The following is a 72,089-nucleotide window of genomic DNA, read 5'->3' on the forward strand; positions in this document are numbered from 1 at the left end:
TGTGGGCTGATACTCCTAGCCTAGGAAGGGGCCATGGTTATTGACCCCCCCCCCCCCCCCCCCCCGGCCTAGAAATACCAGCCCCCAGTCGCCCCAGAAATGGCACATCTACAAGATGCGCCATTTCTGGCGCTTAGCCTCTCTCTTCCCCCTGCCCTGTAGCGGTGGCATGAGTCAATAAGGGGTTAATATCAACTTTGTATTGTAAGGTGACATTAAACCCGGCTAGCAAAGGCGAGGCGTCAATAAGACACATCCATTACTAATCCTATAGTAGTGAAAGAGTTTAAAATACTTTTTTTCTGTTTTTTTTTTATCTTAATTTCACCATATTTACAACCACGCCTAATTCCTCGAGGCCGTCGATCGCCTGCAAAAAATAAACCAACCGCAAACCTGTCCGACGCAGTCCAATACAATTGTCCCACCACGATCGCCCCTTTAGAGCTGTCACATCAGGATATGTAAGCACTCTATAGACCTTCAGAGACACACTGACAGGAGACAGTGGTTCCTGCAGTGTGATCACTGAGGGTTCAGTGAGTTCATTGCTCTCATTTTTCGGCACTGCTGCGTGAGAATTTTCCCCCGCAGCTGGGCCGCAAGTGACAGTATGAACTATACTGTCATCACAGCGGCGGAGGGATACAGTGCGGAAGGATACCTTCTGCCATTATATCACCGGAGCCCCTGGAGAGCGGTCGCATCAGCTGATGTGGCAGCTCTCCACGGGAGATCGTCGTGGGACACTCGTTATTACATGGATTACTGCGGATCAGGGAGTATATTGTTGGTTTATTATTTTTATATTTCTTACAGGTGATCGATGGCTTCGGGGACTAGGTGATTGGTGAGTATGTACTCTATGTTGTATGTCTATATGTGTGTATGTATTTTATTTATTTTTTTTACACTTGAACACAGTAGCCGGATGATGGGACTATACTGTCCCATCATCCAGCTAGCTGTCACTGTAGAAGGCATAGCCGGATGGGACTAGTAGTCCCATCGGATGATGCCTGCCTACCCACAAACACCCGCACACACACACACTGCATCTTCCCGATTTGCAGCGTTTCTTGCACCCAGCTCCGCAGCAAAACCGCAGATTTGACTGAATCAATGGAAGTAATTGGGCGCAGAAACGCAGCAGATCCGCAAAAAGAATTGACATGGTCCTTTTTTTGAATCTGCCGAGCTTTCCGCACCATTAGCACAGCATTTTTTCCCCCCATTGATTTACATTGTACTGTAAATCTGCAACGTGTGCACACAGCCTGAGACAGCGTCCGGACGACGATCATTGCATAGCCTCGAGGACGGGACGATACGTGACGAGCTGCAGGGAAAGGGGTTAATCAGGATAAAATAATTGAAGTACAAATTACTAATACCGAGTGCCAAAGTGATGGCAGCGAGAGGCGGTGTGTGTCGTACACGGCCTCACGGCGGTGTGTGTCGTACACGGCCTCACGGCGGTGTGTGTCGTACACGGCCTCACGGCGCGGTGTGTGTCGTACACGGCCTCACGGCGCGGTGTGTGTCGTACACGGCCTCACGGCGCGGTGTGTGTCGTACACGGCCTCACGGCGCGGTGTGTGTCGTACACGGCCTCACGGCGGTGTGTGTCGTACACGGCCTCACGGCGGTGTGTGTCGTACACGGCCTCACGGCGCGGTGTGTGTCGTACACGGCCTCACGGCGGTGTGTGTCGTACACGGCCTCACGGCGCGGTGTGTGTCGTACACGGCCTCACGGCGCGGTGTGTGTCGTACACGGCCTCACGGCGCGGTGTGTGTCGTACACGGCCTCACGGCGGTGTGTGTCGTACACGGCCTCACGGCGCGGTGTGTGTCGTACACGGCCTCACGGCGGTGTGTGTCGTACACGGCCTCACGGCGCGGTGTGTGTCGTACACGGCCTCACGGCGGTGTGTGTCGTACACGGCCTCACGGCGCGGGGTGTGTGTCGTACACGGCCTCACGGCGCGGGGTGTGTGTCGTACACGGCCTCACGGCGGTGTGTGTCGTACACGGCCTCACGGCGGTGTGTGTCGTACACGGCCTCACGGCGCGGTGTGTGTCGTACACGGCCTCACGGCGCGGTGTGTGTCGTACACGGCCTCACGGCGCGGTGTGTGTCGTACACGGCCTCACGGCGCGGTGTGTGTCGTACACGGCCTCACGGCGGTGTGTGTCGTACACGGCCTCACGGCGGTGTGTGTCGTACACGGCCTCACGGCGCGGTGTGTGTCGTACACGGCCTCACGGCGGTGTGTGTCGTACACGGCCTCACGGCGCGGTGTGTGTCGTACACGGCCTCACGGCGCGGTGTGTGTCGTACACGGCCTCACGGCGCGGTGTGTGTCGTACACGGCCTCACGGCGCGGTGTGTGTCGTACACGGCCTCACGGCGCGGTGTGTGTCGTACACGGCCTCACGGCGCGGTTCACACCGCAAACCTGACAGAACAAGACTGATGATCCTGAGAGAAAACACAACATTCACAGTGACCACTCCGCCTGATGAGGGCGCTGTCCACACACACACCCCCTATAGGACACAACAACCACACAGTGCGGCCGCCCGGAGCGAAACAGCTGCCGGAGCAGCTATATATACATGACATGGGCGGGGTCTACACAAACCACGCCCATCAGCAACATACGGCCAGTGAGGGCAATCACGTGATCTTTGAACACCTTCTTCTCATCAGTGCGCAGGCGCTGAGATACCTGCCATTTCCGGTTCCGAGTTCATGTGAAAGTCTGAGAAGAAGAGCCGGAGCGCAGGCAGCCGGGTGAGAACTCAGCGGTGACCCGGGGACGGCCTGGTATAGGGGGAGGAGACCCGGGGACGGCCCGGTATAGGGGGAGGGGACCCGGGGACGGCCCGGTATAGGGGGAGGAGACCCGGGGACGGCCCGGTATAGGGGGAGGAGACCCGGGGACGGCCCGGTATAGGGGGAGGAGACCCGGGGACGGCCCGGTATAGGGGGAGGGGAGGAGACCCGGGGACGGCCCGGTATAGGGGGAGGGGACCCGGGGACGGCCCGGTATAGGGGGAGGAGACCCGGGGACGGCCCGGTATAGGGGGAGGGGACCCGGGGACGGCCCGGTATAGGGGGAGGGGGACCTGGGGACGGCCCGGTATAGGGGGAGGAGACCCGGGGACGGCCCGGTATAGGGGGAGGAGACCCGGGGACGGCCCGGTATAGGGGGAGGGGACCCGGGGACGGCCCGGTATAGGGGGAGGAGACCCGGGGACGGCCCGGTATAGGGGGAGGGGACCCGGGGACGGCCCGGTATAGGGGGAGGGGGACCCGGGGACGGCCCGGTATAGGGGGAGGAGACCCGGGGACGGCCCGGTATAGGGGGAGGGGTCCCGGGGACGGCCCGGTATAGGGGGAGGGGACCCGGGGACGGCCCGGTATAGGGGGAGGAGACCCGGGGACGGCCCGGTATAGGGGGAGGGGACGGCCCGGTATAGGGGGAGGAGACCCGGGGACGGCCCGGTATAGGGGGAGGGGACCCGGGGACGGCCCGGTATAGGGGGAGGAGACCCGGGGACGGCCCGGTATAGGGGGAGGAGACCCGGGGACGGCCCGGTATAGGGGGAGGAGACCCGGGGACGGCCCGGTATAGGGGGAGGAGACCCGGGGACGGCCCGGTATAGGGGGAGGAGACCCGGGGACGGCCCGGTATAGGGGGAGGAGACCCGGGGACGGCCCGGTATAGGGGGAGGAGACCCGGGGACGGCCCGGTATAGGGGGAGGAGACCCGGGGACGGCCCGGTATAGGGGGAGGAGACCCGGGGACGGCCCGGTATAGGGGGAGGGGACCCGGGGACGGCCCGGTATAGGGGGAGGGGACCCGGGGACGGCCCGGTATAGGGGGAGGAGACCCGGGGACGGCCCGGTATAGGGGGAGGGGACCCGGGGACGGCCCGGTATAGGGGGAGGAGACCCGGGGACGGCCCGGTATAGGGGGAGGGGACCCGGGGACGGCCCGGTATAGGGGGAGGAGACCCGGGGACGGCCCGGTATAGGGGGAGGGGAGGGGAGGGGACCCGGGGACGGCCCGGTATAGGGGGAGGAGACCCGGGGACGGCCCGGTATAGGGGGAGGGGAGGGGACCCGGGGACGGCCCGGTATAGGGGAGGAGACCCGGGGACGGCCCGGTATAGGGGGAGGAGACCCGGGGACGGCCCGGTATAGGGGGAGGAGACCCGGGGACGGCCCGGTATAGGGGAGGAGACCCGGGGACGGCCCGGTATAGGGGAGGAGACCCGGGGACGGCCCGGTATAGGGGAGGAGACCCGGGGACGGCCCTGTATAGGGGGAGGAGACCCGGGGACGGCCCGGTATAGGGGGAGGAGACCCGGGGACGGCCCGGTATAGGGGGAGGGGACCCGGGGACGGCCCGGTATAGGGGAGGAGACCCGGGGACGGCCCTGTATAGGGGAGGAGACCCGGGGACGGCCCGGTATAGGGGGAGGAGACCCGGGGACGGCCCGGTATAGGGGGAGGGGAGGGGACCCGGGGACGGCCCGGTATAGGGGGAGGAGACCCGGGGACGGCCCGGTATAGGGGGAGGAGACCCGGGGACGGCCCGGTATAGGGGGAGGAGACCCGGGGACGGCCCGGTATAGGGGGAGGGGACCCGGGGACGGCCCGGTATAGGGGAGGAGACCCGGGGACGGCCCGGTATAGGGGGAGGAGACCCGGGGACGGCCCGGTATAGGGGGAGGAGACCCGGGGACGGCCCGGTATAGGGGGAGGAGACCCGGGGACGGCCCGGTATAGGGGGAGGAGACCCGGGGACGGCCCGGTATAGGGAGAGGAGACCCGGGGACGGCCCGGTATAGGGGGAGGAGACCCGGGGACGGCCCGGTATAGGGGAGGAGACCCGGGGACGGCCCGGTATAGGGGGAGGAGACCCGGGGACGGCCCGGTATAGGGGGAGGAGACCCGGGGACGGCCCGGTATAGGGGGAGGAGACCCGGGGACGGCCCGGTATAGGGGGAGGAGACCCGGGGACGGCCCGGTATAGGGGGAGGAGACCCGGGGACGGCCCGGTATAGGGGGAGGAGACCCGGGGACGGCCCGGTATAGGGGGAGGAGACCCGGGGACGGCCCGGTATAGGGGGAGGAGACCCGGGGACGGCCCGGTATAGGGGGAGGAGACCCGGGGACGGCCCGGTATAGGGGGAGGAGACCCGGGGACGGCCCGGTATAGGGGGAGGAGACCCGGGGACGGCCCGGTATAGGGGGAGGAGACCCGGGGACGGCCCGGTATAGGGGGAGGAGACCCGGGGACGGCCCGGTATAGGGGGAGGGGACCCGGGGACGGCCCGGTATAGGGGGAGAAGACCCGGGGACGGCCCGGTATAGGGGGAGGGGACCCGGGGACGGCCCGGTATAGGGGGAGGAGACCCGGGGACGGCCCGGTATAGGGGGAGGAGACCCGGGGACGGCCCGGTATAGGGGGAGGGGGCCCGGTATAGGGGGAGGGGACCCGGGGACGGCCCGGTATAGGGGGAGGAGACCCGGGGACGGCCCGGTATAGGGGGAGGAGACCCGGGGACGGCCCGGTATAGGGGGAGGGGACCCGGGGACGGCCCGGTATAGGGGGAGGAGACCCGGGGACGGCCCGGTATAGGGGGATGAGACCCGGGGACGGCCCGGTATAGGGGGAGGGGACCCGGGGACGGCCCGGTATAGGGGGAGGGGACCCGGGGACGGCCCGGTATAGGGGGAGGGGACCCGGGGACGGCCCGGTATAGGGGGAGGGGACCCGGGGACGGCCCGGTATAGGGGGAGGAGACCCGGGGACGGCCCGGTATAGGGGGAGGGGAGGGGACCCGGGGACGGCCCGGTATAGGGGGAGGAGACCCGGGGACGGCCCGGTATAGGGGGAGGAGACCCGGGGACGGCCCGGTATAGGGGGAGGAGACCCGGGGACGGCCCGGTATAGGGGGAGGGGAGGGGACCCGGGGACGGCCCGGTATAGGGGGAGGAGACCCGGGGACGGCCCGGTATAGGGGGAGGAGACCCGGGGACGGCCCGGTATAGGGGGAGGGGACCCGGGGACGGCCCGGTATAGGGGGAGGAGACCCGGGGACGGCCCGGTATAGGGGGAGGGGACCCGGGGACGGCCCGGTATAGGGGGAGGAGACCCGGGGACGGCCCGGTATAGGGGGAGGAGACCCGGGGACGGCCCGGTATAGGGGGAGGGGAGGGGACCCGGGGACGGCCCGGTATAGGGGGAGGAGACCCGGGGACGGCCCGGTATAGGGGGAGGGGAGGGGACCCGGGGACGGCCCGGTATAGGGGGAGGAGACCCGGGGACGGCCCGGTATAGGGGGAGGAGACCCGGGGACGGCCCGGTATAGGGGGAGGAGACCCGGGGACGGCCCGGTATAGGGGGAGGGGAGGGGACCCGGGGACGGCCCGGTATAGGGGGAGGAGACCCGGGGACGGCCCGGTATAGGGGGAGGGGAGGGGACCCGGGGACGGCCCGGTATAGGGAGAGGGGACCCGGGGACGGCCCGGTATAGGGGGAGGAGACCCGGGGACGGCCCGGTATAGGGGGAGGGGACCCGGGGACGGCCCGGTATAGGGGGAGGAGACTCGGGGACGGCCCGGTATAGGGGGAGGGGACCCGGGGACGGCCCGGTATAGGGGGAGGAGACCCGGGGACGGCCCGGTATAGGGGGAGGGGACCCGGGGACGGCCCGGTATAGGGGGAGGAGACCCGGGGACGGCCCGGTATAGGGGGAGGAGACCCGGGGACGGCCCGGTATAGGGGGAGGAGACCCGGGGACGGCCCGGTATAGGGGGAGGAGACCCGGGGACGGCCCGGTATAGGGGGAGGGGACCCGGGGAGGGGACCCGGGGACGGCCCGGTATAGGGGGAGGGGACCCGGGGACGGCCCGGTATAGGGGGAGGGGACCCGGGGACGGCCCGGTATAGGGGGAGGGGACCCGGGGACGGCCCGGTATAGGGGGAGGGGACCAGGGGGGACGCGGCCCCTTGTAGGACCCCGGGGACGGCTTCTTATAGGAGGTGACATTCTAGTCTGTTCGCAGATGACTCCGGACGATGATGGAGACGTTTCCGGAGAAGACGACATGTGACTCGCTCTCTGCCATGGTAGGAATGGAGGACGAGTGTTCTGTGACTTGTGGTTCCTCGTCTAGCAGCGTTTCATCTTCTCTGGTCTCCTCAGGTGACGTTTCACGACGTGGCCGCCTGCTTTGAGGAGGAGGATTGGGACGTGATGGAGGATTGGCAGCGAGAACTGTACAGGAACGCCATGAAGGAGATTCACCGCGTCCTGCAGGATCTGGGTGAGAGGCCGACGGCTCCCTCCAGTGGAGGCTACAGGGCGCTGCACCCCCCTGACCGCACAGCTCCCGCTGTCCCTGCTGTTTTACTCTTTTCACTGCACAATTGTTATCCTCTAGTCACACCCAGAGCTGCGCACACACTGTTCTCCAGTCACAGAGCTGAATCCACATGTGTTTTCCTGTGGACACTTATTCTTGGTTCTCGCTCCAGAAGGAAGGGGCAGTATTCGGCTTTGCCATGTGTCACTGGCAGCTGCATAATGATCCGGGGACGGAGGAGGCAGGGATCCAACAAGGAATCCATCACGCCTGTGAACTGTCACATACTGGGTGTCTGGGATACGCCTTCACCATGGTGTAACCAGGAATGCCTTCCCCCTCCTTATACCCATGTGTGAACCTCCTGGGGCTGCAACACAAAATCCCAGTCAACGTAGAAAGAAAACAGGAAAATCCTAAAGAGGAAAAACCCACAAACCTGGTCCTACAACATGGCGGCTGTATTCACCTAATGTGTGTATACACCCCCACTTTGAAATTGTTCCAGTAAATGAAGTCTTTCTCCCAGAACATTATCACAATTCCCCATGTTTTGTTATTCACAAGTTTATTTCCTTTGTGTGTTTTGGAACACCAGATAAAACAGAGGGGAAAAAATAGAATTATTCTTACCGTTAATTCGGTTTCTAGTAACCCACCACGACCGCACACCTGGAGGATGTTACCCCTTTCCTAATAGGGACAGGAAATGACAAGAGGTTAAATAACCCCTCCCTCATCCTCCCCTTCAGTGTTATTATAAAGGACCACAGGAGAATGAATGCTTCAAATTATATTTATTCTTTTCATAATGTATATCAAGCATAGGGAGGGATTACTCCTGCTGTCGTGGTGGGTTACTAGAAACCGAATTAACGGTAAGAATAATTCTATTTTCTCTAGTAACCCCCCACGACAGCACACCTGGAGCAGTACCCAAGAGAAATTTTTAGGGAGGGACTACAGCACTAAGGACTTTTTCTCCGAAGGCTGTCTTCTTTTGACATCAGGTCAAGCCTGTAATGTTTGGAGAACGTATGGACCGAGGACCACGTAGCCGCTCTGCATATTTGCTCGATGGAAGCACTGGCTTTCTCGGCCCAGGAGACAGCTGTTGCTCTAGTAGAATGAGCTGTGAGCTTTCCTGGTGGTGGAAGGCCTTGATTTTGATAAGCCTCCAGGATTGCTCTTTTGATCCAATTTGCAATTGTGGATCTGGAAGTCTTCTTCCCCTTATTCTGGCCGAGAAGATGAATAAACAGATTCTGCTCTTTTCTAATCTTCTCTGATGCATGAAGATAATAGAGTACCATTCTTCGAACATCCAAAGTATGGAAATGTTCCTCTTCCTCATTCTTTGGTTCTTGATAGAACGACGGAAGAATTATCTCCTGCGATTTGTGGAAATCAGAGACGACCTTTGGGAGAAAGAATGGGTCTAATCGCAGGATAAGCCTGTCCTGAAGAATCTTCATGTAGGGCTCATTGATTGACAGGGCTTGAAGTTCACCCACTCTTCTGGCTGTTGTTATGGCTACCAGGAAGTTGGTCTTCCAGGCAAGTCTATCCATACTTATGGATGACAAGGGCTCAAACGGTGGCAGTGTAAGTCCTTTCAGGACTATATTCATGTCCCAGGATGGAACTATATTTATGGGTCTTGGAGATATGCGGGATGCTGCCGTCATGAATATTCTCACCCATCTATGGTCAGCTGAAGACTGGTCAAAATAAGAGCTTAAGGCTGCCACTTGTACCTTGAGGGTGCTGGGTCTGAGACCCTTTTCCAGCCCATCTTGTAGGAAATCCAGGATCCTGGCTAGGTTCGGTCTGTCTGGGTTAGGTTGTATAGGAGCACACCATTTGATAAGTCTTCCAGATTTTTTGGTAGATAGAATTAGTGACTGTTTTACGGCTTTTTTGTAGTGTTTTAATTACTCTTCTTTGATAGCCCTCTGGTTCTCAGAATTGAGAATTCAGAAGCCAGGCATTTAGGTGTAACCTCTCGGGATCTGGATGGAGTATTGGCCCCTGGTAGAGAAGGTCTTTGACCGGTGGAAGTGCTATTGGTCCATCTATTTTTAGGCTGATGAGGGCCCGGAACCAACCTCTTTTGGGCCAAAGTGGAGCCACTAAGATCACCTTGAATTTCTCTTCCCTTATCTTCTGCAGGACTCTTGGTAGGACTGGCAATGGCGGGAAAGCATATGCTAGTGAGAATGTCCATGGCTGGACCAACGCGTCCACAGCTAACCCCGGGTTCATCGGATCTAGCGAGAAGAACTGGTCTACCTTTGCGTTCTGACTGTTCGCGAACAAGTCCACTTCTGGTTGTCCCCATCTTTTGACCAGTATCTGAAAGACTTCTGGGTTTAGGCTCCATTCTCCTGGATGGACCTCTGTTCTGCTCAGGAAGTCGGCTTGTACGTTTATCTCTCCTTTTATATGTAGGGCGGATATGGAGAGAACATGTTCCTCGGCCCACGAAAATATTCTCGCTGATATTCTTTTTAGATCTTTGTGTCTTGTACTTCCCTGGTGGCGAAGGTGGGCAACTGTTGTCATGTTGTCTGAGTATTTTTATATGGGAATTTTGTACAAGAGTTACTGCCGCTTTGAGAACTTCTTCTACTGCTTTTAGCTCTTTGAAATTTGAGGATTGCTGTGCTATTTCGGTTGACCAGAATCCCTGGAATATGTGTTGGTCTACCGTAGCTCCCCAACCTTTTCCGCTGGCATCTACTGTTATGGTCACTGCTGGGACCTGCAACCAGGGAACTCCTCTTATTAAGTTCTCTTTTTGTAGCCACCATGTCAATGAAGACTTTACATGTGGTGGTATCCGGATCTTTTTGCCTAGAGAACCTGGGGATCCGTCCCAGCTTGATAGAATATGGGTCTGAAGTATCCTGGTGTGGGCTTGTGCCCATGCCACCATCTGGATGCATGATGTCATGGTTCCTAGAACCGACATGGCCCATCTTAGAGATACTCTCTTCTTGTCCCGCAACAGTCTTATCTTTGACTCCTGCTGGATTAAGGTTTTAATCTCCTCTATCAGGGACGGCTGTTCCTCCCTGATAATTTTGTCTGTGCATTCTTTACACAATGATTTCTTATATGAAGAGGACAGCTTCTTCATACAAACTGCGCATTTGCGGGTAGTTTTTGTTTTGCTTCCTGATGTGGGTTCCTTGTCCCCCTAAAAAGGAAGGGGAGAAGGAATCATAAGACTACAACCCACATCAGGGACTGGACACCCGGGGCCAGACTACTCACTGGGGCCGGGATGGTGCTGTGTTCTGCAGGTGCAGAGCGCGAGGAAGCAGACATCTCCATAGTCTTCACCACACAGTGGTCCTACCTGCGATGTCTTCCTGTCCAGGGCCTGAATATATAGGCGACCGGACCGCAGCACCTGTCCTCCTGGATGAGGACCTCCTCCTCCGGTGTCCGGAAGTACGTGGGGGGGAGAACGCCGACGTATTCCATGCTGTCTGCCTAGCGTTCCGGCTGGAACTCACGAGGAACTTCCTGTTCAGAGAAGCCGGCCGGCGTCTGACGTCATATCCGGCCGCCGGCTTCAGACCGGAAGTACTCGCGCGCGGAGGAGGAGAAGGGCTGGAGAGCTCAGAGAGGCCTCCAGCCGAAGAACGCCCCAGACCTTACCCGCAGGTGCGGAATGGTGGCGAAAGAAGTCCCGAGTCGGAGGAGACGGGAGCAGCGACGGGGAATGGACGTAAGTCTGATCCCAGCTGCCCGGCTAGATTATTCTATTCCCCCGGTGACCGCTGCCGGCACAGTGCACCTGGGATGACCTCTTCATCCCTAGTAGGGACAGGAAAGAACACTGAAGGGGAGGATGAGGGAGGGGTTATTTAACCTCTTGTCATTTCCTGTCCCTATTAGGAAAGGGGTAACATCCTCCAGGTGTGCTGTCGTGGGGAGTTACTAGAGAAAAAAAGGCAAATTGAACATAATTTTACACAGAACCCCAAAAAAATGGGCCGGACAGAAGTGTTGGAACCTTTCCAAAATTGTGGGTAAAGAATTTTATTTCAAGCATTGGATGCATGTTCACTCTCACCTGTGGCAAGTAACAGGTGTGGGCAACATGGAAGTCACACCTGAAATCAAATTAAAAAAAAAAAGGAGAATTTGACTCAATCTTTGCATTGCGTGTCTGTGTGCGCCACACTAAGGGCTCATACTCACCTGCGAGAAACTCGGATAAGTCTCGCACGTCAATACCCGGCACTCATGAGTGGAGCGTGCGGCCGCATAGGAATACATGCAGCCGCTCGCTCTACTCATGAGTGCCGGGTATTGACGTGCGATCGAGTTTCTCGCAGGTGAGTATGAGCCCTTAGAATGGAGATCGGAACAAGGAGAAGAAGAGAAATGTCTGGGGACTGGAGAGCCAAAGTTGGTGAACAATATCAACAATCTCAAGGTTACAAGTCCATCTGCAAGAGATCTTGATGTTCCTTTGTCCACAGGTTTACAACGCATGGCACTGTAGCTAATCTGCATGGATGTGGACGGCAGAGAAGAATTGATGAAAGGTTGCACCGCAGGAAAGTCCGGATGGTAGATAAGCATTTCCGATCAAGGTCCAAAGAAATTCCAGCTGTCCTGCAGGCTCACGGGGCATCAGTGTCAGCGCGATTTATCCATCCACATGTGAATGAAATGAAACGCTATGGCCGGAGAACCAGGAGGACCCAGACATAAAATAGCCAGACTGCAGTTTGCCAAAACGTATGTAAGGAAGCCAAAATCCTTCTGGGAAAGTGTCTTCTGGACAGATGAGACCTAGATAGAGCTTTTTGGTGAAGCACATCATTCTACTGTTGCCAGAAAATGGTATGAGGCCTACAAAGAAAAGAACACAGTACCTACAGTGAGATATGGTGGAGGTTCATATATATATATTTTTTTTTGGAGGGGGGGTGTTGTTTTGCTGCCTTGACTGTGTGCAAGATATGAAATCTAAAGATTACTGAAGGATTTTGTGTGGCAATGTAGTGTCCAATGTCAGGAAGCTGTGTGTGCGTCATGGGTCTTCCAGCAGGACAGTGACCCACAAAGAAGCCCCGAGAAATTGATGGAAACAAAGCGCTGGATTGGCAGCAATGAGTCCGGATCTAAATCCCATTGATCCCCTGTGGAGAGATCTTACAATCGCTGTTGGGAGAAGGTGAAATATGAGAGCGGGAGCAGATTGTAAGAAGAGACGCCCAAGATCCCGGCTGAGAGGAGGAAGAAGCTTGTGGATGGTTATAGGAAGCGATGGATTGCAGTTATTTATTCCAAAGGGGGCGACCAAATATGTAGGAGGGTGCCAACTGCTTTTTCTGGCCCATTTTGGGGGTTTTGTGTGAAATTCTGTTAATTTTTTTTTTTGTTTTATGTGTTGTTCCAATACACACAAAGGAAATAAACCCGTGTATAACAAAACATGGGGAATTGTGATAATGACCTGTAACAATTTCAATGGTGCCAACACTTTTGGCAATGACTGTAGTAGGGATATATATATATATACTAGCTATTGATCCCGTTCTTCGCCCGGGTGGCGAGCATTGATAATGGTATTTCTCTATCGCCTTTCATTGGGGGACACAGGAACCATGGGTGTATGCTGCTGCCACTAGGAGGCTGACACTATGCAAATAAAAAAGTTAGCTCCTCCTCTGCAGTGTACACCCTACCGACAGGAAGTAGGATATTCAGTTTAGCTTAGTGTCAGTAGGAGGTGGACACGGGTCTTTCATTAGACCCTTATCTACCTCAATGTGCGTCGTTTCTTTTCAGGTTTCCGGAGGGATACAGGGTGAACAGTCACACCTGTACTCCCACAATACGGACTATGAGTACGGCGTGTACTGCCACCCCGTATCCTCATAGATCCCTCTCCAGGACCAAGATCCTAGCACACAAGCGTGCTCAGAAGTCCGGTCCTGGCTCCGTCCCCCACCCACTCGCCCACCAGAGCCTGTCGGTTGGAGGAGACGAGGTCGTCCACCAGCTCCCTGGACGTCTGATATCTTCCCCGGATTGAGGTTAGTCAGAACGGCGTGGGATATTTTAGGTGAGTATTCCACATACCCCCCCCATGCTGTTCCGCCTGAGAGCCTCCACTAATCCGGGGTGGTCACTGGAGCAGTCCTAGTTCAGTGCTGCGCAGTTTTTCCCCAGGCTGCCTTGGCCTGGTTGGCGCCTTATTGGCCCCACGCGTGGCAGCCGCGCTACTTTGGTGGCCGCATCTCTGAGCCTGGCTTATAGGTAACCACGCTGCCTTTTTCCTGCCGCACTGTGTTCTGACGCTGCGCTGCGGCCGTGCAGCCAGCCGCGCCATTTCCTCCCCCGGCGCTGCCCCCTTTCTGGCAGCCGCACCGGCTTCCTCCTGCAGCCGCACTTCTTTTCTATCACAGCGTGGCTGCCTTGCAGGCAGCCGCGCCGCTTTCTTGTGGCCGCACTTTCTCTCCCGCAGCGGCGGCCTTGCAGGCAACAGCGCCGCCTTCTCCTGCGGCCGCGCTGCGCCTGTATTTGCAAGGTCACCGCACCGTTTTTTCCCGACGACCGCGTCCCTCCCCGGCGGCCGCCGGCCCCAAATTTAGGCCCCGGCTTCTTCTGGGGCCTACTTCCGGCGCCGCGTCTCCTCACTTCCTTTCCCTCAGGCGGGCTTTTCTCCCGCCCGGCTTTCATCGGCGAGCTCCGCCCCCGGCGCCATATTGGTGCACCTGGCCGCCCACTTTTTCCTGCGCCCCTGAAAGGGTTTTTTCGGCATCAGGACCACCTGGCGCTGGCTCCTCAAAGCGCATAGCCTGGCGTCCTCATCCCTTGCGGTTCAGCATTGCAGCCGATCCCGGACAGAAGAGTGTCCCAGAAGTCTGCTCTGTCTGCCTGCACCCCTGCGTTAAGGACCATCGACATCATGGAGTGCAGCTTTCCATCCATCACCTGTTGTGAGTAGCTCTGATGCAGACTGACTCTCTCCTCTGCTTTCCTGTCCCCTAACCTTCTGGCTTCTTCAGGGGTTCCTTCGCCATGTCTAATCTTAAGGGAAGTCGCTTTTGTCCTCCCTCTTCTGGCTTAGTCTAACACTTTGCGTGTTCACCTTAGGCCCACCGCAGCGTCTGCCGTGAGTACCTCTGCACCGCAGACTGATACTCTCCCCTTCTGATTTTTTTCCTCGGACCCGTTCGGTCTAATTTTAAGGGAGGTCGCTTCCGACCTCCTACCTTTTCTCAGGCAGGCCTGCAGCAACCCACATTATGCTCACCGCCCAGGACCCGCCCCTGCTGCTCCGCCTCAGAGCAAAGTCCCCATCCTCTCTGTCTCTATCAGTAGCGGATCTCACACGGGTGTCCCAGATCCTTGTGTCCGTGCCTGATCGGTTGCCCCTGCAGACTTCCGTAGTAGCCAGCGGGTCGCAAGAAGCTCCGTCCAAGTCTTCTAATACAGGCCGCGAAAGATCCAGACAGGAACGCCGGTCTGAGTTCTCTTCTTGGTCCATTTCGCCCCACGGTCCTTCTCTGTGGTCGACTTCCCCCTGGTCTTTCCCCCCGGAGTCAGGCGAGGCTTTCTCTGATGCGCCTTCAGAGGATAATTTGGGTCCGGATTCGAACCAAATCGCTAACATGAGGGATATGGTTCAAAGCCTCATTGGAGCGACCAATCAGACCTGTGGCATCAAAGATTCCTCTACGAAACCCGCAGATCAGGCGGTTTCGTTTAGACGGTCTAAACTACCTCCCAAGGTATTTGCTCCTCATCCTGAATTCGAGGAGCGTCTGGCCAGAGAAAGAGCGAATTCGACCAGACGTTCTCAAGGAGACAAGCGTCTTGGAGTCTCATGTCTCTTTCCTCCGGATCTCATTGCCAACCAGAATGAGAGGCGTTAGAGAACGACCTCTACCCCTGTGGATCCGTCGGCTGCTAGACTTGCCACCAACACAGTCCTTACGCTGTCCGGTGGGGCGGCTCTGAAAGATTCCATCGATATGATCATGGAATCCTTCGTGAAGTCGGCTTTCGAAACTGCCGCATCATCCCAATGCCCGGCTTTGGCTTCCACTTGGGTTTCGAAGTCTGTATCCGAGGGGCTAAACAACTCCATTGGGGCATTCAAGCTGGAGCTCCATCAGGCCGGCTGGCGGAACTTGCCACCCAGATTACTCACGCCGGGGAATAATTTGGTCCCTGGACGCCGCATAGGCGCCCAGTAATGTTGTTGCCAGCCGTCGCACCGTTTTGGCTCAAGAGTCATCAAAGAAGTCCCTTACGAGCCTGCCTTTTAAAGGTTCACGTCCTTTCAGTTCCAAGCTGGACCAAATTATTAAGGACGCCACTGGCGGCACCAGTCCCCTTCTCCAGACCTCGCCTACTTCCCCTTAGGCGGCTACTTCGGTCTTTTCGACCTTTTTCGTAAGTTTTGCGGCATCAGATCCTTCTTCGCATCAGCAGAGGCCACAGGCACGTTAAGAGAAGAAGGTATTCTTCGACTCACTCTTTCCTGGTGTGCCCGCTACTCCTAAGGTGGATTCTCCAGGTCCTGGACTGGAAGTTCCACCTAGGCATGACCCACCACTAGACCCCAGCCCGTTTCTCAGGCTGGGCAACCGTCTTCTGTTCCTCAGGGACGTCTGGGTCTCCTCAGTAGAGGATGCATGGGCCAGGGCACTTGTATCCTCTAGATACAAAATCTTAATTTCACGGTCCTGGGATCGTTGTCTTCGAATCCCAACCTCCAAGAGACCCCGCTCTGGTCCCGGGTTTCTTTAGAGCCATTGTTTCCCTCCTTAAATCCGGGGTAATCGTTCCCGTCCCAGAACAGGAACGGTTCAACAGTTCACAAGCTTCTCTTCGAATCTTTTTGTACTGACTGAGGACGACAAGGTTCGTCCTAGTCCGGATCTCAATTTGCTGAACAGGAAGTTTCGTCAGAGACACTTCAGGATGATATTACCTCGTTCAGTAATCGCTTCCATGGAGGCTCAGGAATTTCGGCTTCAGGCTCCCGAAAGTCTATCCACCTTTCCCGACATTCTAGCCGTTGCAGGTGGCTCGTCAATAGGAAGAAGTTCCGTCTTGTTAAGCGCCTCGTATCTCCGGGCATGTTCTTCGACACTTGTCGGACCAGAGTCTTCCTTCCCGAAGACAGGATATCCCTCCTTTGTCAGGAAGTTCGCTTGCTCCTGGGTTTTCGGCTCCCCTCCTTTCCGATGGGCCTTAAAGGCCCTAAGGAGGTTAGTTGCAACATCGGAAGCAATTTTACCTTCGCCGTTTCATTCAAGACTTCTTCAGCAGGCTATTCTATCACAGGGGACATGTCTGTCTTCTCCCTGCATCGTCCGATCCGGTTTTTCTGGGTCAAACGGTTCCTCGACTGGTGGCCGAGGTCACTTCTCTTATGCCAGAGTGGATCCTTCACAGCATATTCTTCCTTCCAGTTCCCTGGCAGGTGGTGACGACGGACGCCGGCCCGCTCGGCGGAAGCGCGGGGCTTTGCCTCCTGTTCTTTCAGGGTTGTTGGTCGGCGCAGGAGTCCTCTTTGCCGATCAATGTCCTCGAGTTCAGGATCATCTTTCTGTCTTTCCTTCACTGGGTAAGGATTCTCAGCAGCCTGCCAATTCGAATCCAGACAATGACACACCAGTGGCATGTCTACCACCAGGGGTGGACTTGGCGTTCTCTGGCCTCGGCCGAGATTCCAGGATCCTCCTTTGGACAGAGGCAACGGTCCTGGTGAGCTCTGCAGTGCATGTCCCCGGCGTGGACATTTAGGCCGCGAGGGCCTCGCGGCAGGGTAATGGCCCTTCAGGAGGTTTCCTATCGGATTGCTCTTCCATGGGGGACTCCAGTGGTGGACCTCATGGCGTCCTGATTGAACAGGAAGGCCCCTCGGGTCGGCCCAGGGTCCCGTGATCCTCTCGCAGTGGTGTCACTCTGGCCATTCCTTGGTTGCAGTTCGTGCTCCCCTATCGGTTCCCACGCCTTCCCTTGCTTTCCAAGCTGTCGAAAAAAGATCAAGGCTGGATGGGTGCCGGTCATTCTGATCGTCCCAGATTGGCCCAGGAGATCTTGATTTGCAGACATCGTCAATCTTCTCGCGGACACCCCGGGTGCCTTCCCAACGGACCCGATCTACTGTCTCAGGGTCCATTCTGCCACCCGAATTATCGGTCGCTCAGTTTAACGGCGTGGCTGTGGACTCCACAGTTCTAAGAGCGTCCGGTCTTTCGGCCCAGATGGGTCACTCTATAATCCAGGCTGGGAAGCCTTCGTCTTCTTCCAGGATCTACTATCGTACCTGGAAGGCTTACTTTCGTTGATGCGGGTCCAACCGCTTTTCACCTATGTCCTTTTTCCCTGCCTTCCATTTGGTTTTCCTTCAGGCAGGACTGGATTCGGGCTTTGCTCTCAGTTCCCTAAAGGGCCAGGTTCCTGCGCTCTTCTTCCCTTTTAAGAAGACGTTATCTTCTCAGCCACAGGTTGACCTTACTTCAAGTAGTAGCCCACGTGGTCCCTCCGTACAGGGCCTCTGTGGATTCATGGGGTTTAAAGGTTGTGTTGGTTGTTCTTAGGGGTTCTCCCCTTTGAGCCTTTCAGGGAGTTTTCCCTGTCAGTTCTATCTCGGAAGGTGGCTTTTCTCAGGTCTATCCCTTCGATCCGCCGCGTTTTTGAGTTGGCGGCCATTTCTTGCCGACCTTCTTTCTTGATTTTCCACCAGGACAAGGTGGTCCCAGGCCTCCACCTTCCTTCCTTTTTCGAGGTGGTTTTCATCTTTCCACCTCAACGAGGACATCGTTCTACCTTCCTTTTGTCCAGCTCCGACTCATCCTCTGGAGCGATCGTTGAACAGGCTGGGCCTCGTCAGGGCAGTGAGGATCTCCCTGGCTAACACGGCTGCTTTCTGAAAGATGGATTCTCTTTTCGCCATCCCTGATGGCGTGCGTAGAGGTCTGCTGGCTTCCAAGGCGACTATTGCTCGCTCTATCAGAACGGCTATTTTGGAAGCTTACCGGGTCAAGAACAAGAGTGCCCCCTCCTGAGAAAGGCTCACTCTACCCGGGCAGTCGGCGCTTCCAGTGCGGTACGTCATGGGGCCTTCGCCGACGACTTTGCAAAGCGGCTACCTGGTCTTCCATCTACACGTTTCGCCGAACTACGGCGGACTCCAGCCTGGGCAGAAGGATCCTGCAGGCGGCAGTGGTGAGTCCTCGGACTTGATGGAAGTCTGTTTTTTCCCACCCCAGGGACTGCTTTGGGACGTCCCATGGTTCCTGTGTCCCCCAATGAAAGGCGATAGAGAAAACAGGATTTTTGGTTGCTTACCGTAAAATCTGTTTCTCGGAGCCTTCATTGGGGGACACAGCACCCTCCCAGGTTGAACAGCTCTGTTTACCGTTTACGTTTGAGTTCTTTGAACACTCTTTGAGTGTTTGAAACTGTTAATCTATGGAGCGCCGTGGAATTTGTTGGCGCTATGTAGATAAAGTTTATTATTATATTATTATTCTTTCTCTTTTACACGTTGCTTCTCCTACTGCTTTCTCACTAACTGAATATCCTACTTCCTGTCGGTAGGGTGTACACTGCAGAGGAGGAGCTAACTTTTTTATTTGCATAGTGTCAGCCTCCTAGTGGCAGCAGCATACACCCATGGTTCCTGTGTCCCCCAATGAAGGCTCCGAGAAACAGATTTTACGGTAAGCAACCAAAAATCCTGTTATGGTCCCCATCCTGTCTTGTGCTTGCGCCCCCCGCTTTAATCAGACACTGTGGCGGTGTTGAGTCGTGGCTGCGTTGCTCCACAGACGTGTGTAATTCTTTAGAAAGTTACTTGTTAGCTTTGCTGACGTGTTGTATAGTGTAGATATTCTTACATGTGCTCCTGATATCTGTAACGAAGTCATTAATGTGGGCGGAAATGCCACGACATCATGAGAGGGTGGGATTGTGACGCAGTAATCGGCGCCTGCGCAGTCCGCGCAGCAGTGTCTCTTAGATGTATGTAAGTAACATCATGAAGGCGGGATCGTGTCCCTACGCCCCCTGATTCCAGCCCATAAATGTCTCCCTGCTCCCTGAATCGGCGCCTGCGCAGTCCACGCTTTCCGGCACCATTTTTTTGCAGACGCACTGCAGTTTCCAAGAAAATGACGTCAGGAAGCCCGGACTGCGCAGGCGCCGATACCGGGAGCAGGGAGACATTCATGCCCTGGAATCAGGGGGCCTAAGTCAGTAATTGCTGTGGCATGACCTGCTGCAACGTCCTGAAGGAGGGATCGTGTCCCCACGCCCCCTGATTCCGGGAGCAGGGGGACATTTATGGGCCAGAATCAGGGGGCGTGGGGACACTGTGGGGGTGGAAACTAAGTGATATGGGCGGGATTGTGACACAGATTTCGGCGCCAGCGCTGTCTGCGCTTTCCGGCGCCATTTTTTCTTGAATACGAACACTGTGTCTATAATCTAACGCTAGGAGCGTCGCGCTTGCGCAGTCTATAAAGGCTTTGGACAGAGTGACGCTCCCAGCATGTATGTATGTATGTGTATATGTATGTGTATATATATGTGTGTATATATATGTATGTGTGTATATACATGTGTGTGTGTGTGTGTGTGTGTGTGTATATATATATATATATATATATATATATATATATATATATATATATATATATATATATATATATATATATATATATATACACACAGTGGGGCAAAAAAGTATTTAGTCAGTCAGCAATAGTGCAAGTTCCACCACTTAAAAAGATGAGAGGCGTCTGTAATTTACATCATAGGTAGACCTCAACTATGGGAGACAAACTGAGAAAAAAAAATCCAGAAAATCACATTGTCTGTTTTTTTAACAATTTATTTGCATATTATGGTTGAAAATAAGTATTTGGTCAGAAACAAACAATCAAAATTTCTGGCTCTCACAGACCTGTAACTTCTTCTTTAAGAGTCTCCTCTTTCCTCCACTCATTACCTGTAGTAATGGCACCTGTTTAAACTTGTTATCAGTATAAAAAGACACCTGTGCACACCCTCAAACAGTCTGACTCCAAACTCCACTATGGTGAAGACCAAAGAGCTGTCAAAGGACACCAGAAACAAAATTGTAGCCCTGCACCAGGCTGGGAAGACTGAATCTGCAATAGCCAACCAGCTTGGAGTGAAGAAATCAACAGTGGGAGCAATAATTAGAAAATGGAAGACATACAAGACCACTGATAATCTCCCTCGATCTGGGGCTCCACGCAAAATCCCACCCTGTGGGGTCAGAATGATCACAAGAACGGTGAGCAAAAATCCCAGAACCACACGGGGGGACCTAGTGAATGAACTGCAGAGAGCTGGGACCAATGTAACAAGGCCTACCATAAGTAACACACTACGCCACCATGGACTCAGATCCTGCAGTGCCAGACGTGTCCCACTGCTTAAGCCAGTACATGTCCGGGCCCGTCTGAAGTTTGCTAGAGAGCAGTTGGATGATCCAGAGGAGTTTTGGGAGAATGTCCTATGGTCTGATGAAACCAAACTGGAACTGTTTGGTAGAAACACAACTTGTCGTGTTTGGAGGAAAAAGAATACTGAGTTGCATCCATCAAACACCATACCTACTGTAAAGCATGGTGGTGGAAACATCATGCTTTGGGGCTGTTTCTCTGTAAAGGGGCCAGGACGACTGATCCGGGTATATGAAAGAATGAATGGGGCCATGTATCATGAGATTTTGAGTGCAAACCTCCTTCCATCAGCAAGGGCATTGAAGATGAAACGTGGCTGGGTCTTTCAACATGACAATGATCCAAAGCACACCGCCAGGGCAACGAAGGAGTGGCTTCGTAAGAAGCATTTCAAGGTCCTGGAGTGGCCTAGCCAGTCTCCAGATCTCAACCCTATAGAAAACCTTTGGAGGGAGTTGAAAGTCCGTGTTGCCAAGCGAAAAGCCAAAAACATCACTGCTCTAGAGGAGATCTGCATGGAGGAATGGGCCAACATACCAACAACAGTGTGTGGCAACCTTGTGAAAACTTACAGAAAACGTTTGACCTCTGTCATTGCCAACAAAGGATATATTACAAAGTATTGAGATGAAGTTTTGTTTCTGACCAAATACTTATTTTCCACCATAATATGCAAATACAATGTTAAAAAAACAGACAATGTGATTTTCTGGATTTTTTTTTCTCAGTTTGTCTCCCATAGTTGAGGTCTACCTATGATGTAAATTACAGACGCCTCTCATCTTTTTAAGTGGTGGAACTTGCACTATTGCTGACTGACTAAATACTTTTTTGCCCCACTGTATATATATATATATATATATATATATATATATATATATATATATATATATATATATATATATATATATAATATTAATATATTAGATTGTGGCCCGTTTCTAATGCATCGGGTATTCTAGAATATGCATGTCCCCGTCCCCGTAGTATATGGACAATGATGATTCCAGAATTCGCGGCAGACTGTGTCCATCGCTGATTGGTCGAGGCAACCTTTATGACATCATCGTCGCCATGGCAACCATTATGACATCTACGTTGATACTGTGCCCGTCTCTGATTGGTCTGGCGGCCTCGACCAATCAGAGACGCGGGATTTCCAGGACAGACAGACAGAAAAACCCTTAGACAAATATATATAAATAAATAAATCGGGTATTCTAGAATATGCATGTCCACGTAGTTTATTGCCCAGCCACGGAGTATATTGCCCAGCCACGGAGTATATTGCCCAGCCACGGAGTATATTGCCCAGCCACGGAGTATATTGCCCAGCCACGGAGTATATTGCCCAGCCACGGAGTATATTGCCCAGCCACGGAGTATATTGCCCAGCCACGGAGTATATTGCCCAGCCACGGAGTATATTGCCCAGCCACGGAGTATATTGCCCAGCCACGGAGTATATTGCCCAGCCACGGAGTATATTGCCCAGCCATGCAGTATACAGCACAGAGCCACGTAGTATATTGCCCAGCCACGTAGTATATTGCCGAGCCACGTATGTCACAGGTTAAAAAAATAAACATACTCACATAACGATCCGAGGGCCCCTTGTAGTTGAACATACTCACCATTCTTGTCGCTGCTCCTCAGCGTCCCGTCTCTCCGCCTCCTGGGATCCAACGGTGCTGTGCAGATGGGCGCGCGGCTGCCGCCATCTTGCGTTCCCAGGATGCTTTGCGAAATTACCCATATGACTTAGCGGTCTCGCGAGACCGCTAGGTCTTATGGGTAATTTAGCAAAGCATCGCTGGGAAAGGAAGATGGCGGCAGGCGCGAGCGGCTCAGCGGACAACGGAGGGTGAGTATAGCAGGTTTTTTGTTTGTACTATTTTTACCATTACTTTCTTTTACTATTGATGCCGCATAGGCAGCATCAATAGTAAAAGGTTGGGGACACACAGGGTTAATGGAGGCGGTAACGGAATGCGTTAGCGCCGGCATTAACCCTGTGTTAGCGGTGACCGGAGGGGAGTATGGAGCGGGCGCCGGGGACACTGACTGCGGGGAGTAAGAAGCGGAGCGCCGGGGACACTGACTGCGGGGAGTAAGAAGCGGAGCGCCGGGGACACTGACTGCGGGGAGTAAGAAGCGGAGCGCCGGGGACACTGACTGCGGGGAGTAAGAAGCGGAGCGCCGGGGACACTGACTGCGGGGAGTAAGAAGCGGAGTGCCGGGGACACTGACTGCGGGGAGTATAGAGCTGCCATTTTCTTCCGGACTGTGGCCGTCGCTGATTGGTCGTGGCTGTTTTGCGGCGACCAATCAGTGACTTGGATTTCCATGATAGACAAAGGCCACGACCAATGAATATCCATGACAGAAGGACAGATAGACGGAAGTACCCCTTAGACAATTATGTATATAGATATTATAATTTTTTTTTTTTTTTTTTTTGGGGGGGGGGGGGGGGGCGTGTATTTAGTAGTGATGTACGCGATGCTTGCACAAATTCCTCCCCGCTGATCATTCTGCCCAGTGCAGGAGCCGTTAGTTTTCAGGAGTACGGGACTGTGTTTCGCGCACAGATGAGACGTATCGGCCGTGTTGTCCATAGTTTCTTGCTCTGCACGGATTGTGTCCGCCGTCATATTCCCTGCAGTATACAGGGGCATGTTATCTTTCACACAGAGAACGATCAGTGTTGGAGACGCCTCGGTGATCTGAAACGCGCAGTGTTCGTTCACCAGACACCTACTGTGATGCTTTTCATGGACGATTAGTTTTCAGTCCAGTTGCGTCCATTCCTCAAGTTCAGCCTCTTCCATATAGAAGGGTCACGGCTTTTTTTTCCCCTCTTGTCACATGTAAGGTTGAATTGACCATTTCGTAACTCCAGTTACATCCAGAGCTGCATCCACTGTGCATCTACTCCAGTCACATTTCTAGTTATGGTCCCAGTTTTTTCTGACGTTCTGTAGATGACGGGAGAACAAGTCCCATCTACACCACCAAGTAGATCCCACTGGTTACTCCCACAGCCGCGTTCACTACTTACTCTGCAGTCCCATCGATGGCTCTAGTGACATCCCAATCTGCATTCAGTCATTATTCACATCCAAGGCTTCATGGAATTCCCACTTGTACTCTAGTTACATCCAGAGCTCCGTCCGCAGCCTCACGTGTCTTCCTCCTTCCAGGTTACAGGATCCTGAACCCAAATCTGCTGGTGAAGATCGAGAAGTCCGGCGATCGTGAGCGCGGAAAGCCGTCAACAAGTGAGTGCGAGCCGTATCACCGCACGGTCAGTGTATAGTGCTCGGTGGTGGAGACATTGTGTGGAGACGTGGACATCATGGCTGCCGCCACCGCGGCCGTGTGACCTCTTCATGTCTCGTGTCGCACTGACAGGTGCTGTCGTCCTCGTCCCGGACATTCTTCTAAAAATACAACGACATGACCTGGAGGAAATCATCCCGGGAAAAGAGACGAGGGGACAACCTATCCGAGGTCAGGTCTATATGTGCGGCTCGTGTGACCGTTATCTCATAATCGGGTGCGGTGGGTGATGTGGAGCGATCACCGGGGAGGAACTAGCTGTGGGATGGCACAGCGCCTTGTCTGTTGTGTCATGTGACCCGACGGTATCTTGCAGGAAGTCGAGCACGAAAACGGGAACGTCCGGTGAAAGTAAAACGGGAGAATGAGGTGTATCACTCCGAGACAGACTCCAGGGATCAAGGTGAGCACTGTCCCCTATTTCCAGTCCTTTGGTGTCTGATTGGTCTTCTGCCCTTATTATTCCTCTCCCTACATCACGGCGGTCCCCTGACCCATTTCCTCTCTGTGTCGTGGTGGTCTACTGAATGCTCCAAACCAGTCCATTCCCTGCATCATGACTGTTACTTGGGTTTAGACCCTGGGTCCATCAAATTCAACCTTTCGCCACCAATTTATACACGTTGTCTCTCAATTATTCCTAACCCACAATGTTCTGTGTACTGAGGAAACCCTCCAGCACTCGTATAAAGGCTGTTATAGTGTCGGCCATTGCTACCTCTTGTGGTCGGCCTTCACAGTCTGACTGCATGGTCTTTGGAAGGAAGAAGCCCTGTGCCGTCCTTTGTGCTGACCGCACATTTATTTATACATTAAAAAAAGACGTCTCAGAGGAGATCTCATTTCGAAACTAAACAAGCCCAACTTTTCCAACATCTCATAGGAGAGGCCTCCATCCCGCTTACTAATCTAGTTGCCACCTTTGAACTGACCCTATCTTCTGAATGTCCTTTTTTAAAATGTGGAGCCCAAAACTGGATTCCATATTCATGATGTGGCCTCAGAGGTGATTTATAAGGGGGTAACAATACGTTGGGATTGGCAGGACTTTTATCTTTTATATACCCTAAAATATTGTTTGCTTTTACAGCTGCTGCTTGACATTGAGTGCTGCTGCTCAGCTTTGTAACCAGAAGCCCCCCGTCCTTCTCCTGTTCTGTGGTCCCGAGTATTCTCCCATCTAATGTATATGCAGCTGTAGGATTACTCCGTCCTCAGTGCATTACTTTAGATTTATCTACATTAGTCAAATTTGCCAGGTTTCGCCCATTCAGACATCTTATCCGGATCATATTGTAATGTCAGGGTTAGACTTTTGTATCCTGCATAGTTTGGTGTCGTCAGCAAACAATAAAATTAAGAATCAGACTTTGGCTTAAGGCCGGGATCACACATGCGAGAAACACGTCCGTGTCTCGCATGTGAAATCCAAGCTCTGGTGCCGGCACTTCGGAGCGGAGCGTGCGGCTCCATGTGTTGCTATGCGGCCGCACGCTCCGCTCCGAAGTTCCGGCGCCAGAGCTTGGATTTCACATGCGAGACACGGACGTGTTTCTCGCATGTGTGATCCCGGCCTTACTCTCAATCCCATCCACAAGGTCATTAATAAAGAGATTAAAAATAATCAGCCCCAGTACCAATACCTGCGGTCCCCACTGCTCACAGTACGGATCCGTGCCGTCCCCCACTACTCCCGATACAGATCTTCGCTGTCCCCACTGCTCTCGATACAGATCCGTCACGGATTTACCGCGACAGAGATGCCAGATGACAGCAGTGTCTGATTTCTTCTTTACTCCTGCCCTGATTAGAAGCACTTCACCTTCATATTAAACTCTGTAAGTTTATTTTGGCAGTGCAGGGGTTAATCTGCTCTGTTGAGAGCTACTGGAAGCATTCCTGCATTAAGGCACTCAGCTGTGCATTGATAGCCACTCCCATCTTCTATATAATCTGGGACCTGGCTTGCACTCATTGCCAGAGCTAGCTTATGCTGCATGGTTTAGCAGATGGTGGTTTGAGCTTGTTGTTTTGAGAAAGCGTATAGAATGTAAGCCCCCAAGGGCAGGGTCCTCGCCCCTCTGTAGCAGTCTTATTGTTAGTTTTCTTTACTGTAAGTGATATTTGTATTTGTATGTAACCCCTTCTCATGTACAGCACCATGGAATTAATGGTGCTATATAAATAAATAATAATGATGATGATGATAAAAATAATTTAGAGAACGTACCATCTATGAAGGCTTTGTTTCCTGCCATTTAGCCAGTTCCTTACCCATCTGCATATAGTTTCCCACAGTTCTTGCTTTTGTAGCTTTAGTATAAGGCTGTTAATGTGGTCCAGGATCAGATGCCTTTCTAAAGTCCAGATAAATCACATCACAGCGGCATTACCAGCATCCAGATCTGCATTCACCTCCTCGTAGAAACACAGCATGTTGTCAGACACGACGTATCCTTCATGAATCCATGCTGGTTGTCAGCTATTATAATATTCTCTGTAAATATCTCTGCAGGTAATTTCTTATGATGTCCTCATATGTCACACTACTGATGTCCGACTTACCGGACGGTAGATACCTGGCTCCACCTTCTTACCTTTCTTTAAATATCGGAATCACATCCAACAAACCTGTAGCATCAACCCTGTTACAAGAGGGTCTAAAAATATTCGATGCAGCGGTCTGTCAATTACTGAGCTCGGCTCCCTCAGTATCCATGGATGAATGCCATCTGGGCCGGGGGATTTGTCACTCTTTCATTTGCTCAGTCGTGGGCGTACTTTTTCTTCTGTTTAAACTAGGTCTATCAGGTCAGGTCTTTGGTGAACACGGATGAGATGCGTCAGTTTAACATCTCAGCCTTTTCTTTGTCCTCTATAATTATTCTGTTATTATAGTCTTTTAACCCCTTCACCCTAAAGCCTGTTTTCACCTTCCTGACCAGGCCAATTTTTACAATTCTGACCACTGTCACTTTGAGGGCATAACTCTGGAACGCTTTCATGGATCCCGGTGATTCTGATAATGTTTTCTCGTAATATATTGTACTTCATAATAGTGGTAACATTTTTTTATATGACTTGCGTTTATTTGTGAATAAAACAGAAATTTGGTGCAAATTTCGCAATTTTCAAACTTTTAATCTTTATGCCTTTAAATCAGAGAGTCATTTTGCACAAAATAGTTCGGTTTCATATGTTGGTCCCTATGATGTGTTTGTTCCCCTTCCCTTAGGTGTTGTGTTGGGGCTCACAGCAGTGAGAGATCCCATACCCTTTAGCCGGTCTATTGCGGTAGTGCGCATGCGCTGTGTCTTCTCCCCCTGGCTCCCCGCCGCGGCGGCGTCTTTCCCTGCACCGCGCGTGCGTCCTGGGTGTTTTCCCAGGCGCCCTTGCGATGCATGACGCCTTCCCTGACGCGGGGCCTGGGGCTGAGACGCGCGCATGCGCCGAACATTCCGCTGCCATTGGCCAGGGTACAACAGGTGACCGCTTACATGGCGGCAGGCCGGCGCTATTTAATGATGTCACACTCGGTCAGAGCTATCTCCCCTTGATAAAGCTATCTAACTCGTGGGCGAAACGCGCGTCGGGGGTTCTGTTGGTGGATCTCTCCCGCTGCGCCTGGCTCTGGGACCCTGCATTGGTAAGCGCTGCTCCGGTTTACTTTTGGACTGTCATACCACTGGGTGTTGTCGACTAAGTAGTATATACCTGACACAGTTAAACCTACAGTGACATGCGTTTATATTTTAACTGTTATATTGGCCCCATAGTCAGTACGCACCGGGGGGATACCCACTCATGTTTTTATCATCCTTGTACGTTGTATTTTTTGATACTATTTTGATGATACTAGTCACACTTTTGTACTAACATATGTGGTTTAATAAAGTATTGTTATTATTTTCTATTACCTATATGCTCCTGGTGTACTCCTTTCTTGTAATCTTTATGGAGTTGGTTCTTGCGTTTGGTGAGGGGTCTTTCTGCACTATTTAGTGCTTTGAATTCCCCTTGTATATTTATTATGTTGCCTGGTCTTGTTACCAAAATAGTTAATATGTAACATTTCCCCCATGTCTACTTCACATCCAGCAAAATTTTAGAAAAATATTTTTTTGTTAGGACGTTATAAGGGTTAAAAATTGACAACCAATTTTTATTTATTTTATTTTTTGGGGCCCGCCTCACATTTGACGTTTCTTTGAGGGGGTCTATATAACAGAAAATTCCCAAAGGTGACACCATTCTAAAAACTGTACCCCCTCAAGGTGCTCAAAACCACATTCAGGAAGTTTATTAACCCTTCAGGTACTTCACAGGAATTTTTGGAATGTGAAAGGGAGAAAAAAAAAATAACTTTCACACAAATTTTCCTTTAGACTGATATATATATATATATATATATATATATATATATATATATATATATATATATATGTATGTATATGTATGTATGTATGTATGTATATATATATATAAAATATATATATTTTTTTTTTAACTTTCGCACGGGTAACAGGAGAAAATAGACCATACAATTTGTTGTGCAATTTCTCCTGAGCATGCCGATACCCCATATGTCGGGGAAATCTACACTTTGGACGCACAGCAGGGCTCAGAAGGGAAGGAGCGCCAGTTCACTTTGTGAATGTAAAATTTGCTAGAATAATTTGCAGACGCCATGTCATGTTTGGAGAGCCCCTGATGTGCCTAAACAGTGGAAACCCCCTACAAGTGACCTTATTTTGGAAACTAGACCCCTTCGGGAACTTATCTAGATGTGTATTGAGCACCTTGAACCCCCTGGTACTTCACAGAAGTTTATAACGTTAAGCTGTGAAAATAAAAAAAAAATCAAATTTATCCGGCAAAAATCTTCTTTAGCTCCAAATTTTGCATTTTCAAAAGGGTAACAGGGAAAAAATGGACACTAAAATTTGTTGTGCAATTTCTCCTGAGTTTACCGATACCCCGTATGTCGTTGAAAACTACTTTTGCGGCACGGTGCAAAGCTCAGAAGGGAAGAAGCCCCATATTACAGTGCCGATTGTGCTGCACTTGTTTGTGCCATGTTACCACCTTAGCGGCTCTGCGAATGTAACACATCAGAACCCCCCATAAGTGACCCCATTTTACAAACTAAACCTCTCAATGATTTAATCTAGGGGTGCAGTGATTTCTATTGACACCACAGATGTGTCACCGACTTTTATGCCATTGAGCAGTGAAGATAAAATAATTTACATTTTTTTTACCACCAAGATTGTGTTAGCCCCAAGTTTTACATTTTCACACTGCAAAATGGGTAAAAATGGCACCAAAACTTGTCCCACAGTTTCTACTGAACGTGGCTATACCTTATATGTGGCTGGGCAATACTGCTTAGCCATGCGGAGAGACTCGGGAGGGACGGAGTGCTATTTGTCTCCTGGAATGCAGATTTTCCTGGAATAGTTTGCGGATTCTATGTAAAGAGACCCTAAGTGACAGAAATGCAGAATCCCCCCTCAAATGACCCCATTTCGGAAAGAAATTATACCCCTTTGGGAATTTATCAACAGATGTAGTGACGATTTGGAATCCATAAATGTTTTCATAAGTGAAAATTGCAAACTGGCGTTGTAGTGACCAGTACGTTGTAGTGACCAGTACATTATGCCCAGCTCGTTCTTCTGGAGACACGCACCTGTAAATTAGGCGGGCTCTCATCACTACAGAAATGCCAATTATGTGGGCGCTAAATGTTGTTTAGGCACACTGGGGCTCAGAAGGGAGGGAGGCATTTGGATTTGGGAGCGGAGAATTTGCTGAATTTCTTTTGGCGGGTGAGGAGCCATTTTGCTTTTCCAGAGGCTTTGTGCTACCAGTAATGTGGAAGCCCCCTATATTTCCATTAACAGATGACAGACCTGAGTGGGGACTTGCTCTTTTTGTGAATTGAGTTGAAGCTTTTATTGGGACATTTTACATAACGTTTAGGATCATTTTATCCGGCGCTCTACACTGAGCACTTACATCAGAGTTTCCATCTAAATCTCCAAATGATGTGACAGATGTAACCCCCAACGGATCCATTCACTATAATGAGGCAGCAGACTTACTCTGGCCTCTGTTCCGCAGTATTCTTCTTTTCAGAAGAGCACAAAACTCTGGCCTATGGCGCTTTTATGGAATCCTAAAAAGACGCACTGCCGGATCACAGGTCCTATGGTGTCCACAGTGTCTCCATCTGCCTCATTATATGGAATCTTCTGCCGGTGGTTCCGTCCGAATCTCGTATTTCAGAGAATTACACGGAAACACTGGTGTTAAGTGCTCAGCGTAGAGCACAGGATAAATGTGCGCCAAGCCTTACTGCGATCTTTGGGAGGCAGAATGAAAAAAAAACAGCATGTGAAATTTTTTTTTTTTTACGACGTTCCTCATGCGGTGTAAGTGAGTAGACAAGTTTATTTTTTGGGTCGGTGCGATTACAGTAATATCAGATTTATATCAGTGTCACGATTCCCCTGACCGCTGTCACCAATTGGTCAGGATTCACACCGTGACCGTCACCCCTGCGTCACGGGTTGGGGTGACTTTAGGCCAACAGACGGCTATCACATGTGCAGGGGGGCTTATCTTAGTTATCCCTCCACTGCTAACAATGTGATGAAAAAACCACACACAAGGCTATTGACCTCTGAGTTTACAGCAGGGGCTTATTCTAGGTATCCCACTGCTTTCTATATACCACAAACTGCAGGGATTTATGTATATCCCGCTTACAGTTCCACTTAGCACTTGCAGCTCTCTGGCGCCCCCTTACTCTCAGGTCAGATTAGGTACTGCACCCTAGGTAATTAGTCGCCAGAAAGGCTGCCTGCTATGTACTGGCTATTGGGCACGCTGCAGCGACGCGATAACTACTCCCACTCAGGCAGGAACAATAATTATTAACGCCGCAGCCGCTACAACATAACCCAAAAGCCTGCACACTGTATCGCCGCCACCAGCTTCGATTAAACGGGTCCGAAGCTAACCCAACACAACAGTAACAGTAGCGTATTTTCCCTTCAAGAGACTTAGGGTACGGTTTAGAACAGGAGAACGGACTAATATATAATATTATATCCCATTGAAATTAATTAGGCAGTGCTTTATCAAAAATATTTTATAAAGAAGTTACCAATGAGACAATTGCAAATATGTACATGGGCAATTATAACATAAAGGGAATAAAAGAGAAAAAAAAAACAACACTTACATGTTCAAAGCATGACAGGCAACCAGGCTAGTGGAGTTTTTCCCATACATCCCAGCTCATTGGGACGTGAGCAGGGCTCTTCCAGGACAGGACAAGAAATCCAGCAGCAAGTGACTCCTCAGAGCCTGCCAGACACTTAAAACATTAAGGCTGTGACATCACAGAAAGGCTAGCTTATCCAGACCCTCCTCTCTCTACATTCTGCCTAAACTTTAAACTATTCTCTCTAGTTTCTATAACTTCACTACAAAACATGTCAGCGTCCTAAAAAGCTCATCATTCATCTCAGATTAACGTGAGCATTCTAATGAGATCAAATATGTCCTAACTGGGATACATATTTACAGAGAAATCCCTACTTCTTTACCAGATGGAGTTAGAAGCCCGAGTTTCAAGGGATGGGTACCTACACCGAGTGGGAATACGAATATATATTTTCGTGTTCTTACCGTAAACATGGTGCATAATATCGTACCAAAACCAAACAAAGGATCTTTCATGAATTTTGGAGCCACTTTACCAGTTCTGACTAGTGAAGGTGGGAGGGGTGAGGGACTTTCCTCTGAGCCTGGAATTTACGACCCCAGGGCAATAAAACCCCCTTCTAGCATACAGTCCGTAGCCCAGAGAGAAACAAGTAGAGTCAGCTAGTGAAGGGGGGGTTTAGCCCACCTCATGAGCTGACGAGCAACTAAACTTATGTGATATTTCATACCATATCGTGACACCTCCCCCTTTTGGTGTGCGCTAGGGAGGCAGTACCCCACGGTATGCCTCCATGGGCACCTCAGTAGGTTCACCCTGGCGGGAGAGTCCATCTGCATTCCCATGCTCTTTGCCCGTTTTATGTTCAATGGTGAAGTCAAACTGCTGAAGGGCAAGGTTCCAGCGTAGCAACCTGCCGTTGGTTCCACACATGGCATTTAGCCAGCGCAGAGGGTTGTGGTCGGTCACCACAGTGAAGGTGTGACCGTACAAGTAGGGCTGCAAGCGCTGCAGGGCCCAGACTATGGCCAGGCACTCTTCTCGATGGTGGAGTAGGCCACTTCCCTCGGCAAAAGTTTCCGGCTCAGGTATAACACGGGGTGCTCTTGGTCGTCCGAGTCATCCTGGCTGAGTACAGCACCAAGGCCAAACTCGCTGGCGTCGGTCTGCACCAAGAACGGTCGACTGCTGTCGACTGCTTTCAACACAGGGGCGTTGCACAGTGCAGTTTTCAACGCCTGGAAGGCCCCCTCACAGCCATCTGTCCAGTTGACGATGTGGGGTAGCTTCTTCCTGGTGAGGTCCGTCAAAGGTTTTGCCAGGCTACTATAGTGCTTTACGAAGCGCCTATAGTACCCTGCAGTGCCCAAGAAGGACATCACCTGTTTCTTGGTCACGGGAGTGGGCCAGTTCACGATCACTCCCACTTTGTCAGGCTCTGGCTTCAGGGTGTTCCCGCCTACCCGGTGCCCCAGGTAGTGAACCTCCCTCATGCCCATCTGACACTTTCCCGGCTTGATAGTCAGTCCTGCTTGGTGAATTCGCCTGAGCACCTCCTCGAGATGCTGCAGGTGTTCCTTCCAGGAGGGACTGAAGATGGCAATGTCATCCAAGTACGCCACGGCGTACGTCTCCAGTCCCTGAAGCAGGAGGTTGACCATCCGCTGGAAAGTGGCAGGGGCATTCTTCATGCCGAAGGGCATGACCGTGGACTCATACAGTCCGAAGGGCGTGATAAAGGCGGACTTCTCCTGCGCCTCGGGGCTCAGGGGAATCTGCCAGTATCCTCTACTCAAATCCATTATTGTCAGGTATTTTGCGCCAGCTAACTTCTCAAGCAGCTCCTCGATGCGCGGCATGGGGTGCGCGTCAGAGGCTGTGATGGCGTTGAGTCCCCTGTAGTCCACGCAGAACCGGGTGGTCCGGTCCTTCTTTGGCACGAGAACTAAAGGTGAGGCCCACGCACTCTTTGACCGTCGAATCACCCCCAGCTGTAACATCTCATCAATCTCTTGGCGCATAATCTGCTGCACCTGGTCAGAGATTCGATAGGGTGTTCGCCGTAGTGGGGCGTGATTCCCGGTGTCCACCTCGTGGACTGCTAACTCAGTCCTCCCAGGTCGGTTGGAGAACACGACCCGGAAAGGTTCCAGTGTGGTTTGCAACTGCACCCGCTGGGGTTCAGTTAACGAGGCGCTTACCTCCACATCCTCGATGGACCCATTGGCCTTGGCTTGGGCCAGCAAGTCCAGGAGGGTGTCTTCCTCACCGTCTTCGGGCAAGCTGCAGACCGGTAGGACGAAAGGTTGACGTTCGTGATGAGCCTTCATCATGTTGACGTGAAAGGCCTTTCGCCTACCCCGAGCGTGGTCAAGCGTGACCACGTACGTGACCGGGTTGAGCTGTTGGTGGACGACGCACGGGCCCTCCCAGGCGGCCTGAAGCTTATCCGTTGGTACGGGGACCAGCACCCACACCTTTTGACCCACGTGGTAGGTCCGCTCCCGGGCGTTCTGGTCGTACCAGTGCTTCTGATCAGCCTGAGCCTGCGTCATGTTGTCATGCACCAACTGCGTCAAGGTCTGCATCTTGTCACGGAAGCGCATGACATACTCCCCTATGGACACTTCAGAAGGGTTCGGCTCCTCTTCCCAGGATTCTCTTACCAACCCAAGGGGTCCCCGGACTCGCCTGCCGTACAGGAGCTCGAAGGGGGAGAACCCCGTCGAGGCCTGCGGATCCTCTCGGTAAGCGAACAGCAGGTGTGGGAGGTACCGCTCCCAGTCGCGCCCTTGGGTCTCAACCAGCATGCGTAGCATCTGTTTGAGGGTACCATTGAAGCGTTCACACAGGCCATTGGTCTGTGGGTGATACGCACTCGATACCAGGTGCTTCACCTGCATTCTCTTACAGAGAGCCTCCATTAGGCGAGACATAAATTGGGTCCCTTGATCAGTAAGCATTTCCCTGGGAAACCCTACACGTGAAAAGATAGCCAACAGGGCATCCGCCACCTTATCTGCCCTAGTTGACGACAGAGCTACTGCCTCTGGGTACCGGGTAGCGTAGTCTACCACAGTATGGATATATTGCTTTCCAGAGCTGCTGGTGATGGCCAGCGGGCCCACAATGTCCACCGCGATCCTCTGGAAAGGCTCCTCTATCACTGGCAAAGGGATCAGGGGAGCCTTAATAGCAGGTCCCGCCTTCCCCACTCTTTGACAAGTGATACAGGAGCGGCAGTAGTTTGACACATCTGTCCCCATCTTAGGCCAATAGAAGTGTTGAGACAGCCGGGCCTTAGTTTTGCTGATCCCCAAGTGTCCAGCTAGCGGGATCTCATGGGCAATCCGCAACAACTCACCCCGGAATTGCTGTGGGACGACCAGCTGTCTTTCCCTCAACCACTCCTTTTGTGATTCTCCGGGTACTGTCTCCCGGTACAACCTTCCTTGTTCCCAGAACACCTTCTCCTTATCAGTCTCGGAGAAGGGCGTCCCGGCAAGTTGTCTCAAACTCTCTAGGCTCGCATCTGTGTGCAGAGCGGCCTGAAACTCCTGGCTAGGGGAAGCCAGAAGCGACGTCAGGGTTCCTTCCCCACGGGAACCCTCTTGGACCTGCTCTGGGTCCACCTCTGGTTCAGTCACAGTAATGACTGAGGAGGGTCCGGAAGTCTGACAGTTATCTGCGTTCCGGGCACTCTGACTGCGGGTGACAGCAGCTACGTAGGCTGTCTCCCCGGGGGTTTCTACAGTCCCATCAGCCGGCGCTGCTCTGGGCTCTACCTCCCCATCCACCCCCAACCCTTCAGGGGCTGTGCTACTTATGGGCCAGTTACCTTCCTCGGTGGCACTGGTCACTTTCATGGCATCACCTTCCTCATGGTTCCCATGCATCTCCCCATTTCCTGTAGCACCGACACTTGCCCCTGTTAGGGGTTCCTCAGCCGTCTCACTCCGCAGAGCGACGTGGCTGGGCACGCCTGTACCTATGGACACATTAACCTTCACAGAAAAATCATTGTCAGGCTCAGCTGGCACAGGTACAACATTTTCACCATCAATCCTAGGGAAAAAATGGTTATTAGATGCATCATTACAAGATAAAGCATGGTCAGGTAACACATGCGATTTCCCATCATCATCATCATCAGGGTTAACTTTACCCTTATTAGTAGATTGGGGTGGGGTGTCAGGGACGTAGTATGCAACCATCCTCCCCAAATCAGTCCCCAACAAAACATCAGTGGGCAAATTATCAGACAGCCCCACTTCCTTCACCCCGCTCCCGGCACCCCAATCAATAAAAACCCGGGCCATCGGTAAGGGACAGCTGATGCCCCCAATCCCAGTGACAGTTAGGGTTTTCCCCGGAATGATTTCTTCAGGGGCCGCCAGTTCGGGTCGGATGAGAGTTCGTTCAGCCCCGGTGTCTTTGAGGCCTGTAGCAACATGGCCTCCCACAGTGACGTGCTGTACGTTGTCACACACCCTCCCAACCATACCACCCACCAAAAGAACTGCTGCATTAGGCCCTGGGGCCTTGGCTGGGGTGTTCTTCTGCTTGGCTGGGCAGTAGGTACTGATATGACCAGTCTGATTGCAGGTGTAACACTTGCGAGGTTCGGTGGTAGGTCTGGTGTTGTTGGCTACGGGGACAGGACCTCTGGTGTGCTGGCGTTGGATGCCGGCTTACCCCCTCTCCAGCTGGTGGCGACTGGCTTCCGCGCTTCCGATCTACGGTTGGCCTCATAGGCATCGGCAATCTGCGCTGCTTTCGTCCCGTCTTTGGGTTCTCTGTCCATCACGAACTGTCGCACCTCAGCTGGGCAAAGATGAAAGAACTGGTCTTTGATCATCAGGTCTCGCAGCTGTGCAAAGGTGGTCACTGACAGTCCTTGGGTCCACTGGTCAAAGTGGGTCCCCAGTCCATGCACCACATCACTGTAACTGTCGTGTGGGCCACGTTGGAGGGTCCGGAACTTTCTACGGTACACCTCGGGTGTAAGCTGGTACTTGGCTATCAGAGCCTGCTTGATGGCCTCATAGTCACCATCTTGTTCTTGAGGGAGGGCAGCAAACGCCTCCAGAGCTTTACCTCTCAGCCCTGGTGTCAGGTATCGGGCCCATTCATCTGTAGGCAGCCGGTACTGTCTTCAGGCTTTCTCAAAGGCCCGCAGAAAAGTGTCCAAGTCTCCGTCCTTCTCCATAACAGTGGAGCGGTGGAGGGCATCCCCCCCTGCCGGAGCATCTCCAGTTCATGTTCTCGCTGGGCTTGGCGCTCGGCTCTCTCAGCCTCCCGCTCGGCTCGCTGGGCCTGGGCCTCTCGCTCGGCTCGGGCCTCCTGCCGATACTGCTGAATCAGCCGTAGGCGTCCCTCATGGTCATCAGTGGGGAGTTCTTCCAAGGCCGCCTGCAGGTGGGGGTCCAATTCGCCCGGATTGCTAACAGGGCCAGCATTCAGTGGTTGGACCTCTGCTGCAGCACCTCTGCTCGTGCTGGCTTCTGCGGCCTCTGCGCTCTGAGAGCGGTCTCGAGCGGCTTCCCATTGCACCAGATCTGCGACCAGTTGGGCTTTGTTTTTGCTTGCAAAGTCAATGTGCTGTGTCTTGCATAAGGCAACAAGGGTGTCTCTGGTCTGCTGCTCATAAAAGGTTTCTCCCAGCACAACCATGGTTGCCAAATAAAAGATAGGATAGAAAAACGAAGAGAAAGGGAGGGGATAATTACCAGTACACAATTGTCTCACAACTAAAAAGCACTGAGTTCGTTCTCCAGACTTATTTGCGCAGAGTCCTCGCAAGAACTTTCTGCAAGTTTTTAGTGAGATGAATGATTACTCAAACCAAATCACTAATGCTCTAAGATATCCCACCGCCTTGCCACCAATTGTCACGATTCCCCTGACCGCTGTCACCAATTGGTCAGGATTCACACCGTGACCGTCACCCCTGCGTCACGGGTTGGGGTGACTTTAGGCCAACAGACGGCTATCACATGTGCAGGGGGGCTTATCTTAGTTATCCCTCCACTGCTAACAATGTGATGAAAAAACCACACACAAGGCTATTGACCTCTTAGTTTACAGCAGGGGCTTATTCTAGGTATCCCACTGCTTTCTATATACCACAAACTGCAGGGATTTATGTATATCCCGCTTACAGTTCCACTTAGCACTTGCAGCTCTCTGGCGCCCCCTTACTCTCAGGTCAGATTAGGTACTGCACCCTGGGTAATTAGTCGCCAGAAAGGCTGCCTGCTATGTACTGACTATTGGGCACGCTGCAGCGACGCGATAACTACTCCCACTCAGGCAGGAACAATAATTATTAACGCCGCAGCCGCTACAACATAACCCAAAAGCCTGCACACGGTATCGCCGCCACCAGCTTCGATTAAACGGGTCCGAAGCTAACCCAACACAACAGTAACAGTAGCGTATTTTTTCCATCATACATGACGGCACCACGAGAGAGGGGATCCGCCCATCAAGGACAGGAAACCTTCAAGATAAAAGGGGCGGCTCCTCTCTCCACATCAGTTGGTTTCCTGTCCTTGACGGGGAACCCTCAAGATGGAAGTCGTCTGAAGACAGAAGGTGCAGGCAGGGTTGTTCCACAGGGTCTGAAAGCCCACTCCACGAGGGCCATGGCGACGTCGTGGGCGGAGAGAGCAGATGCTACCATCGACCAAATCTGTAAGGCGGCCACTTGGTCCTCTCCGTCTACATTTTTTAAACATTATAGGCTAGACCTATCTGCTACCTCTGATCTCACTTTTGGGAGAAGAGTGTTACAAGCAGTGATCCCTCCCTAGAAGAGAATACAAATCTCTGTAACTCTCTCGTGGTGCCGTCATGTATGATGGAAAAACACGGGTATTACATACCTGGTAATGTGTTTTTTTCATGAGACATGACGGCACCCTTATATTCCCACCCTTTTGATCACGTCATTAGTTGGGTGCATTATTAGCATTATTTGTATTATACACTCCCTGGGGTATCGGTGAATAGAACCGTATAGGATGTATTATTTATGTGTACACTAACCAGCGGAGTTCCTCTCGTACTCTGTAAAACAACTGATGTGGAGAGAGGAGCCGCCCCTTTTATCTTGAAGGTTTCCTGTCCTTGATGGGCGGATCCCCTCTCTCGTGGTGCCGTCATGTCTCATGAAAAAACACATTACCAGGTATGTAATACCCGTGTTTCCCTTCAAGAGACTTGGGGTACGGTTTAGAACAGGAGAACGGACTAATATATTATATCCCATTGAAATTAATTAGGCAGTGCCTTATCAAAAATATTTTATAAAGAAGTTACCAATGAGACAATTGCAAATATGTACATGGGTAATTATAACATACTAGATGGCAGCCCGATTCTAAAGAATCGGGAGTCTAGAATCCATATATACTTGAAATTCGGCAGGAGCTTGAAGAGCAACGTCACTGGGCCCGCCTCCACGCAGTAGAAACTTGCTGTGAGGTAAAAATTCAAAAATCACACCAAAATGGCAGGCGGAGTGTGTCACAGTACGGCACGTTTCTGATTGGTCGCTCGCAGCAGGCGGCAACCAATCAGACACTGGACACTGTTGACGTCACTTATCTCCGGACATTAGCTCCGGACATTAGCTCCGGACAAAGCCACGGAAGTTGGCCCAAATTGCAGGAAGTAGTATTCTAGGCAATTATATATAAGAAAGGGAATAAAAGAGAAAAAAAAAACAACACTTACATGTTCAAAGCATGACAGGCAACCAGGCTAGTGGAGTTTTTCCCATACGTCCCAGCTCATTGGGACGTGAGCAGGGCTCTTCCAGGACAGGACAAGAAATCCAGCAGCAAGTGACTCCTGCCAGACACTTAAAACATTAAGGCTGTGACATCACAGAAAGGCTGGCTTATCCAGACCCTCCTCTCTCTACATTCTGCCTAAACTTTAAACTATTCTCTCTAGTTTCTATAACTTCACTACAAAACATGTCAGCGTCCTAAAAAGCTCATCATTCATCTCAGATTAACGTGAGCATTCTAATGAGATCAAATATGTCCTAACTGGGATACATATTTACAGAGAAATCCCTACTTCTTTACCAGATGGAGTTAGAAGCCCGAGTTTCAAGGGATGGGTACCTACACCGAGTGGGAATACGAATATATATTTTCGTGTTCTTACCGTAAACATGGTGCATAATATCGTACCAAAACCAAACAAAGGATCTTTCATGAATTTTGGAGCCACTTTACCAGTTCTGACTAGTGAAGGTGGGAGGGGTGAGGGACTTTCCTCTGAGCCTGGAATTTACGACCCCAGGGCAATAAAACCCCCTTCTAGCATACAGTCCGTAGCCCAGAGAGAAACAAGTAGAGTCAGCTAGTGAAGGGGGGGTTTAGCCCACCTCATGAGCTGACGAGCAACTAAACTTATGTGATATTTCATACCATATCGTGACAATCAGATTTTTGTTTGGCTGCTGTCACACACTAAAAGACTCTTTTTATTGGCATCACCACATTTTCAGAGCTATAATTTTTTTTCCATATTTTGGCCGATAGTGATGTGAGGGCTTGTTTGCGGGACAAGCTGATGTTTTTATTGGTACCATTTTCGGGCACATGACTTTTTTTTTTTTTGTTGCTTTCTATTCCAATTTTGGGAGACAGAATGAACAAAAGCCAGCTATTCAGGAATTGCTTTTTGTTTTTCTTCGTTCTGCGTGTGGTAAAATTCGTAAGGCAGCTTTATTCTTCGGGTCGGTACGATTACAGGAATGCCCTATGTACATAGTTTTTCTTATGTTTTGGCGCTTTTAGGTTTTAAAATCTATTTTCTAGAGAAAATATTTTTGCATCGCTTTATTCTGATCTATACTTTCTTTTTTTTCTGATGGAGCTGTATTTTTTTTTTTTTTTTTTACGGTGTTCACTGAAGGGGTTAACTAGAGGGACCGTTTTATAGAGCGGATTGTTATGGACGCAACAATACCAAATATGACAAGATATCAGGTCTCTTCAGACCTACAGACAACCACCCATTCCTGCTAAAGCATGTGGGGATAAATGACACCGCAAGCAAGGACCTGGAAACTATCTGCAGTGACTCTGAAAACTTGGGTAAGAAAGTGAAAGAACTGGGAGCGCAGGTGATCTTCTCTTCCATCCTTCCAGTGGATGGCCATGGAAAAAGGAGGTGGAATAAGATTCTGCAGGTGAACAACTGGCTACGTCGATGGTGCCATAAGCAAGGATTTGGATCTCTGGATCGCGGAGTGAATTACCTATATGATGGACTACTTGCTAGAGATGGGGTGCACCTTGCGAAGACTGGAAAACATGTATTTGGAAGTCACCTTGCTGCACTCATCAGGAGAGCTTTAAACTAGAACAATGTGGGAAGGGAAGAAAAAGGCCTGAAAAAGCCATACACCTGACAAATACTATTGAGAACTCTGCTATTAGAAATGGAACGGAAGAACAAAGACAAAAAAAATCTAAATAAATCACAAACTAAAATGTTTCTATACATATACAAAGCATGGGCAACAAACAAGGAGAACTGGAACTACTAATACAGGAGAAGAAATATGATGTCATTGGAATCACTGAAACTTGGTGGGACGATACACATGATTGGAATACAAGGCTAGAAGGATACAACTTATTAGCAAGAAACAGACTTGATAAACGTGGAGGAGGTGTCGCATTGTATGTTAGGGTACCGTCACACTAAAACGACGCTGCAGCGATACGACAACGATGTCGATCGCTGCAGCGTCGCTGTTTGGTCGCTGGAGAGCTGTCACACAGACAGCTCTCCAGCGACCAACGATCCCGAAGTCCCCTGGTAACCAGGGTAAATATCGGGTTACTAAGCGCAGGGCCGCGCTTAGTAACCTGATGTTTACCCTGGTTACCAGCGTAAACGTAAAAAAAACACTACATACTTACATTCCGTGTCTGTCCCCCGGCGCTGTGCTTCTCTGCACTGACAGTGAGCGCCGGACAGCCGGAAAGCACAGCGGTGACGTCACCGCTGTACTTTTCGGCCGGCGCTCACCAGTCAGTGCGGGAAGCTGAAGGCGAGGGACATGACCAGACACCGGGAATGTAAGTATGTAGTGTTTTTTTTTTTTTTTTTACAGTTACACTGGTAACCAGGGTAAATATCGGGTTACTAAGCGCGGCCCTGCGCTTAATAACCCGATGTTTACCCTGGTTACCAGTGAAGACATCGCTGAATCGGCGTCACACACGCCGATTCAGCAATGTCAGCGGGAGATCCAGCGACGAAATAAAGTTTCAAACGATCTGCTACGACGTACGATTCTCAGCGGGGTCCCTGATCGCAGTAGCGTGTCAGACACAGCGAGATCGTAATTATATCGCTGGAACGTCACGGAATGTGCCGTCCTAGCGACCAAAGTGCCACTGTGTGACGGTACCCTTTGAAGCTTTAATCTCTGTGCAGATATAGGCTTTTCTGAGACCGGTGGAAACTTTTGGTAAGAATACAAGGAGAGAACAACGGAAAGGACAGCATTGTAGGCATTTACTACAGGCCGCCTGCGCAAGCTAAAGATATGGATGAACTCTTTATGCATCAGATGGTCAAGTACTCCAAAAAATATGACAGTGGTCATGGGAGATTTCAACTATCCATACTTTTGTTGGGATTCTCCCGCAGGTAAAACTAACAGGTCAAGCAAATTCTTATCCTCTCTTGCTGACAACTTTATCTTCCAAAAGGTAGGGGAGAAAACAAGGGGATCTGCTACCTTGGATCTAATCCTTATAAACAGGGAGGAAATGGTTTAGGAGGTAAGTGTGGCTGGGACCCTAGGAGGTAGCGACCATGCTATTTTAGAATTTTAAATAAGTAGAGGAAGAAGACCTGTGAAGACTCGATGTCAAGGTTATATTTCAGAAAGGCAGATTTTAAGGGACGTAGGAAGAGAATCGGAGGGATCCAATGGCTTGATATCCTTAAGGACAAAAATGTCCAGGAAGGATGGGAAATCTTGAAAAAGGAGATTCTCAAAGCACAATCGTTAACAATTCCGAAAAGAGGGACGAATAGGAAGCATTTAAGGAAAAGAGGGACGAATAGGAAGCATTTAAGGAAACAGGAGTGGATGAGCACAGAACTTAGGCTACTTTCACACTAGCATTTGCTGTACGTCGCAATGCGTCGTTTTGGAGAAAAAACCCATCCTGCAAATGTGCCCGCAGGATGTGTTTTTTTCTCCATAGACGTACATTAGCGATGTATTACCACACGTCGCATCCGTCGTGCGACGGATGCGTCGTGTTTTGGCGGACAGTCGGCACAAAAAAAAAGTTACATGTAAGGTTTTTTTGTGCGTCGAATCCGCCATTTCCGGCAGCGCATGCGTGTCCGGAACTCCGCCCCCTCCTCCCCGTACCTTACAATGGGGCAGCGGATGCGTTGTAAAACTGCATCCGCTGCCCCCGTTGTTCGTTTTTTTTTTTTTGTTTTTTTTTTTGCAGTTTGCGTCGGTACGTCGGGCCGACTCATGGCGACAGCCCCGTACCGACGCTAGTGTAAAAGTATCCTTAAACACATGCTCAAAAGGAAGAAAGAAATGTTTATCAAATGGAAAGAGGGAGGCATATCTAAAGAAGAATATAATGCTGTCTGCAGAACTTGCAGGGCACGAATCAGATTACTAAAGCTGACAATGAATTGAGGCTTGCAAGAGACGTCAAAAGCAGTAAAAAAGGATTTTGGGGATATGTCAAAAGAAAAGTCAAAGATGCTATAGGATTTTTACAGGATCAAAATGATGTAATGGTAAGAAAGGATGTTGAGAAGGCCGAACTTTTAAATTCCTATTTCGCATCTGTTTTCTCTCAGAAAGGAAATGGAACATCAACTGGTCTTCACTGTCCTATTAAAGGAATAGAAGAATCCAGGATATCTATAAACAGATAGTGAGGAAATTCTTGGCTAACATAAATGAATTCAAGTCTCCAGGTCCAGATGAATTACACCCCAGAGTACTGAAGGAGATAGCAGAATACATTTTTGAACTACTCTCCATAATCTTTGAAAATTCTTGGAGAACAGGAGAAGTCCCAGAAGACTGGAAAAGATCAAATGTTTTTCCTATCTTCAAACAGTGGAATAAGGTGGACCCAGGGAACTATAGGCCGGTGACTGACTTTTATACCAGGAAAGATCTTTGAACAAATTATTAAACAACATGTATGTAAGTACCTGGATAAGAATGAAGTGATTAACCAGAGTCAGCATGGGTTTATAACTAGTAAGTCATGTCAGACTAACTTAATTTCCTTCTATGACAGAATCTCTGACTGGGTGGATCAGGGAAATGCTGTAGATATAGTATATCTAGACTTCAGCAAAGCATTTGACAAAGTATCTCACACAATCCTTATTGAAAAAAATGACTAAGTATGGAATGGACGAGACAACTGTTAGGTGGATTCATAACTGGCTTGGTGATCGGACCCAAAGAGTGGTCGTATTGCTGCCTCCATCCTGTCGGTCTTTTGCCGCCTGCATGCTGGCAGTCTCCTACTCTCATGCAGCCCATTCCCTCCCTACATGCTGGTTGTCCCTTATTCCACATCCTTGCATAGCAGCAGTCGCCTGCGGTCACCCACAAACGATCATACCTTGATGGCAGATTGACAGTTGTTAGATCACATGATCCAGTAAAATGGAGCCTTACACGAATAGTGTGCGTGTGGGACTGCCGTCTAGTTAAGTTCTCTGTGTAGCTTGGGGCTGAGCGCTTTGCTTGTCATGTACATGCACAGTCTTCTGCTTTCTGTTATCAGCCACATCACCAGCTCCCGACGATCTTGTGGTTGTTGTGAAGCAGGAGGACGTAGAGGATGAGCATCACGTAGACGCGGCAGAGCAGAACCCAGAGACCGAGCGCCTGTCCCCAGATGACATGGAGCGTCCTGATCCTGCCCCGAGTGAGTGACATCAGTTTTATGTTGGGGGGTGGGGTGGGTGGGAGTATATAGAGATTACGTGACTAGGGGCAGCTGACTTCACATGACACACTTCTCACAACCAGCAGGGACAGAAGAGAAATTTCAGTCTGCATAAAGAAAACAAGGGAAATTTTCATTGCAGTTCTGGATGTAACTAGAGTATGACTGGAAAAGCTGCTTGGTGTGTAATTAGGAGCGAAGCTTTGGATGTGCCCGCAGCAGAATATTGATGTTGCGTTTCTGTATATACATTAGAGTTGCACAGGCTTTTAGTGTGAAGCAGTCAGAGGCTTTACCCTTAGTAATATCCCCCTTTGCTTTTTTCCCTCCAGGGTTGACCCGCGACAGGTTGGCTGAGGATCAGATGCCCAGAGACCCCAGAAAGCTGCTCTGTGCCACCCCTTCGATCAGCGCCAATGGTGACGACTCCTTTCTGTTCTCCGCCACGAGTCTGAACAGGCCTCAGGAATACTCTCTAGAGAAAGCCCTGGAGTTTGAGAAGTATCTGAGCAGCCTGACGCACCCTGCCCTCCTGATGAGGGAGCGACCGGCACGCAGCGAGTTTGACCGTGGCTTCTATGAGAATTACAGCATCCACAGCAAGCAGCGGCTGATGCTGATGGGGGAGAAGCGTTACCGCTGCACTGAGTGTGGCAAGGGATTCACCAGGAACTCCCACTTAAAAGCGCACCGCCGGATCCACACTGGGGAGCGCCCCTTTAAGTGCTCAGAGTGCAGCAAAACCTTCAGCGAGAATTCCCACCTGACTGTTCACCTTCGCGTTCACTCTGGCGAGAAGCGTTACAAGTGCGGCATGTGTGACAAGAGCTTCAGTGAGAACTCCAACCTCATTGTCCACCAGAGAATCCACACTGGAGAGAAACCATACAAGTGCCCTGAGTGCGACCTATGCTTCAGCCAGCACTCCAGCCTGGTGCGGCACCGGCGCAAGCACTCGGGGGCACGACCATACCAGTGTGCGCACTGTGAAAAGACATTCAGCCAGAAAGGTCACCTCAGCAACCACATCCGCACACACACTGGCGAGCGACCCTATAAGTGCTCGGAGTGCGGGAAGTCCTTCAGCGAACATTCCCACCTAACGGGACACCAGAAAATTCACACGGGGGAGAAACCGTACACCTGCGACGTATGCCACAAGGGCTTCAGCAAGATCTCCAACCTGAAGGCCCACCAGCAGATTCACACTGGCTTCCGGCCCTACATCTGTTCCCAGTGCGGAAAAAGCTTTACCCAGCACTCCACTCTGGTCCGACACCAGCGGGTCCACGCCGGAAAGCTGGACTCATTCTGGAGGAAACTGTATGAGGTGGAGGTCTCGCAAGACATCTCCTGGAAGGAGGAACTCAGCCCTGGGGAGCGAGAAACTGAGGAAGAACTCTCCTGTCCCTCCAGCCAGCAATGCTGACTTCCCAGAGCTCATGGCCCAGGGATGTGGCTACCGTTGCCTTACTTTCCCAGACCCCTGAAAGCCATGTATGCAGTGATCTGGAGCTAAGGAAATACATGGCTGCTGCTAATAGAAGTTCCCTAACGGTCATCTTTATCTTCCCCAGGATCCTGTTTACGATGGAGGGACGTTCTGCTGTATTTCTAGTGAAATGTCACTGAAAAAGCTGGGTGACAACCATTATGTATGCCCGTCCTGCTCACGCAGCTGTTGTGGTGCCACTTTCTCGGACCTCTGAGTAGACAATATATTGAAACATATAAAATCCAATATGTTCAGGAACGTGGGGTTATGACTCTGCCTCATTGCTTGTCCCCCAGCTTTTTCAGGTTCAGCGTCCACTCCAAGCTTTGTAATTCCAGGATGGGATCTGTAAATGTGAATGTTGCCTTTTCCTATTTATTTCAGGTTTGTTTTTCCGTCGTGTTATAATTTATTATTACCTCCACACGTCTGTTGTTGCGACTCGGCCGACACTTGGAGTATTGGAAGAAAAGTGTTAACTGTGTCCAGGATCCACATAGAGCCGGCCGTCCACGCGACTGTCCACCCTTCAAGTACCCATGGCTAGATTTTCTGAAATAATTTTGATTTGTGTGAGGGAGGGGAACACAATGTGGTGGTGTCATCCTGTCTGTGCCATGAATGTACTGTGTACACTACAGAGGCCTTGTACAAGCAGCCGATATAAAGCCTCCGCTATCAGTGACCGTTCTACTGCCAGGACGATGGCCACAATGTCTTGCTGTCACCTCTGAATGCTGCACATAAAAGCAGAGCTGTCCTCTTGTGCGCTTCTTTTATGGACACTGCGGTACTCGCCTGGTCCAGGAGGTTAGGAGTCCTCTCCACCAGCGGCTCTGCCCGTCCTGCCGTCTCTTCTGTGCCTGTCCTGCCGTCTCTTCTGTGCCCTCCCTGCCTCCTTTTCCTTAGCCCATCCTGCCTTCTCCTTAGCTTGTCCTTACTCCGTCCCGTCGTCTCTTCTGTGCCCGTCCTGCCTCCTTTTCATTAGCCTGTGTTGCATTCTTCTCCTTAGCCCATCCTGCCTTCTCCTTAGCTTGTCCTTTCTCCTTACTCCGTCCCGTCGTCTCTTCTGTGCCTGTCCTGCCTCCTTTTCATTAGCCTGTGTTGCATTCTTCTCCTTAGCCCATCCTGCGTCCTTCTCCTTACCCCGTCCCGCCGTTTCTTCTGTGCTTGTCCTGCCTTCTTCGCCTTAGCCTGTCCTTTCTCCTTAGCCCATCCTGCGTCCTTCTCCTTACCCCGTCCCGTTGTATCTTCTGTGCCTGTCCTGCGTTCTTTGCCTTAGCCTGTCCTTTCTCCTTAACCCATCCCGCCTTCCCTTCTGTGCTCATCGTCTCTTCTGTTCCTGTCCTGCCGTCTTCTCTTTAGCCCCCTGCTTTAACAATTGACGATCTGTGATGCCAGGTGAAGTGATTTCCGTACTCTGTGGCTTTGCTGAAATTATTATCAAGGCATATCACACACACCCTCCGCTATCACATACACTGTGTATCACACATAACTGTCACCCTCCACTATCACACACATCACTGCCGCCCTCCGCTGTCACATACACCGTGTATCACACATTACTGCCACCCTCCACTATCCCATACACCGTGTATCACACATCACTGCCACCCTCCACTATCACATACACCGTGTATCACACATCACTGCTGCCCTCCGCTGTCACATACACCGTGTATCACACATTACTGCCACCCTCCACTATCCCATACACCGTGTATCACACATCACTGCCGCCCTCCACTATCACATACACCGTGTATCACACATCACTGCTGCCCTCCGCTATCACATACACCGTGTATCACACATCACTGCCGCCCTCCACTATCACATACACCGTGTATCACACATTACTGCCACCCTCCACTATCACATACACCGTGTATCACACATCACTGCTGCCCTCCGCTGTCACATACACCGTGTATCACACATCACTGCTGCCCTCCGCTGTCACATAAACCATGTATCACACATTACTGCCACCCTCCACTATCACATACACCGTGTATCACACATCACTGCCGCCCTCCGCTGTCACATACACCGTGTATCACTCGCAGCACTGCTGCCCTCCGCTGTCACATACAATGTGTATGAAACATCACTACTGCCCTCCGCTATCACATACACCGTGTGTCAGACATTATTACCGTCCTCTGCTATCACATACACCATGTATCACTCGCAGCACTGCCGCCCTCCGCTATCACATACACCGTGTATCACATCACTGCCGCCCTCCACTATCACATACACCGTGTGTCAGACATCACTACCGCCCTCCGCTATCACATACACCGTGTGTCAGACATCACTACCGCCCTCCGCTATCACATACACCATGTATCACTCGCAGCACTGCCGCCCTCCGCTATCACGTACACCGTGCGTCACACATCACTACCGCCCTCCGCTATCACATACACCGTGTATCATACATCACTGCCGCCCCTCCGCTATCACATACACCGTGTATCACACATCACTACCGCCCTCCGCTATCACATACACTGTGTGTCACACATCACTACCGCCCTCCGCTATCACATACACTGTGTGTCACACATCACTACCGCCCTCCGCTATCACATACACCGTGTATCACACATCACTGCCGCCCCTCCGCTATCACATACACCGTGTATCACACATCACTACCGCCCTCCGCTATCACATACACCGTGTGTCACACATCACTACCGCCCTCCGCTATCACATACACCGTGTATCACACATCACTGCCGCCCCTCCGCTATCACATACACCGTGTGTCACACATCACTACCGCCCTCCGCTATCACATACACCGTGTATCACACATCACTACCGCCCTCCGCTATCACATACACCGTGTATCACACATCACTGCCGCCCCTCCGCTATCACATACACCGTGTGTCACACATCACTACCGCCCTCCACTATCACATACACCGTGTATCACACATCACTACCGCCTTCCGCTATCACATACACCGTGTATCAAAAATCACTACCGCCCTCCGCTATCACATACACCGTGTGTCACACATCACTACCGCCCTCCGCTATCACATACACCGTGTGTCACACATCACTACCGCCCTCCGCTATCACACCGTGTGTCACACATCACAAAGGTTATAGTCTTAGTCACTGCTTAAACTGGTGAGGTAAAGTGAAAGTTGAGATCTGATTGGTTGCTATGGATAATGAAAGCTGAGCATAGGTTTCATTTTAACCAGACTGCTGGTTGTGCAGGAATTAAAGCTGAGCTCTGATTGGTTGCTACTGGTAAAGTAGTTGTAGATGGTTGTGGTTGATGCGTCCTGTATCGCCTCATGTGGAAGATGCTGGTGACTCCGCGCCTGTGCTGCAGAGCGACACTCATAGTTCTGCTGTACGTGGCGAGAAATGCTTTAACCTCTGCATCTTCCATGATCTCTGTGCATGGAATCCAGGCTGCACACCGCACAGAGGATGTTCTAGACAGGAAACAGGTGTAACAAACCCTCAGCAGTGAGATGTCTGGTTAGGCACCTAGCTCATGTGTTACTGCACTGACCACCTACCTGTATACATGTGAGAGGTTGTCGGTCCGGCCCCCCGGTGCTGACACAAGATCTCCAGCATCAGCTCCTCATCTACTGCTGACCACCTACCTGTATACATGTGAGAGGTTGTCGGTCCGGCCCCCCGGTGCTGACACAAGATCTCCAGCATCAGCTCCTCATCTACTGCTGACAACCTACCTGTATACATGTGAGAGGTTGTCAGTCCGGCCCCCGGTGCTGACACAAGATCTCCAGCATTAGCTCCTCATCTACTGCTGACAACCTACCTGTATACATGTGAGAGGTTGTCAGTCCGGCCCCCGGTGCTGACACATGATCTCCAGTATCAGCTCCTCATCTACTGCTGACAACCTACCTGTCTACATGTGAGAGGTTGTCGGTCCGGCCCCCGGTGCTGACACAAGATCTCCAGCATTAGCTCCTCATCTACTGCTGACAACCTACCTGTATACATGTGAGAGGTTGTCAGTCCGGCCCCCGGTGCTGACACAAGATCTCCAGCATCAGCTCCTCATCTACTGCTGACAACCTACCTGTATACATGTGAGAGGTTGTCAGTCCGGCCCCCGGTGCTGACACAAGATCTCCAGCATTAGCTCCTCATCTACTGCTGACAACCTACCTGTATACATGTGAGAGGTTGTCAGTCCGGCCCCCGGTGCTGACACAAGATCTCCAGCATCAGCTCCTCATCTACTGCTGACAACCTACCTGTATACATGTGAGAGGTTGTCGGTCCGGCCCCCGGTGCTGACACAAGATCTCCAGCATCAGCTCCTCATCTACTACTGACAACCTACCTGTATACATGTGAGAGGTTGTCGGTCCGGCCCCCGGTGCTGACACAAGATCTCCAGCATCAGCTCCTCATCTACTACTGCTGACAACCTACCTGTGTACATGTGAGAGGTTGTCGGTCCGGCCCCCGGTGCTGACACAAGATCTCCAGCATCAGCTCCTCATCTACTGCTGACAACCTACCTGTATACATGTGAGAGGTTGTCAGTCCGGCCCCCGGTGCTGACACAAGATCTCCAGCATCAGCTCCTCATCTACTGCTGACAACCTACCTGTATACATGTGAGAGGTTGTCGGTCCGACCCCCGGTGCTGACACAAGATCTCCAGCATCAGCTCCTCATCTACTGCTGACAACCTACCTGTATACATGTGAGAGGTTGTCGGTCCGGCCCCCCGGTGCTGACACAAGATCTCCAGCATCAGCTCCTCATCTACTGCTGACAACCTACCTGTATACATGTGAGAGGTTGTCGGTCCGGCCCCCCGGTGCTGACACAAGATCTCCAGCATCAGCTCCTCATCTACTGCTGACAACCTACCTGTATACATGTGAGAGGTTGTCGGTCCGGCCCCCCGGTGCTGACACAAGATCTCCAGCATCAGCTCCTCATCTACTGCTGACAACCTACCTGTATACATGTGAGAGGTTGTCGGTCCGGCCCCCCGATGCTGACACAAGATTTCCAGCATCAGCTCCTCATCTACTACTGCTGACAACCTACCTGTGTACATGTGAGAGGTTGTCGGTCCGGCCCCCCGGTGCTGACACAAGATCTCCAGCATCAGCTCCTCATCTACTACTGACAACCTACCTGTATACATGTGAGAGGTTGTCGGTCCGGCCCCCCGGTGCTGACACAAGATCTCCAGCATCAGCTCCTCATCTACTGCTGACAACCTACCTGTATACATGTGAGAGGTTGTCGGTCCGGCCCCCGGTGCTGACACAAGATCTCCAGCATCAGCTCCTCATCTACTACTGCTGACAACCTACCTGTATACATGTGAGAGGTTGTCGGTCCGGCCCCCGGTGCTGACACAAGATCTCCAGCATCAGCTCCTCATCTACTGCTGACAACCTACCTGTATACATGTGAGAGGTTGTCGGTCCGGCCCCCCAGTGCTGACACAAGATCTCCAGCATCAGCTCCTCATCTACTACTGACAACCTACCTGTATACATGTGAGAGGTTGTCGGTCCGGCCCCCCGGTGCTGACACAAGATCTCCAGCATCAGCTCCTCATCTACTGCTGACAACCTACCTGTATACATGTGAGAGGTTGTCGGTCCGGCCCCCCGGTGCTGACACAAGATCTCCAGCATCAGCTCCTCATCTACTGCTGACAACCTACCTGTATACATGTGAGAGGTTGTCGGTCCGGCCCCCCGGTGCTGACACAAGATCTCCAGCATCAGCTCCTCATCTACTGCTGACAACCTACCTGTATACATGTGAGAGGTTGTCGGTCCGGCCCCCCGGTGCTGACACATGATCTCCAGCATCAGCTCCTCATCTACTGCTGACAACCTACCTGTATACATGTGAGAGGTTGTCGGTCCGGCCCCCCGGTGCTGACACAAGATCTCCAGCATCAGCTCCTCATCTACTGCTGACAACCTACCTGTATACAAGTGAGAGGTTGTCGGTCCGGCCCCCCGGTGCTGACACAAGATCTCCAGCATCAGCTCCTCATCTACTGCTGACAACCTACCTGTATACATGTGAGAGGTTGTCGGTCCGGCCCCCCGGTGCTGACACAAGATCTCCAGCATCAGATCCTCATCTACTGCTGACAACCTACCTGTATACATGTGAGAGGTTGTCGGTCCGGCCCCCCGGTGCTGACACAAGATCTCCAGCATCAGCTCCTCATCTACTGCTGACAACCTACCTGTATACATGTGAGAGGTTGTCGGTCCGGCCCCCGGTGCTGACACAAGATCTCCAGCATCAGCTCCTCATCTACTGCTGACAACCTACCTGTATACATGTGAGAGGTTGTCGGTCCGGCCCCCCGGTGCTGACACAAGATCTCCAGCATCAGCTCCTCATCTACTGCTGACAACCTACCTGTATACATGTGAGAGGTTGTCGGTCCGGCCCCCCGGTGCTGACACAAGATCTCCAGCATCAGCTCCTCATCTACTGCTGACAACCTACCTGTATACATGTGAGAGGTTGTCGGTCCGGCCCCCGGTGCTGACACAAGATCTCCAGCATCAGCTCCTCATCTACTGCTGACAACCTACCTGTATACATGTGAGAGGTTGTCGGTCCGGCCCCCGGTGCTGACACAAGATCTCCAGCATCAGCTCCTCATCTACTGCTGACAACCTACCTGTATACATGTGAGAGGTTGTCGGTCCGGCCCCCCGGTGCTGACACAAGATCTCCAGCATCAGCTCCTCATCTACTGCTGACAACCTACCTGTATACATGTGAGAGGTTGTCGGTCCGGCCCCCGGTGCTGACACAAGATCTCCAGCATCAGCTCCTCATCTACTGCTGACAACCTACCTGTATACATGTGAGAGGTTGTCAGTCCGGCCCCCGGTGCTGACACAAGATCTCCAGCATCAGCTCCTCATCTACTACTGACAACCTACCTGTATACATGTGAGAGGTTGTCGGTCCGGCCCCCCGGTGCTGACACAAGATCTCCAGCATCAGCTCCTCATCTACAGCTGACAACCTACCTGTATACATGTGAGAGGTTGTCGGTCCGGCCCCCCGGTGCTGACACAAGATCTCCAGCATCAGCTCCTCATCTACTGCTGACAACCTACCTGTATACATGTGAGAGGTTGTCGGTCCGGCCCCCGGTGCTGACACAAGATCTCCAGCATCAGCTCCTCATCTACTGCTGACAACCTACCTGTATACATGTGAGAGGTTGTCGGTCCGGACCCCGGTGCTGACACAAGATCTCCAGCATCAGCTCCTCATCTACTACTGACAACCTACCTGTATACATGTGAGAGGTTGTCGGTCCGGCCCCCCGGTGCTGACACAAGATCTCCAGCATCAGCTCCTCATCTACTGCTGACAACCTACCTGTATACATGTGAGAGGTTGTCGGTCCGGCCCCCCGGTGCTGACACAAGATCTCCAGCATCAGCTCCTCATCTACTGCTGACAACCTACCTGTATACATGTGAGAGGTTGTCGGTCCGGCCCCCCGGTGCTGACACAAGATCTCCAGCATCAGCTCCTCATCTACTGCTGACAACCTACCTGTATACATGTGAGAGGTTGTCGGTCCGGCCCCCGGTGCTGACACAAGATCTCCAGCATCAGCTCCTCATCTACTGCTGACAACCTACCTGTATACATGTGAGAGGTTGTCGGTCCGGCCCCCCGGTGCTGACACAAGATCTCCAGCATCAGCTCCTCATCTACTGCTGACAACCTACCTGTGTACATGTGAGAGGTTGTCGGTCCGGCCCCCCGGTGCTGACACAAGATCTCCAGCATCAGCTCCTCATCTGCTGCTGACAACCTACCTGTATACATGTGAGAGGTTGTCGGTCCGGCCCCCGGTGCTGACACAAGATCTCCAGCATCAGCTCCTCAACTACTACTGCTGACAACCTACCTGTATACATGTGAGAGGTTGTCGGTCCGGCCCCCCGGTGCTGACACACGATCTCCAGCATCAGCTCCTCATCTACTACTGCTGACAACCTACCTGTATACATGTGAGAGGTTGTCGGTCCGGCCCCCCGGTGCTGACACAAGATCTCCAGCATCAGCTCCTCATCTACTACTGACAACCTACCTGTATACATGTGAGAGGTTGTCGGTCCGGCCCCCCGGTGCTGACACAAGATCTCCAGCATCAGCTCCTCATCTACTGCTGACAACCTACCTGTATACATGTGAGAGGTTGTCGGTCCGGCCCCCCGATGCTGACACAAGATTTCCAGCATCAGCTCCTCATCTACTACTGCTGACAACCTACCTGTGTACATGTGAGAGGTTGTCGGTCCGGCCCCCCGGTGCTGACACAAGATCTCCAGCATCAGCTCCTCATCTACTACTGACAACCTACCTGTATACATGTGAGAGGTTGTCGGTCCGGCCCCCCGGTGCTGACACAAGATCTCCAGCATCAGCTCCTCATCTACTGCTGACAACCTACCTGTATACATGTGAGAGGTTGTCGGTCCGGCCCCCGGTGCTGACACAAGATCTCCAGCATCAGCTCCTCATCTACTACTGCTGACAACCTACCTGTATACATGTGAGAGGTTGTCGGTCCGGCCCCCGGTGCTGACACAAGATCTCCAGCATCAGCTCCTCATCTACTGCTGACAACCTACCTGTATACATGTGAGAGGTTGTCGGTCCGGCCCCCCAGTGCTGACACAAGATCTCCAGCATCAGCTCCTCATCTACTACTGACAACCTACCTGTATACATGTGAGAGGTTGTCGGTCCGGCCCCCCGGTGCTGACACAAGATCTCCAGCATCAGCTCCTCATCTACTGCTGACAACCTACCTGTATACATGTGAGAGGTTGTCGGTCCGGCCCCCCGGTGCTGACACAAGATCTCCAGCATCAGCTCCTCATCTACTGCTGACAACCTACCTGTATACATGTGAGAGGTTGTCGGTCCGGCCCCCCGGTGCTGACACAAGATCTCCAGCATCAGCTCCTCATCTACTGCTGACAACCTACCTGTATACATGTGAGAGGTTGTCGGTCCGGCCCCCCGGTGCTGACACATGATCTCCAGCATCAGCTCCTCATCTACTGCTGACAACCTACCTGTATACATGTGAGAGGTTGTCGGTCCGGCCCCCCGGTGCTGACACAAGATCTCCAGCATCAGCTCCTCATCTACTGCTGACAACCTACCTGTATACAAGTGAGAGGTTGTCGGTCCGGCCCCCCGGTGCTGACACAAGATCTCCAGCATCAGCTCCTCATCTACTGCTGACAACCTACCTGTATACATGTGAGAGGTTGTCGGTCCGGCCCCCCGGTGCTGACACAAGATCTCCAGCATCAGATCCTCATCTACTGCTGACAACCTACCTGTATACATGTGAGAGGTTGTCGGTCCGGCCCCCCGGTGCTGACACAAGATCTCCAGCATCAGCTCCTCATCTACTGCTGACAACCTACCTGTATACATGTGAGAGGTTGTCGGTCCGGCCCCCGGTGCTGACACAAGATCTCCAGCATCAGCTCCTCATCTACTGCTGACAACCTACCTGTATACATGTGAGAGGTTGTCGGTCCGGCCCCCCGGTGCTGACACAAGATCTCCAGCATCAGCTCCTCATCTACTGCTGACAACCTACCTGTATACATGTGAGAGGTTGTCGGTCCGGCCCCCCGGTGCTGACACAAGAGCTCCAGCATCAGCTCCTCATCTACTGCTGACAACCTACCTGTATACATGTGAGAGGTTGTCGGTCCGGCCCCCCGGTGCTGACACAAGATCTCCAGCATCAGCTCCTCATCTACTGCTGACAACCTACCTGTATACATGTGAGAGGTTGTCGGTCCGGCCCCCCGGTGCTGACACAAGATCTCCAGCATCAGCTCCTCATCTACTGCTGACAACCTACCTGTATACATGTGAGAGGTTGTCGGTCCGGCCCCCGGTGCTGACACAAGATCTCCAGCATCAGCTCCTCATCTACTGCTGACAACCTACCTGTATACATGTGAGAGGTTGTCGGTCCGGCCCCCGGTGCTGACACAAGATCTCCAGCATCAGCTCCTCATCTACTGCTGACAACCTACCTGTATACATGTGAGAGGTTGTCGGTCCGGCCCCCCGGTGCTGACACAAGATCTCCAGCATCAGCTCCTCATCTACTGCTGACAACCTACCTGTATACATGTGAGAGGTTGTCGGTCCGGCCCCCGGTGCTGACACAAGATCTCCAGCATCAGCTCCTCATCTACTGCTGACAACCTACCTGTATACATGTGAGAGGTTGTCAGTCCGGCCCCCGGTGCTGACACAAGATCTCCAGCATCAGCTCCTCATCTACTACTGACAACCTACCTGTATACATGTGAGAGGTTGTCGGTCCGGCCCCCCGGTGCTGACACAAGATCTCCAGCATCAGCTCCTCATCTACTGCTGACAACCTACCTGTATACATGTGAGAGGTTGTCGGTCCGGCCCCCCGGTGCTGACACAAGATCTCCAGCATCAGCTCCTCATCTACTGCTGACAACCTACCTGTATACATGTGAGAGGTTGTCGGTCCGGCCCCCGGTGCTGACACAAGATCTCCAGCATCAGCTCCTCATCTACTGCTGACAACCTACCTGTATACATGTGAGAGGTTGTCGGTCCGGACCCCGGTGCTGACACAAGATCTCCAGCATCAGCTCCTCATCTACTACTGACAACCTACCTGTATACATGTGAGAGGTTGTCGGTCCGGCCCCCCGGTGCTGACACAAGATCTCCAGCATCAGCTCCTCATCTACTGCTGACAACCTACCTGTATACATGTGAGAGGTTGTCGGTCCGGCCCCCCGGTGCTGACACAAGATCTCCAGCATCAGCTCCTCATCTACTGCTGACAACCTACCTGTATACATGTGAGAGGTTGTCGGTCCGGCCCCCCGGTGCTGACACAAGATCTCCAGCATCAGCTCCTCATCTACTGCTGACAACCTACCTGTATACATGTGAGAGGTTGTCGGTCCGGCCCCCCGGTGCTGACACAAGATCTCCAGCATCAGCTCCTCATCTACTGCTGACAACCTACCTGTATACATGTGAGAGGTTGTCGGTCCGGCCCCCGGTGCTGACACAAGATCTCCAGCATCAGCTCCTCATCTACTGCTGACAACCTACCTGTGTACATGTGAGAGGTTGTCGGTCCGGCCCCCCGGTGCTGACACAAGATCTCCAGCATCAGCTCCTCATCTGCTGCTGACAACCTACCTGTATACATGTGAGAGGTTGTCGGTCCGGCCCCCGGTGCTGACACAAGATCTCCAGCATCAGCTCCTCAACTACTACTGCTGACAACCTACCTGTATACATGTGAGAGGTTGTCGGTCCGGCCCCCCGGTGCTGACACACGATCTCCAGCATCAGCTCCTCATCTACTACTGCTGACAACCTACCTGTATACATGTGAGAGGTTGTCGGTCCGGCCCCCCGGTGCTGACACAAGATCTCCAGCATCAGCTCCTCATCTACTACTGACAACCTACCTGTATACATGTGAGAGGTTGTCGGTCCGGCCCCCGGTGCTGACACAAGATCTCCAGCATCAGCTCCTCATCTATTGCTGACAACCTACCTGTATACATGTGAGAGGTTGTCGGTCTGCCCCCCCGGTGCTGACACAAGATCTCCAGCATCAGCTCCTCATCTACTACTGACAACCTACCTGTATACATGTGAGAGGTTGTCGGTCTGCCCCCCCGGTGCTGACACACGATCTCCAGCATCAGCTCCTCATCTACTACTGCTGACAACCTACCTGTATACATGTGAGAGGTTGTCGGTCCGGCCCCCCGGTGCTGACACAAGATCTCCAGCATCAGCTCCTCATCTACTACTGACAACCTACCTGTATACATGTGAGAGGTTGTCGGTCCGGCCCCCCGGTGCTGACACAAGATCTCCAGCATCAGCTCCTCATCTACTGCTGACAACCTACCTGTATATATGTGAGAGGTTGTCGGTCCGGCCCCCCGGTGCTGACACAAGATCTCCAGCATCAGCTCCTCATCTACTGCTGACAACCTACCTGTATACATGTGAGAGGTTGTCGGTCCGGCCCCCCGGTGCTGACACAAGATCTCCAGCATCAGCTCCTCATCTACTGCTGACAACCTACCTGTATACATGTGAGAGGTTGTCGGTCCGGCCCCCGGTGCTGACACAAGATCTCCAGCATCAGCTCCTCATCTACGGCTGACAACCTACCTGTATACATGTGAGAGGTTGTCGGTCCGGCCCCCGGTGCTGACACAAGATCTCCAGCATCAGCTCTCATCTACTGCTGACAACCTACCTGTGTACATGTGAGAGGTTGTCGGTCCGGCCCCCCGGTGCTGACACAAGATCTCCAGCATCAGCTCCTCATCTACTGCTGACAACCTACCTGTATACATGTGAGAGGTTGTCGGTCCGGCCCCCCGGAGCTGACACAAGATCTCCAGCATCAGCTCCTCATCTACTGCTGACAACCTACCTGTATACAAGTGAGAGGTTGTCGGTCCGGCCCCCCGGTGCTGACACAAGATCTCCAGCATCAGCTCCTCATCTACTGCTGACAACCTACCTGTGTACATGTGAGAGGTTGTCGGTCCGGCCCCCGGTGCTGACACAAGATCTCCAGCATCAGCTCCTCATCTACTGCTGACAACCTACCTGTATACATGTGAGAGGTTGTCGGTCCGGCCCCCCGGTGCTGACACAAGATCTCCAGCATCAGCTCCTCATCTACTGCTGACAACCTACCTGTATACATGTGAGAGGTTGTCGGTCCGGCCCACCGGTGCTGACACAAGATCTCCAGCATCAGCTCCTCATCTACTGCTGACAACCTACCTGTATACATGTGAGAGGTTGTCGGTCCGGCCCCCCGGTGCTGACACAAGATCTCCAGCATCAGCTCCTCATCTACTGCTGACAACCTACCTGTATACATGTGAGAGGTTGTCGGTCCGGCCCCCCGGTGCTGACACAAGATCTCCAGCATCAGCTCCTCATCTACTGCTGACAACCTACCTGTATACATGTGAGAGGTTGTCGGTCCGGACCCCGGTGCTGACACAAGATCTCCAGCATCAGCTCCTCATCTACTGCTGACAACCTACCTGTATACATGTGAGAGGTTGTCGGTCCGGCCCCCCGGTGCTGACACAAGATCTCCAGCATCAGCTCCTCATCTACTGCTGACAACCTACCTGTATACATGTGAGAGGTTGTCGGTCCGGCCCCCCGGTGCTGACACAAGATCTCCAGCATCAGATCCTCATCTACTGCTGACAACCTACCTGTATATATGTGAGAGGTTGTCGGTCCGGCCCCCGGTGCTGACACAAGATCTCCAGCATCAGCTCCTCATCTACTGCTGACAACCTACCTGTATACATGTGAGAGGTTGTCGGTCCGGCCCCCGGTGCTGACACAAGATCTCCAGCATCAGCTCCTCATCTACTGCTGACAACCTACCTGTATACACGTGAGAGGTTGTCGGTCCGGCCCCCGGTGCTGACACATGATCTCCAGCATCAGCTCCTCATCTACTACTGCTGACAACCTACCTGTATACATGTGAGAGGTTGTCGGTCCGGCCCCCCGGTGCTGACACATGATCTCCAGCATCAGCTCCTCATCTACTACTGACAACCTACCTGTATACATGTGAGAGGTTGTCGGTCCGGCCCCCCGGTGCTGACACAAGATCTCCAGCATCAGATCCTCATCTACTGCTGACAACCTACCTGTATATATGTGAGAGGTTGTCGGTCCGGCCCCCGGTGCTGACACAAGATCTCCAGCATCAGCTCCTCATCTACTGCTGACAACCTACCTGTATACATGTGAGAGGTTGTCGGTCCGGCCCCCGGTGCTGACACAAGATCTCCAGCATCAGCTCCTCATCTACTGCTGACAACCTACCTGTATACATGTGAGAGGTTGTCGGTCCGGCCCCCCGGTGCTGACACAAGATCTCCAGCATCAGCTCCTCATCTACTGCTGACAACCTACCTGTATACATGTGAGAGGTTGTCGGTCCGGCCCCCCGGTGCTGACACAAGATCTCCAGCATCAGATCCTCATCTACTGCTGACAACCTACCTGTATACATGTGAGAGGTTGTCGGTCCGGCCCCCGGTGCTGACACAAGATGTCCAGCATCAGCTCCTCATCTACTGCTGACAACCTACCTGTATACATGTGAGAGGTTGTCGGTCCGGCCCCCCGGTGCTGACACAAGATCTCCAGCATCAGCTCCTCATCTACTGCTGACAACCTACCTGTATACATGTGAGAGGTTGTCAGTCCGGCCCCCGGTGCTGACACAAGAGCTCCAGCATCAGCTCCTCATCTACTACTGACAACCTACCTGTATACATGTGAGAGGTTGTCGGTCCGGCCCCCCGGTGCTGACACAAGATCTCCAGCATCAGCTCCTCATCTACTGCTGACAACCTACCTGTATACATGTGAGAGGTTGTCGGTCCGGCCCCCCGGTGCTGACACAAGATCTCCAGCATCAGCTCCTCATCTACTGCTGACAACCTACCTGTATACATGTGAGAGGTTGTCGGTCCGGCCCCCCGGTGCTGACACAAGATCTCCAGCATCAGCTCCTCATCTACTGCTGACAACCTACCTGTATACATGTGAGAGGTTGTCGGTCCGGCCCCCGGTGCTGACACAAGATCTCCAGCATCAGCTCCTCATCTACTACTGCTGACAACCTACCTGTATACATGTGAGAGGTTGTCGGTCCGGCCCCCCGGTGCTGACACAAGATCTCCAGCATCAGCTCCTCATCTACTGCTGACAACCTACCTGTATACATGTGAGAGGTTGTCGGTCCGGACCCCGGTGCTGACACAAGATCTCCAGCATCAGCTCCTCATCTACTACTGACAACCTACCTGTATACATGTGAGAGGTTGTCGGTCCGGCCCCCGGTGCTGACACAAGATCTCCAGCATCAGCTCCTCATCTACTACTGCTGACAACCTACCTGTATACATGTGAGAGGTTGTCGGTCCGGCCCCCCGGTGCTGACACAAGATCTCCAGCATCAGCTCCTCATCTACTGCTGACAACCTACCTGTATACATGTGAGAGGTTGTCGGTCCGGCCCCCGGTGCTGACACAAGATCTCCAGCATCAGCTCCTCATCTGCTGCTGACAACCTACCTGTGTACATGTGAGAGGTTGTCGGTCCGGCCCCCCGGTGCTGACACAAGATGTCCAGCATCAGCTCCTCATCTACTGCTGACAACCTACCTGTATACATGTGAGAGGTTGTCGGTCCGGCCCCCGGTGCTGACACAAGATCTCCAGCATCAGCTCCTCATCTACTGCTGACAACCTACCTGTGTACATGTGAGAGGTTGTCGGTCCGGCCCCCGGTGCTGACACAAGATCTCCAGCATCAGCTCCTCATCTACTGCTGACAACCTACCTGTATACATGTGAGAGGTTGTCGGTCCGGCCCCCCGGTGCTGACACAAGATCTCCAGCATCAGCTCCTCATCTACTGCTGACAACCTACCTGTATACATGTGAGAGGTTGTCGGTCCGGCCCCCGGTGCTGACACAAGATCTCCAGCATCAGCTCCTCATCTACTACTGCTGACAACCTACCTGTATACATGTGAGAGGTTGTCGGTCCAGCCCCCCGGTGCTGACACAAGATCTCCAGCATCAGCTCCTCATCTGCTGCTGACAACCTACCTGTATACATGTGAGAGGTTGTCGGTCCGGCCCCCGGTGCTGACACAAGATCTCCAGCATCAGCTCCTCATCTACTGCTGACAACCTACCTGTGTACATGTGAGAGGTTGTCGGTCCGGCCCCCGGTGCTGACACAAGATCTCCAGCATCAGCTCCTCATCTACTGCTGACAACCTACCTGTATACATGTGAGAGGTTGTCAGTCCGGCCCCCCGGTGCTGACACAAGATCTCCAGCATCAGCTCCTCATCTACTGCTGACAACCTACCTGTATACATGTGAGAGGTTGTCGGTCCGGCCCCCGGTGCTGACACAAGATCTCCAGCATCAGCTCCTCATCTACTGCTGACAACCTACCTGTGTACATGTGAGAGGTTGTCGGTCCGGCCCCCCGGTGCTGACACAAGATCTCCAGCATCAGCTCCTCATCTACTGCTGACAACCTACCTGTATACATGTGAGAGGTTGTCGGTCCGGCCCCCGGTGCTGACACAAGACCTCCAGCATCAGCTCCTCATCTACTGCTGACAACCTACCTGTATACATGTGAGAGGTTGTCGGTCCGGCCCCCGGTGCTGACACAAGATCTCCAGCATCAGCTCCTCATCTACTGCTGACCACCTACCTGTATACATGTGAGAGGTTGTCGGTCCGGCCCCCCGGTGCTGTCACAAGATCTCCAGCATCAGCTCCTCATCTACTACTGACAACCTACCTGTATACATGTGAGAGGTTGTCGGTCCGGCCCCCGGTGCTGACACAAGATCTCCAGCATCAGCTCCTCATCTACTGCTGACAACCTACCTGTATACATGTGAGAGGTTGTCGGTCCGGCCCCCGGTGCTGACACAAGATCTCCAGCATCAGCTCCTCATCTACTACTGCTGACAACCTACCTGTATACATGTGAGAGGTTGTCGGTCCGGCCCCCCGGTGCTGACACAAGATCTCCAGCATCAGCTCCTCATCTACTACTGCTGACAACCTACCTGTATACATGTGAGAGGTTGTCGGTCTGCCCCCCCGGTGCTGACACAAGATCTCCAGCATCAGCTCCTCATCTACTGCTGACAACCTACCTGTATACATGTGAGAGGTTGTCGGTCCGGCCCCCGGTGCTGACACAAGATCTCCAGCATCAGCTCCTCATCTACTGCTGACAACCTACCTGTATACATGTGAGAGGTTGTCGGTCCGGCCCCCGGTGCTGACACAAGATCTCCAGCATCAGCTCCTCATCTACTGCTGACAACCTACCTGTATACATGTGAGAGGTTGTCGGTCCGGCCCCCGGTGCTGACACAAGATCTCCAGCATCAGCTCCTCATCTACTGCTGACAACCTACCTGTATACATGTGAGAGGTTGTCGGTCCGGCCCCCGGTGCTGACACAAGATCTCCAGCAACTGCTCCTCATCTATAACTGCTGACAACCTACCTGTATACATGTGAGAGGTTGTCGGTCCGGCCCCCCGGTGCTGACACAAGATCTCCAGCATCAGCTCCTCATCTACTGCTGACAACCTACCTGTATACATGTGAGAGGTTGTCGGTCCGGCCCCCGGTGCTGACACAAGATCTCCAGCATCAGCTCCTCATCTACTGCTGACAACCTACCTGTATACATGTGAGAGGTTGTCGGTCCGGCCCCCCGGTGCTGACACAAGATCTCCAGCATCATCTACTACTGACAACCTACCTGTGTACATGTGAGAGGTTGTCGGTCCGGCCCCCCGGTGCTGACACAAGATCTCCAGCATCAGCTCCTCATCTACTGCTGACAACCTACCTGTATACAAGTGAGAGGTTGTCGGTCCGGCCCCCGGTGCTGACACAAGATCTCCAGCATCTCCTCATCTACTGCTGACAACCTACCTGTATACATGTGAGAGGTTGTCGGTCCGGCCCCCGGTGCTGACACAAGATCTCCAGCATCAGCTCCTCATCTACTACTGACAACCTACCTGTATACATGTGAGAGGTTGTCGGTCCGGCCCCCCGGTGCTGACACAAGATCTCCAGCATCAGCTCCTCATCTACTCCTGACAACCTACCTGTATACATGTGAGAGGTTGTCGGTCCGGCCCCCCGGTGCTGACACAAGATCTCCAGCATCAGCTCCTCATCTACTACTGACAACCTACCTGTCTACATGTGAGAGGTTGTCGGTCCGGCCCCCCGGTGCTGACACAAGATCTCCAGCATCAGCTCCTCATCTACTGCTGACAACCTACCTGTATACAAGTGAGAGGTTGTCGGTCCGGCCCCCCGGTGCTGACACAAGATCTCCAGCATCAGATCCTCATCTACTGCTGACAACCTACCTGTATACATGTGAGAGGTTGTCGGTCCGGCCCCCCGGTGCTGACACAAGATCTCCAGCATCAGCTCCTCATCTACTGCTGACAACCTACCTGTATACATGTGAGAGGTTGTCGGTCCGGCCCACCGGTGCTGACACAAGATCTCCAGCATCAGCTCCTCATCTACTGCTGACAACCTACCTGTATACATGTGAGAGGTTGTCGGTCCGGCCCCCCGGTGCTGACACAAGATCTCCAGCATCAGCTCCTCATCTACTGCTGACAACCTACCTGTATACATGTGAGAGGTTGTCGGTCCGGCCCCCCGGTGCTGACACATGATCTCCAGCATCAGCTCCTCATCTACTACTGACAACCTACCTGTATACATGTGAGAGGTTGTCGGTCCGGCCCCCGGTGCTGACACAAGATCTCCAGCATCAGCTCCTCATCTACTGCTGACAACCTACCTGTATACATGTGAGAGGTTGTCGGTCCGGCCCCCGGTGCTGACACAAGATCTCCAGCATCAGATCCTCATCTACTGCTGACAACCTACCTGTATACATGTGAGAGGTTGTCGGTCCGGCCCCCGGTGCTGACACAAGATCTCCAGCATCAGCTCCTCATCTACTGCTGACAACCTACCTGTATACATGTGAGAGGTTGTCGGTCCGGCCCCCCGGTGCTGACACAAGATCTCCAGCATCAGCTCCTCATCTACTGCTGACAACCTACCTGTATACATGTGAGAGGTTGTCGGTCCGGCCCCCCGGTGCTGACACAAGATCTCCAGCATCAGCTCCTCATCTACTGCTGACAACCTACCTGTATACATGTGAGAGGTTGTCGGTCCGGCCCCCCGGTGCTGACACAAGATCTCCAGCATCAGCTCCTCATCTACTGCTGACAACCTACCTGTATACATGTGAGAGGTTGTCGGTCCGGCCCCCCGGTGCTGACACAAGATCTCCAGCATCAGCTCCTCATCTACTGCTGACAACCTACCTGTATACATGTGAGAGGTTGTCGGTCCGGCCCCCGGTGCTGACACAAGATCTCCAGCATCAGCTCCTCATCTACTGCTGACAACCTACCTGTATACATGTGAGAGGTTGTCGGTCCGGACCCCGGTGCTGACACAAGATCTCCAGCATCAGCTCCTCATCTACTGCTGACAACCTACCTGTATACATGTGAGAGGTTGTCGGTCCGGCCTCCCGGTGCTGACACAAGATCTCCAGCATCAGCTCCTCATCTACTGCTGACAACCTACCTGTATACATGTGAGAGGTTGTCGGTCCGGCCCCCCGGTGCTGACACAAGATCTCCAGCATCAGCTCCTCATCTACTGCTGACAACCTACCTGTATACATGTGAGAGGTTGTCGGTCCGGCCCCCCGGTGCTGACACAAGATCTCCAGCATCAGCTCCTCATCTACTGCTGACAACCTACCTGTATACATGTGAGAGGTTGTCGGTCCGGCCCCCCGGTGCTGACACATGATCTCCAGCATCAGCTCCTCATCTACTGCTGACAACCTACCTGTATACATGTGAGAGGTTGTCGGTCCGGCCCCCCGGTGCTGACACAAGATGTCCAGCATCATCTACTGCTGACAACCTACCTGTATACATGTGAGAGGTTGTCGGTCCGGCCCCCCGGTGCTGACACAAGATCTCCAGCATCAGCTCCTCATCTACTGCTGACAACCTACCTGTATACATGTGAGAGGTTGTCGGTCCGGCCCCCCGGTGCTGACACAAGATCTCCAGCATCAGCTCCTCATCTACTGCTGACAACCTACCTGTATACAAGTGAGAGGTTGTCGGTCCGGCCCCCCGGTGCTGACACAAGATCTCCAGCATCAGCTCCTCATCTACTGCTGACAACCTACCTGTATACATGTGAGAGGTTGTCGGTCCGGCCCCCCGGTGCTGACACAAGATCTCCAGCATCAGCTCCTCATCTACTGCTGACAACCTACCTGTATACATGTGAGAGGTTGTCGGTCCGGCCCCCCGGTGCTGACACAAGATCTCCAGCATCAGCTCCTCATCTACTACTGACAACCTACCTGTATACATGTGAGAGGTTGTCGGTCCGGCCCCCGGTGCTGACACAAGATCTCCAGCATCAGCTCCTCATCTACTACTGACAACCTACCTGTATACATGTGAGAGGTTGTCGGTCCGGCCCCCCGGTGCTGACACAAGATCTCCAGCATCAGCTCCTCATCTACTGCTGACAACCTACCTGTATACATGTGAGAGGTTGTCGGTCCGGCCCCCCGGTGCTGACACATGATCTCCAGCATCAGCTCCTCATCTACTGCTGACAACCTACCTGTATACATGTGAGAGGTTGTCGGTCCGGCCCCCCGGTGCTGACACAAGATCTCCAGCATCAGCTCCTCATCTACTGCTGACAACCTACCTGTATACATGTAAGAGGTTGTCGGTCCGGCCCCCGGTGCTGACACAAGATCTCCAGCATCAGCTCCTCATCTACTACTGACAACCTACCTGTATACATGTGAGAGGTTGTCGGTCCGGCCCCCGGTGCTGACACAAGATCTCCAGCATCAGCTCCTCATCTACTACTGACAACCTACCTGTATACATGTGAGAGGTTGTCAGTCCGGCCCCCCGGTGCTGACACAAGATCTCCAGCATCAGCTCCTCATCTACTACTGACAACCTACCTGTATACATGTGAGAGGTTGTCGGTCCGGCCCCCCGGTGCTGACACAAGATCTCCAGCATCAGCTCCTCATCTACTACTGACAACCTACCTGTATACATGTGAGAGGTTGTCGGTCCGGCCCCCGGTGCTGACACAAGATCTCCAGCATCAGCTCCTCATCTACTGCTGACAACCTACCTGTATACATGTGAGAGGTTGTCGGTCCGGCCCCCGGTGCTGACACAAGATCTCCAGCATCAGCTCCTCATCTACTACTGACAACCTACCTGTATACATGTGAGAGGTTGTCAGTCCGGCCCCCCGGTGCTGACACAAGATCTCCAGCATCAGCTCCTCATCTACTACTGACAACCTACCTGTATACATGTGAGAGGTTGTCGGTCCGGCCCCCGGTGCTGACACAAGATCTCCAGCATCAGCTCCTCATCTACTACTGACAACCTACCTGTATACATGTGAGAGGTTGTCGGTCCGGCCCCCGGTGCTGACACAAGATCTCCAGCATCAGCTCCTCATCTGCTGCTGACAACCTACCTGTATACATGTGAGAGGTTGTCGGTCCGGCCCCCCGGTGCTGACACAAGATCTCCAGCATCAGCTCCTCATCTACTACTGACAACCTACCTGTATACATGTGAGAGGTTGTCGGTCCGGCCCCCGGTGCTGACACAAGATCTCCAGCATCAGCTCCTCATCTACTGCTGACAACCTACCTGTATACATGTGAGAGGTTGTCGGTCCGGCCCCCGGTGCTGACACAAGATGTCCAGCATCAGCTCCTCATCTACTGCTGACAACCTACCTGTATACATGTGAGAGGTTGTCGGTCCGGCCCCCCGGTGCTGACACAAGATCTCCAGCATCAGCTCCTCATCTACTGCTGACAACCTACCTGTATACATGTGAGAGGTTGTCGGTCCGGCCCCCGGTGCTGACACAAGATCTCCAGCATCAGTTCCTCATCTACTGCTGACAACCTACCTGTATATATGTGAGAGGTTGTCGGTGCGGCCCCCCGGTGCTGACACAAGATCTCCAGCATCAGCTCCTCATCTACTGCTGACAACCTACCTGTATACATGTGAGAGGTTGTCGGTCCGGCCCCCCGGTGCTGACACAAGATCTCCAGCATCAGCTCCTCATCTACTGCTGACAACCTACCTGTATACATGTGAGAGGTTGTCGGTCCGGCCCCCGGTGCTGACACAAGATCTCCAGCATCAGCTCCTCATCTACTGCTGACAACCTACCTGTATACATGTGAGAGGTTGTCGGTCCGGCCCCCGGTGCTGACACAAGATCTCCAGCATCAGCTCCTCATCTACTGCTGACAACCTACCTGTATACATGTGAGAGGTTGTCGGTCCGGCCCCCGGTGCTGACACATGATCTCCAGCATCAGCTCCTCATCTACTGCTGACAACCTACCTGTATACATGTGAGAGGTTGTCGGTCCGGCCCCCCAGTGCTGACACAAGATCTCCAGCATCAGCTCCTCATCTACTGCTGACAACCTACCTGTATACATGTGAGAGGTTGTCGGTCCGGCCCCCCGGTGCTGACACAAGATCTCCAGCATCAGCTCCTCATCTACTACTGACAACCTACCTGTATACATGTGAGAGGTTGTCGGTCCGGCCCCCGGTGCTGACACAAGATCTCCAGCATCAGCTCCTCATCTACTGCTGACAACCTACCTGTATACACGTGAGAGGTTGTCGGTCCGGCCCCCCGGTGCTGACACATGATCTCCAGCATCAGCTCCTCATCTACTGCTGACAACCTACCTGTATACATGTGAGAGGTTGTCGGTCCGGCCCCCGGTGCTGACACAAGATTTCCAGCATCAGCTCCTCATCTACTGCTGACAACCTACCTGTATACATGTGAGAGGTTGTCGGTCCGGCCCCCGGTGCTGACACAAGATCTCCAGCATCAGCTCCTCATCTACTGCTGACAACCTACCTGTATACATGTGAGAGGTTGTCGGTCCGGCCCCCCGGTGCTGACACAAGATCTCCAGCATCAGCTCCTCATCTACTGCTGACAACCTACCTGTATACATGTGAGAGGTTGTCGGTCCGGCCCCCGGTGCTGACACAAGATCTCCAGCATCAGCTCCTCATCTACTGCTGACAACATACCTGTATACATGTGAGAGGTTGTCGGTCCGGCCCCCCGGTGCTGACACAAGATCTCCAGCATCAGCTCCTCATCTACTGCTGACAACCTACCTGTATACATGTGAGAGGTTGTCGGTCCGGCCCCCGGTGCTGACACAAGATCTCCAGCATCAGCTCCTCATCTACTGCTGACAACCTACCTGTATACATGTGAGAGGTTGTCGGTCCGGCCCCCCGGTGCTGACACAAGGTCTCCAGCATCAGCTCCTCATCTATTGCTGACAACCTACCTGTATACATGTGAGAGGTTGTCGGTCCGGCCCCCCGGTGCTGACACAAGATCTCCAGCATCAGCTCCTCATCTACTGCTGACAACCTACCTGTATACATGTGAGAGGTTGTCGGTCCGGCCCCCGGTGCTGACACAAGATCTCCAGCATCATCTACTGCTGACAACCTACCTGTATACATGTGAGAGGTTGTCGGTCCGGCCTCCCGGTGCTGACACAAGATCTCCAGCATCAGCTCCTCATCTACTGCTGACAACCTACCTGTATACATGTGAGAGGTTGTCGGTCCGGCCCCCCGGTGCTGACACATGATCTCCAGCATCAGCTCCTCATCTACTGCTGACAACCTACCTGTATACATGTGAGAGGTTGTCGGTCCGGCCCCCGGTGCTGACACAAGATCTCCAGCATCAGCTCCTCATCTACTGCTGACAACCTACCTGTATACATGTGAGAGGTTGTCGGTCCGGCCCCCCTGGTGCTGACACAAGATCTCCAGCATCAGCTCCTCATCTACTACTGACAACCTACCTGTATACATGTGAGAGGTTGTCGGTCCGGCCCCCCAGTGCTGACACAAGATCTCCAGCATCAGCTCCTCATCTACTGCTGACAACCTACCTGTATACATGTGAGAGGTTGTCGGTCCGGCCCCCCGGTGCTGACACAAGATCTCCAGCATCAGCTCCTCATCTACTGCTGACAACCTACCTGTATACATGTAAGAGGTTGTCGGTCCGGCCCCCGGTGCTGACACAAGATCTCCAGCATCAGCTCCTCATCTACTGCTGACAACCTACCTGTATACATGTGAGAGGTTGTCGGTCCGGCCCCCCGGTGCTGACACAAGATCTCCAGCATCAGCTCCTCATCTACTGCTGACAACCTACCTGTATATATGTGAGAGGTTGTCGGTCCGGCCCCCCGGTGCTGACACAAGATCTCCAGCATCAGCTCCTCATCTACTGCTGACAACCTACCTGTATATATGTGAGAGGTTGTCGGTCCGGCCCCCCGGTGCTGACACAAGATCTCCAGCATCAGCTCCTCATCTACTACTGACAACCTACCTGTATACATGTGAGAGGTTGTCGGTCCGGCCCCCCGGTGCTGACACAAGATCTCCAGCATCAGCTCCTCATCTACTGCTGACAACCTACCTGTATACATGTGAGAGGTTGTCGGTCCGGACCCCGGTGCTGACACATGATCTCCAGCATCAGCTCCTCATCTACTGCTGACAACCTACCTGTGTACATGTGAGAGGTTGTCGGTCCGGCCCCCCGGTGCTGACACAAGACCTCCAGCATCAGCTCCTCATCTACTGCTGACAACCTACCTGTATACATGTGAGAGGTTGTCGGTCCGGCCCCCCGGTGCTGACACAAGATCTCCAGCATCAGCTCCTCATCTACTGCTGACAACCTACCTGTATACATGTGAGAGGTTGTCGGTCCGGCCCCCCGGTGCTGACACAAGATCTCCAGCATCAGCTCCTCATCTACTGCTGACAACCTACCTGTATACATGTGAGAGGTTGTCGGTCCGGCCCCCGGTGCTGACACAAGATCTCCAGCATCAGCTCCTCATCTGCTGCTGACAACCTACCTGTGTACATGTGAGAGGTTGTCGGTCCGGCCCCCGGTGCTGACACAAGATCTCCAGCATCAGCTCCTCATCTACTGCTGACAACCTACCTGTATACATGTGAGAGGTTGTCGGTCTGCCCCCCCGGTGCTGACACAAGATCTCCAGCATCAGCTCCTCATCTACTGCTGACAACCTACCTGTATACATGTGAGAGGTTGTCGGTCCGGCCCCCGGTGCTGACACAAGATCTCCAGCATCAGCTCCTCATCTACTGCTGACAACCTACCTGTATACATGTGAGAGGTTGTCGGTCCGGCCCCCCGGTGCTGACACAAGATCACCAGCATCAGCTCCTCATCTACTGCTGACAACCTACCTGTATACATGTGAGAGGTTGTCGGTCCGGCCCCCGGTGCTGACACATGATCTCCAGCATCAGCTCCTCATCTACTGCTGACAACCTACCTGTATACATGTGAGAGGTTGTCGGTCCGGCCCCCGGTGCTGACACAAGATCTCCAGCATCAGCTCCTCATCTACTGCTGACAACCTACCTGTATACATGTGAGAGGTTGTCGGTCCGGCCCCCCGGTGCTGACACAAGAGCTCCAGCATCAGCTCCTCATCTACTGCTGACAACCTACCTGTATACATGTGAGAGGTTGTCGGTCCGGCCCCCCGGTGCTGACACAAGATCTCCAGCATCAGCTCCTCATCTACTACTGACAACCTACCTGTATACATGTGAGAGGTTGTCGGTCCGGCCCCCCGGTGCTGACACAAGATCTCCAGCATCAGCTCCTCATCTACTGCTGACAACCTACCTGTATACATGTGAGAGGTTGTCGGTCCGGCCCCCCGGTGCTAACACAAGATCTCCAGCATCAGCTCCTCATCTACTGCTGACAACCTACCTGTATACATGTGAGAGGTTGTCAGTCCGGCCCCCGGTGCTGACACGAGACCTCCAGCATCAGCTCCTCATCTACTGCTGACAACCTACCTGTATACATGTGAGAGGTTGTCGGTCCGGCCCCCCGGTGCTAACACAAGATCTCCAGCATCAGCTCCTCATCTACTGCTGACAACCTACCTGTATACATGTGAGAGGTTGTCGGTCCGGCCCCCGGTGCTGACACAAGATCTCCAGCATCAGCTCCTCATCTACTGCTGACAACCTACCTGTATACATGTGAGAGGTTGTCGGTCCGGCCCCCGGTGCTGACACAAGATCTCCAGCATCAGCTCCTCATCTACTGCTGACAACCTACCTGTATACATGTGAGAGGTTGTCGGTCCGGCCCCCGGTGCTGACACAAGATCTCCAGCATCAGCT

General features: G+C 52.7%; 1 protein-coding gene across 1 annotated transcript; it reads left to right on the forward strand.

Annotated features, from left to right (window-relative positions):
• The first annotated feature begins 2,701 nt into the window (after positions 1 to 2,701).
• Positions 2,702 to 46,713, forward strand: LOC138638861 (zinc finger protein 773-like). The gene is made up of 8 exons (XM_069728554.1): positions 2,702 to 2,799; positions 7,090 to 7,153; positions 7,230 to 7,350; positions 24,083 to 24,160; positions 24,294 to 24,392; positions 24,538 to 24,624; positions 44,289 to 44,432; positions 44,786 to 46,713. The coding sequence occupies exons 2-8, from the start codon at positions 7,103 to 7,105 to the stop codon at positions 45,880 to 45,882; spliced, it is 1,677 nt and encodes a 558-aa protein (XP_069584655.1). The 5' UTR covers positions 2,702 to 2,799; positions 7,090 to 7,102; the 3' UTR covers positions 45,883 to 46,713.
• The last annotated feature ends 25,376 nt before the right edge of the window (positions 46,714 to 72,089 follow it).

Source organism: Ranitomeya imitator, chromosome 5 (assembly GCF_032444005.1).
Source record: "Ranitomeya imitator isolate aRanImi1 chromosome 5, aRanImi1.pri, whole genome shotgun sequence".
Taxonomy (NCBI): domain Eukaryota; kingdom Metazoa; phylum Chordata; class Amphibia; order Anura; family Dendrobatidae; genus Ranitomeya; species Ranitomeya imitator.

What these genes read in the sequence shown, in the direction of transcription:
- LOC138638861 (XM_069728554.1), top strand. Translation starts at nt 7,103, where the DNA reads ATGATGGAGACGTTTCCGGAGAAGACGACATGTGACTCGCTCTCTGCC. An exon ending in GTGACTCGCTCTCTGCCATG is followed by an intron (nt 7,154 to 7,229) that starts GTAGGAATGGAG and finishes TGGTCTCCTCAG; the next exon opens with GTGACGTTTCACGACGTGGC. An exon ending in GCGCGGAAAGCCGTCAACAA is followed by an intron (nt 24,161 to 24,293) that starts GTGAGTGCGAGC and finishes TCGCACTGACAG; the next exon opens with GTGCTGTCGTCCTCGTCCCG.